At 36.9% G+C, this 72,089-nt stretch overlaps 3 protein-coding genes across 5 annotated transcripts; 1 reads left to right on the forward strand and 2 right to left on the reverse strand.

Annotated features, from left to right (window-relative positions):
* Positions 1-1,976: 1,976 nt before the first annotated feature.
* Positions 1,977-5,012, forward strand: LOC131149484 (protein NRT1/ PTR FAMILY 2.7). The gene is made up of 4 exons (XM_058099943.1): positions 1,977-2,091; positions 2,214-2,431; positions 3,359-3,912; positions 3,995-5,012. The coding sequence occupies exons 1-4, from the start codon at positions 2,034-2,036 to the stop codon at positions 4,908-4,910; spliced, it is 1,746 nt and encodes a 581-aa protein (XP_057955926.1). The 5' UTR covers positions 1,977-2,033; the 3' UTR covers positions 4,911-5,012.
* Positions 5,013-5,104: 92 nt separating this feature from the next.
* LOC131149483 (uncharacterized) lies at positions 5,105-13,098 on the reverse strand. Of its 2 annotated transcripts, XM_058099941.1 has the most exons (11): positions 12,872-13,098; positions 11,747-11,947; positions 11,405-11,643; positions 10,952-11,037; positions 10,673-10,836; positions 10,276-10,412; positions 9,857-10,114; positions 6,858-9,775; positions 6,606-6,714; positions 5,754-5,834; positions 5,105-5,295 (listed from the first exon to the last, which is right to left on the reverse strand). In XM_058099941.1, the coding sequence occupies exons 1-11, from the start codon at positions 13,020-13,022 to the stop codon at positions 5,218-5,220; spliced, it is 4,422 nt and encodes a 1,473-aa protein (XP_057955924.1). In that variant the 5' UTR covers positions 13,023-13,098; the 3' UTR covers positions 5,105-5,217. The 2 variants fall into 2 exon arrangements, with proteins under 2 accessions (XP_057955924.1, XP_057955925.1); XM_058099942.1 differs by lacking the exon at positions 12,872-13,098 and having other exon boundaries at positions 11,405-11,609; positions 11,747-11,924.
* Positions 13,099-47,859: 34,761 nt separating this feature from the next.
* LOC131148477 (protein ALTERED SEED GERMINATION 2) lies at positions 47,860-64,011 on the reverse strand. 2 transcript variants are annotated; one of them, XM_058098174.1, is made up of 5 exons: positions 63,733-64,011; positions 50,629-50,880; positions 49,259-49,402; positions 48,480-49,169; positions 47,860-48,324 (listed from the first exon to the last, which is right to left on the reverse strand). In XM_058098174.1, exons 1-5 carry the CDS (start codon positions 63,838-63,840, stop codon positions 48,079-48,081), a joined length of 1,440 nt encoding a protein of 479 aa, XP_057954157.1. In that variant the 5' UTR covers positions 63,841-64,011; the 3' UTR covers positions 47,860-48,078. The 2 variants fall into 2 exon arrangements, with proteins under 2 accessions (XP_057954157.1, XP_057954158.1); XM_058098175.1 differs by lacking the exon at positions 50,629-50,880.
* Positions 64,012-72,089: the final 8,078 nt, after the last annotated feature.

Genomic DNA, 72,089 nt, shown 5'->3' on the forward strand with positions numbered 1-72,089 from the left:
GCATAAAAAGATCTCAAGCATCTAGTCTATCCTAATCAAAGTCAGAATCAAAAATCAGAACTGCACGAGCAACAAGATGAGGCTACTGCTCTAGCGGCGTCTCGGTCCCGTGCCATTTCCTCTAGAAGACGACACAATTTAGGGATAAGAGGGGAGGGTGGAAGTTTGTATGGGCATGGCCTGAGGGCCCGAGGCAGCAAATGGTCAGGAATGTCCGCCGGAGGTGGATTATCGTAATCATACGGCATGGTCGGCCTAATCGTACGAAACAGCACCGGATGAGCAGGCATGTCCTCTGTAAGCCCTGGAGTAACATTTGAGGATTGCTCTCTAATGGGTGGCACATCAGAACGTGTCAAGGGCAACTGCTAATAGCTAATGGCAGACATTACTTGCACTTACTTGCATCTAAATAAAATAATGTAGTAGAAAAAGAAAATATTCCTAAACTCCAACAATTAAATAAAAGGGAACACAAATGATTAATATGAGAAAATATTAGGTCTGTAGGGAGGACCAAATGTGGTCCTCCCATTAGGTCCTATCATCCGATAAAATTATTCAAATATTGGATCTCACATAATAGAACTTGCATGTATTCTCATGGATTCTACTGTCTAGAATGATTTCATTAGATGGAAGGATGGATTTGATGGGAGGATCACATTGGTCCTTTCGGAGGAGCCTTTTTTTTTTTTTTTTATTAATACTTCTCGATCGTACAATTAATTATTATTTTTTAATTAAAGTAAAAGTAACTAATTTATTAGCACATATATATATATATATATATATATGTGTGTGTGTGTGTGTGTGTGTGTGTGAGAGAGAGAGAGAGAGAGAGAGAGAGAGAGAGAGAGAGAGAGAGAGAGAGAGAGATGCAGGGCAACATCGAGATTCTGCAACCATGGAGAAATTAGAAGAGGAAGGGGAAGGGATGAGAGGGGAGATACCGAAGGGAACTCACGCTCACTTCAATTCACATTCATCAATAACTAACTACAATATAACTTTCACATACTATTTATAAGAGCTCTCTTTACGTAAAATTACATATAACCCTTAAAACTATATTACATTACAAATATACTCTTATTTTACAATACATATAATATTGTACTAATTAAACTAAATACATAATAAACTACTAATTAAACCCAACAACTATCAATCTTCTTCTTACGTAATCTTCAGTATAGAGCAGTATTAGTGGGGTGGGTTTGGAGAAACTATTAGGTAGATTGAGTTTACCACGTCATCCATAAACTGATCAATGACAACACATACACTAGATCACATAAGTAAAACATAGTTTTCTTCCTTTCCAAAACAAATAAACAAAGTTCATGATTAATTTTCCTTCAAAATAAAAATTACGTACAAAAAAATCCATCGTTAATTTTTCTACCCAAAAAAAATTACAATGAAATTCACGTTAAAAATTAAAGAAACAAACTCAGAGTTAATATAATTATTTAACAAAAAGAATTATGCGTGCATGGTATCCCTATTTAATATCTATTGACAAAAAACAATTAAGATATTCAATATGGTGGATATATGAACTTATTAAAAGCTTTATGCATGCATGGTACATGTTTGTTTACAGATAATGTTGTCATGATTAATTGAAATTAATTAGAGGTTGAGTAGAATATAGTTAATTAGTCAAAATTATGAAGATAATTTTTAAAATTAAAAGGTTGAATTACAGCAATAATAAATTTTAATATCTAAAATTAATTAATTTATTATGCAAGCTAATAGAGAATTTGAAGAAAATGTAAATTCATATGTAAAGCTAATATTAGTTGGATAAAATGGCTCTGTTCATTTTGTTCCTGAATCAAATGTAACCTAAGAAGTGTTGAGGCCACAGCAGCGCAGGAGCAGGTTAAATATATACATATACATACATACATACATATATATATATATATATATATATATATATATATAAGTTGTGTGCGCATATATATAGAGGTAGCATAAGATGCATATAGCACACTCTGTTTGGCCAGCGAGAATCTCAAATGTCAGATTTTGGCCACGGCGAACGTGGTGGTTGGATCACCTTCCCCTACATCACAGGTCTCTCTCTTTCCGATCTCTCCTGGTCATGCGGCCGGCCGGCAGATTTGGAGAGTAAATTTTCTATTATGCTTCATTCGTTGTATATATTTATATACATAATATGATGTATGTATGTGCAGCGGGAGTGGTGGGAGTGACGGTGGCCGGGGGAGGATGTCTGGCGAATATAATAGTGTATATGATAGAGGAGTTTCAGGTGAAGAGCATCGACGCCGCCCAGATTCTTAACGTTTTTGGTGGCAGCGCATGCCTTGTCCCCGTCGCCGGCGCCGTCATCGCCGATTCCTTCTGGGGCTGTTTCTCTGTCATCTGGGTTTCCTCCTCCATCTCCCTGCTGGTCATTATTTATTTAAATTTAAATTTAATTACTCCAATTAATTACATGCACCTACTCATGATCGATCTCATCTTCCACTCGTCCAAATTCCATCCCTTGCTTATTAATTTGTTTTTCTTTTTCTTTTCTTTTTTTGAAATTTTCAAAATAGAGTTCTACAGTTGGTGGAGGTGAGGAAGCTTAGAATCATGCACATGATCATTCTATTAATAGCTAGTAATAGAACCGAGGCATCCAAATTAAGTAAATAAATGAAAATCTCGTGTACTAGCTTCTTTTTTTTTAATTTTTTTTCTTTTGTAAAACAAAGAATTGAGCATAAGGAAGAAATTGATGCGAATACTCTTACCTTAATGGTCAAATTATAATTTATTGATTAGTAGAGAGATCGTTACATGTGCATTTGCATTAAATTAAAATGTTAAATAATTAATTTAGGGTTTTGAGTTTGTGTATTTTTAATTTATTAAGAAATCTATCCTAGAAACTTGAGTTACATACTATATCGGATAATTTTCTTACCCATCTTATTATCTATGATAAGTACGTCCTCCTGATCATCCTAGTTAAGTTAAAGAAATAACTTTTTTTAATTATGGAGGTAAGCTCACACTCTCTCCGGAACCCTGATTTGACATATGAGCTGTGTACATTTCTCTAATGTCTGCTTTCTATATTTTGATCTTTTTTTTCTCAAAAAAAAAAAAAAAAAGCCACACGATTTAGAGAAGATTTGATCATAATTTCCATGTGAAGTTTTCACCTTTTCCATTCTATTTTGGGTGCGCCTCATTTATTTTCGTTGATTCATTTCAACAGCTTATGAAATTCAAAAACCCAAATCCCTCCCTTGATCAATTATTCTAAATTAACTAGCATTTTGACATAATTAATTAATCTGTATGTGGGTCGATGCTGCAATTGCAGGGTGCAGTCTTACTAACCCTAACTGCAACAATCGATTCCTTGAGGCCCCAACCATTAACATTAATTAACGGAGCATCATCACCACCGAGCTCCGCCGCCGTTGGGAATCCGGCGTCGAAGTTCCAACTTGCGATACTATACGCCGGCATTAACCTGACCTCCATAGGAGTGGGTGGGATGCGGTTCACCATAGCCACCATGGGCGCCAACCAGTTCCAAAAGCCCAAAGACAGGGGCGTCTTCTTCAACTGGTACCTTGTCGTCCTCTACACCTCCGTCGTCTTCAGCAGCACCGTCGTCGTTTACATCGAGGACAACCTCGGCTGGGCCTGGGGCTTCTCTCTCTGCATCGCCGCCAACGCCCTCGGACTCGCCGTCTTCGTCATCGGCAACCGCCGCTACCGCCACGTCAAGCCGCAGGGCAGCCCCTTCACCGGCCTCGCCCGCGTCCTCGTCGCCGCCTACCGCAAGCGGAAGCTCCCCGTCTCTTCTGAGGTCGATGACTACTACCACGGCGCCGACGTGGTGGCGGCGACGCCTTCTAAGAGCTTCAAGTATGCTTTAATTGATTTTAGTTTTAGCCCTCTACATCCCTATCGTACTAGCTAGATTTTGGTACCAATTTTGTAAATGCAGGTATCTGAACCGCGCCGCCCTGAAAGACGACGGAGACATTGAACCGGACGGCTCGATTGCAAAACCGTGGAGGCTCTGTTCGGTCCAGCAAGTGGAGGACCTTAAGACCCTAATCAGGATCTTCCCGCTCTGGTCCACCGGCATTTTCTTAAGCACGCCGCTCCGGTTCCTCAGCAGCTTAATAATCCTCCAAGCCCTAACGATGGACCGCCGGGTGGGGCCCCACTTTAAAATCCCGGCCGGGTCGATGCTCGTCTTCGTGCTCGCCTCGACCGCTATCTCGCTCACCGTCATCGACCGGTTCGTCCTGCCGGTGTGGCAGAGGCTCGCCGGCCGGCCGCCCAAAGTCCTCCAGCGGATCGGAGTCGGGCACGTGCTGAACGTGGTGGGCATGGCTGTGGCGGCGATGGTGGAGTCGGACCGCCTCCGGGTGGCTCGGCGGCGTCACCTACAGGAGCTGCCGGAGGGCACGGTGCCCATGGTGGTGCTGTGGTTGGTGCTGCAGATGGCGGCGGTGGGCATCGGAGAAGCGTTCCACTACCCGGGGCAGGTGGCATTCTACTACCAGGAGTTTCCGGCGGCGCTACGGAGCACGGCGACGGCGATGGTCGCAATGCACATGGGGATCGCGTATTATTTGAGCACCGCCGTGATCGATTTGATCCGGCGGATCACGCGGTGGTTGCCGAACGATGACATAAATAAGGGGAGATTGGATAACGTGTACTGGATGTTGACGGTGGCGGGGGTTTTGAACTTCGGGTATTTTCTGGCGTGCGCGAGGCTGTACAATTACCGGAATGTCGAGACCGGCGATGCCACTTCCGGCCATATTCATAATAATAATAATAACCATACAAACGGGATAGGCCATGATCATCAAGAGCAAGAAAAGCAAGAGTTAGAATGCAATTAACTAGCATTTTGCAGGGACGTCCTCATATTTTTTTTTTTTCCTTTGAACCAGAAATATTGTTTTTGTAAACCCATTTTCAGAAATCTCATTTACTCTATATCATATCTGGTGTCCCTAACACGCGCGCGCACCTCCCAAAAAAAAATAAATAAACACCTTCTGGGACATGAGTTTTCATGCATAAAAGATAACTATAAGAAAAAGAACTTCTTCACTGCAGTTTCTGAAAAATATACAAATGGTTTTTGGTGGCACTTGTGCTTGCCAAAGAATTGTGACAAAAGAATGGTCGGGGAGAGGGGAGGCATCATTGGTTGGGAGGTGGGATGTTTGTGTACTTTGTGCAGTCAAATGGCCCTATTGCTTGATTGCTTTTCCGTTTCACCTGCAAGCCATGAAAATTGCAGGTTTGATCAAACTAGATCACAAATCATAGAGTCATCGCAAAATTATGATTAGTTTCTATATGGAGCAAACAGATTCCGGAAGTTAAATTAGAAGTGAACACACTTCAGTAGAGGGAGGCGAGGACCTCGATGAAGTGTCTGCAAGACTTAAATTGTGTAATAGCAAATTAAATGATGAAAATCTGTATGTTGTGGATGGCAAATGAACTGAACTAGTGATAGCTTCGGGACCTTTTTCAAAAATGAACAAAAAGAGTTGCACTTAATAGCAAGTTATCAAGACACTTTTAAGAAACTCAGGATTCAAAGCAGTGGGCTTGGCAGCATGAAGAAAGTTGACGGTACTCATTTCTTCATCGCCTATGATTAGGACACGTACTAAATAAATATTGAAAGTGAAAAAATGATATTGAATGAAAGATCAGAAAATTCATACCGGGGACCAAGGTCCGGGTTCAGATTCAGATTTGTCTGGTGGAGAATTTTGTACGGCACCTGTTTTCATACTTAAAATATCCTGCAGAAAGAAATTTTTTGCATGAAAAAGTGTAACATGCCTCAAAACAAAACTTAAATGATGATGTTCTAGCAAGTAGAGCTTCGTAAGAAGTATTTTCAAGAAAGCAGACCGCATAAAAACAGTTCATGGGCATGGAAGAAGGTTGCTTTACCCCATCATGTGCTGCTAATGCTGCATCGATATTTGTGTTCATGTCAAACACCAACACTTCTCAAATATTTGGACACGCATTTCGAACTTTTTAAATATGCCCACAATTCTAAAGCGTTTTGTTAATTTCAGATACTCTCCTACGCTTAGCTGATAGGCTGATACTCCTTTCAACAATTGTATATGCCATATAAGTCATAACTTCCATTTTATTCATGAAACGCCCAAAAAAAAATAAAAAATCGGTTGAATTTCATACAAATCCACACATATTCAATCTAAGACCTAAAATCCATGCTCCCAAAAAATTTTGTCACAGGATAAAGTTCAAAAAACAATTTAAGGTATTCCATCTAAATAACAGGAAATTGATCATCTTCCATTTTTTATTTTTTTTTTGTGGAATATTTTTCTTCCCCAAAAAACAAATAAAGCCTCAGTGATTTATCATATTAACCCAAAACAGCTACACGCAAAGATAACTCAAAGTGAGGCGCCATGCAACACAAATATGGTAGGCCACGCAATTGTTGACACAACCATTTCTCTGCTGATGAACATTCATGTTTCCCTTTATACTATACTATTATATCCTACTTCTGGAAGAATCTTAATTACCTCTCCAGCGGCTTCAACAGCAGCTAACCATTCATCAGAGAATGGAACAGCATTCAGTGGAAGTCCTCTTACACAATCGTCATGCTGCTTATCAATCCCAGGATCCTTGCTGCAATTAAAAAGATGCAGACGAAGATCTTCTCTGAATTTTTAAAGAATCTTAAAAGGCCTCTCATAGGATACGAAATGGCTCAAAACCAAAAAAAAAAAGGAAAAAATGCAAGGATAAAGGAAAGCTTGAGTTATACTCACAGTGGCATTGCTGCATCGGTTTCTTCTGCTCGGTATATGGCATCGTCAAACCCATGCTGTGTTTTGCTGCTGGAAGTACTATCTTCAGCAATTTTAGAATCAGCCTCCTCCACCAACATATTAATCTCTAATCCATCAACTCCTCTAACATGTAAATCACTTCTGTTTGGCAGCATCTGAGCCTTTTGAGCTGGTAAATCTGAAACTGTACCTGTGACTTGATCTTTGCTTATCTTTGAGGATGAATCTAATTCCATTGATGCAGCTTGACCACTGAGCTCAATGTCATGTTCGATTTGTGTATTAGTAAGATGCTCACAATTTTCAACAGCAGACTCCATCTCTGTGGAGCCAAGTGTTACATCTTTTGCAGCGGAGTGCTCAATCATTTTATCCATATCAGCATCGGCATATTGCATTGGAAGTGTTTCTTGAGTACAAACTTTTGTTTCACTTCCCCGAGCATTTTCCGGCCTAGCAGATAAAACACACTGATAAACATTTTCTTCCTGCAATTCTTCATAAGTGCTTTTTGGGCCGCACAAATCACTGAAACATAATTCAGACTTTCCCAGCTGAACTTGTTCAACCACAGGATGAGGTCTATGGAGCTCTGTCTGTTCTCCAGATTGTTTGCTTACATCATGCCCAACCATTACATACTTTTTTTGAACTACTGAAGTTTTCAGGTAGCTCTTGCAATTTTCAACAATTAGATTTCCATCTAAGAGCTCTTGTGCACATCCCGCATGTAAATTTTTAGTCATGTTATCTACTCCACAAGCATCTTCATTTGATTGTTCTGAGTATTCACGTTTCAATTGATCACAAGAATTTTCCAAAACGTTTCCACTAGAACCTACAACTTGTAGACCAGCATCTGCACTGTTGGCCATATCACACCTCTGGAAGCCTTCACAAGATGTGGCCTCTACAAATGAAATGCCATCATTTTCCAGTGATCTCTGAATCTCCATGTCAGAAATTTGATTGGCTTCATGAACACAGAACTTTAGCAGCTCAGATTGTTCCCCAGATTGTTCATTGATGTAAGGCATACTGCTTGCACCAACATGCATTATTGAAGCACCTTGGTTGTTATAATTGACTGCATATCCAAACTCACTTTTTACGGACAAAAGGCATTTTTCATCTTCTGCCTTTTGATGCTCAATTATAACATCTTTTCTAGAAATACCGTTAACTTGCAGCAAAGGGCTACCTTCAGACAGATTTTCCAATTCACTCCCATCAGAACCTCTATTCTTTGATGTAACCTTGTGACTGCAAGTAGTTACTGAAGCTTCCGTTGGATCTTCACATAGTTTTATAGGTGGATTAGTTTCCAAAGAAGTAACTTGATCATTTACCTCAAGGTCACGCTCACACTGTACATTAAAACAGTTAGAATTTTCTAGATAACCTGGTGCTGCATCGTTCAAAAGTGGATGTTCAGCAATTTTATCAACAATACCACCATCTTGCAAAGAAGGTTGTATCTCCAAAAGATTATTGGAACCTTTTGGTTCACTTCCACAAGCATTAGTTTGCGCTTGGGCAACACATACAGCGCTCTCAAGAACACCATCTTCCTGGTGTTCTCCAGAAGTGCTTTTCTTAAGCAGTACATGCTCACTAGGACACGATCCACAGTTACCTTGGGAAATTTGTTCAACCAGAATGAAGGGACTTTGAGGCTTCGGTAGTTCCCCAGATTGCTCAACTAGATTGTCAATGGCCATTGAAGACTTGCCAACATCAACTGAGACACTGAAATTTTTTATGCACCCCTCAATTGATAGACTGCCATCTAAGGAGTGCATTTGCTCATCTCTCATAGGTAACTTCCACACCATGCTATCTACTCCAGCAACACCTTTGTTTGCTTTCTGTGTGTGTTCTAGTTGAGAAGGACTATGAGAAGTTTCCACTTCAATTCCTAAGGAATCACAACCGTTTGAACTGACATCTGCAGTGTTTCTACTAACAGATTTCTGTAACTCTTCAAAAGTTATGCCCTCTCTGCATAAAATGTCATCTTTTGGCAGTAACTTGTCACTCTCCATATGAGAAATGAGATCAGTTTCACAGGTGTAAGGCTTAACTAGCTCAGCTTCTTCCCTTGACTGTTCACTGACATCATGTGTAGAGTTTAGTGAATCATTATGCAACATGGAACGACCCCCATCACCACAACTAATAATATTTCTAGACTCTGATCCAGAAATAACAATGTGACTTTCAAACAGTGAATGGCATTGTTTATCTTCTGCATATTGATGGTCAATTGTACAATCTGTTCCAGAAACACCTGTAACTTGCAACATAGGGCTAAACTCAGATGTTAAAATTGGATTTTCCAATTCATTCCTCGAATCACTACTCTTTGCAAAAGCATCAGTGATCTCATGATCACTATGCTGCTTCAAATGTTCGCCTGATTTTCTCTTTGAAAGCAACTTGTCATCAATCATCTGCAATTTTTTTGAATCCTTCTTGCTTGAAGTATTCATGCAAGGCCCTCCATCTTCTTGGAATTGCTTTTGAACATCATCCAAGATGCCAGGCAATTGTCGCTGATTATTTATTGGTTCGCTACTCTTAGGATCACAGGGCAACTGCGTTTCAATATTCTGCAAATTAGCTACTTCCAAGTTCAATTTCAATTTTTCTTGAGAAGCAGATTTCATTGCAGATGGAACAGGAAAACCTGTATTTGACTTTAAGACCCTAATATTTCCTGTTCTAGTGGCATCATTGATCACTTTGGCCATTTCTCCCATTGCATGCCAGGGCCCGGGTTCTTCATGAATAATATTTGATCCACTAGTTTTCTGCAAATTAGCAATGCTAAATTTAGAAATATTGCATGGCTGAGCATTTCTCTGTGGGTGACTCTCTGAAGCAGAACCTTTTGGCTGCAAAAGACATGGTAAACACATTAGAGGAAATATTTTCATCGTGACCAAATACTTGAACACTTAAAAGAGCACTCGTACCTGACCAAAGAATCCCAGTGAAGGCGATGGCATCCGCAAGCCTGACGGTTTGGCTGTTTGGAGTTTTACATATTGCATACCTCCACTAATGCCATGACCATTTTGAACAAGAGAAACAGCAGTTTTTCTCAATCCACCTGATAAATGTGTTCCCAAACCTGATACAGGATCTGGATTCATCTCTAGATTCCTAGTAGGTTCGGTAACCAGTTGCGGCTGTGACTTGGTTGAGGAACATGCATCCAGTGGTGAGTTGGCCTGTACTTTTTAGGGAAAAAATAAACCTAGTAAGTAAATGTTTCCTGTAATGTCAAAAAAAGAATAATGTATCAAGTATCAATATTGTAGCCATATTTAATCATGTAAAATTTTATTATGTTGATTTAGCCTATCAGTCAGAGGAAATTCTAGTTTCTCACCATATTTCCTCTAGTATGACGAACAGAAGATTTAGCAGCTAATGATTTACAATCAGGACCAGCTTTTGCATTATTTTTTACACTTTTGGAATTGTTTGAGGAGCCTTTCAGCGCAGCTTGCTTCTGAATATTGACACCTGAACAAGAAAAGAAGGAAATTTAAGAAAGCAAGGAAAATAATTTTAATTTCATGTCATTTGACAAGAAGATTCAATTCAACAAAAAAATTTAAAAGAAGCACAAAGCCCTTTAAAAGTAGAAAAAAAAAAATTTAATGCTTTCTAGATTGGGTAAATTGCTTGAACTGTCAATTTAATCTGAGCAAGTTCAACCCAAAAAAAAAAAAATCAAACTATTAAAATCAAACTTTTAAAAGTCAATAATATACAAGAACTACCTGGTTGAGCAATCTGATTATGCTTCAGGTGACTTGCACGTGGAATAACACTCCTGGTAGTTGTAGATTGCAAACAGTGCTTTGGTTTTGATTCTGGTACTTTAGGAAGATTTAAATCCTTGTTTATTGCTTTTGTCGTATTGACATTTGCAGGCCTTTTCTGAGTACAGTGTTAAGGATCTCATACATACAAAATTCCATATGTGAAGATAGAATAACTCAAATGAACAAACAGAAGTCTGTGAATGTCCTATAATGTGGAAAAAATCAAAAGGATATGAAGATGGAGCCAGGGGTCGTGGGCAGCCGCTGCGTTTAGACCCACTTTTATTAACACCATGGGCTGAAAGCACTTTTTGTGTAGCCTGAGCACATATTCAACAAAAACAGAATAAGTTATATTTCACCAATAAAAATTCGCAATGACAGTAAAATTTCCTGTCTTAACTACTATTTGACATTTTTCTTAAGCTCCCCTCAGAGCGTGTGCCTGTAAAAGGCCCCCAGAGGGGCAGGCTCATGACCACATCCAACCACCCCAAATATGTACAAATATCAACAAGTAGAAAAAGGGCCCAACAAAGCCCCATGGGGAATTGAAACCCCAGCCACCCAAATAGAAACAAGAAGGTGAATCATGCAGACAAAGCCACATTTATACTATTAGACATTTTCATAAAAAGTATAATGAAGAGTTCTGTCAAAGGAAGTAACAAAAGAAATTGGAGCTACATTGTCTCGAGCTGATGAATTGTGCTTTGGCAGTGAACCACCACCACTCCTTTTACCATCAACTTTAGTACTAGCGGGCAATTCTCTGAACAAATCTTCTTCTAGTACTTGTAAATCCACTTCAGCAGTGCAGTCTGAATCCCCAGATAGCGATGCCTGCGCCTCTTCATGAATAACCGACAGAATCTCTCCACTAGGCTTCCCACTAATCATTGACAATTCTAAGGGATTCAAAACACCTAAGAAAGAAGTATATGAATGCATATATCAACTAAAAATTGACAGCAGCAATTGCTGAACAAAGTAAAAGATTTAAAAATCTGAATAGAAAAATTAAGACACCTTCTTCTGTGAAAAAGGCCCTGTCCCATGCCATGCTTTTCCGCAAATTGTAACCTCCACCTTTTTTCCTCCTCTTCATGCTCTGGCGCTCCACACTCAATTTTGGTGCTTCCACTATGTTAACAATATTCTCCTTGTTATTGCTATCTTTGTATGATGAACATTTTGGTTCTTCGGCGTATTTTATATTTTTTGAACCGTCTGCAGCACAACAGCGAACTTATTTTTCTCTTGATGCAGAGCGATGAGAATTTACAGGAAACGAGAGATATTAGGGAGAGAAAGGAAAATAAGAGAAGGGAAGAAGGAGATGCAAGGGGAAACACACGTTAACTTCTCAGATTCAAATTCACCATCTGCACATGACTTCAACACACAAATTTATGGGGAATACTAACTTACAAGAAAATTAGACATAAATACTGAAGATACAATTTTTTATAAAAAAAAACCCCACATTCACATAAACCTAACTATTACTCAAACTACGCAAGTTTGGGTTAGGATCCATCAACCTTTGAGCCTACTCTTTAAAATCAGCATCTATATTGGGTCAAAATGATCTATCCACAAAACTAAAAAATCTAGAATCTTATCTAATTTCCTAGACTTCCTTCATTCTCCTTGAAACCTAGTCTTTAACAGAAGGGAATCTTAAAACAATACCATAATTTGATGCAAACTCAAAGAGTCGAGAGCAAGAGCACAATGTGAGTCCTAACTCCAAATAAAATATACACGACCGTAGAAAATCGAATCCAATTAGAATAATCATAAATTGTAAACCAAAAAAATAACGTTAAATAAGGGGATTCATGATGAGTGCACATTATAAATTCATATAACCACGACAACCGCGGCAAGATCTAAAAACGTTAAACCAACTGAAACGCCAATGGACTTGCAAGCACAACTAGCAAAATATAGATAAGCATTAACAAAATCATTCAAAATGAGTAAAATCGAACCCTAGAAAACCAAATCCCGCACTTCCCGCGTTACTGCAGATTCAAATTTTCAAATGTTCACAGAAAGACACGGACAGGAGCAAAATCAAAGTCGAATAAAGCAAATCAATCGAATCAATAAGTAATACAAGTGTGGCGAGGGAATGAAAACCCTAACTGGTCGGAGTAACGAGAGAGGGAGTGGGAGAGGGCTTGGATCTGAGAATGTGGAGAGGCGAGCATGTGAGATAGTTGTTGATATCGACATTGGCAGACTCCTGAAGCAGAGAATCATCTTCTTCACTAATCTCTATGAAATCGGAATCCATGGCTCTCTACTCCACTCTCTTCAAAATCCAAATGAGATGAGGATTGAATCGTCAAAAGAAATATACGTCCAGGGGTTTCTTCTTCTCCTCCTCCTTTTTAGAAACGTGAGGGAACGTTGGCTTGCGTGGTGGTTCTATTGCGTTTTTTCCACTGTATATTTTTTGTTTTTTTTTTTGGATTACAGACTGGGTATCACGGGTCCGTTTTACAGTCCATGTGACTAATCCTGTGTCCCTTGAAGTTGACCCCACAACTCCAAAGGGAAGGTAAATTCAGGAGTCCAGGAATAGAAATGATTCCAAGAGGATTTGAACACCTGATCTCGTGAAAGACACTCTTGCAACCCGCACTACCACCTGAACCACACCCGGAAGGTTTTTTTTCCACCGTATATTTGTTTACATTTGAAAGGTTTTGACGGGCCATGGGGTTATGCTGATAAAATGATAATATTGCCCATAAATGTTCTAATCTAAGCCATCTCGTTTTTTCAACTACTATTCTGTTGTTACAAAATGATAATGTCAAGTTTGTGAATAGAAAATATTTTCTAACGATGTTTTTAAATTATCAATAATCATTAGTCATCTATAAAAAATTTTCAATCATTGAAGGTTGACATTTTTGTGCTAGAGGTCTCAAACTGAAATTTTAAGGGAGATGGAAGGAGACATGGGATAGGAAAATGGTCTATCACTTATTTTGGCTTAATAGAATGTAAGCCTCAAATTGACTAAAAGAAAATGAAACTAAAAATTACCATATGCATGTGTGAACAAAGATCAAGAAAAGTCCTAAATAGACCCCCACGGTGTGGTTCAGGTGGTAGTGCGGGCTGCAGGAGTGCCTTTCACGAGGTCAGGTGTTCAAACCCTCTCGAGCTCATTTCCGCCTCTGGACTCCTGAATTTACCCTCCCTTTGGAATTGTGGGATCAACTTCAAGGGGCGCAGGATTAGTCACGTGAACCGTAAAACGGACGCGTGGATACCCGGTGCGTATTCCAAAAAAAAAAGTCCTAAATAGTTACTATAATCATGAATAACTTTAAGTGAGACATTTATTTCTTTAATTATTCATTAAGTGAAGCTTTTATTTTCAAAAGGAATTTATTAAAAAAAAGGGCATTTTCAGAACAATGAATAAAAGAGCATATTAAAAATTCTATGTTTTTAATTAATTATATATTATACTCTTGAATTTATTTTTAAAATCTAATTAATTGGCTAATAACAATTTTAATCTCCTGCTTATCTATACTATTTAAAAGGGGATTCCCCTATTCCCCAAAATATTTTTTTAACTACCCAAAATTCTCCTAAAATACTTTTATAATTATTTTAATTTTTTTCCTAAAGCTACTCATAATTATTTTAAAAGACTCATATGACTATCTACATTTATCCCAAAATGTCCTCATACTATTTTATTTTATTTTTACTAATTATTTAATTTTAAAAAAAAAATAGAAAGTTGTAAAGCAAGCACATAGTGCTTGCCTATGGCTAGTGTCTTCTTGATCTCAAGTTGTTATGTATTATTACAATTTTCATAAAAAATTATTGTATACATTTCGTAAAAATATAAAAATAAAATTGTGGCCATGACAAGAATTTTTTTTTTTTCCATTTATTTATTGATATGCCCTCACTTTTGGCGGAGGAATATCATGGTTACAAGACAAGCATTGAGAGATTACGGATAAAAAATTAAAGGCCTCCTAAAAACAACACCAACAATCAACCAAAATAGGACTACAAATTCAAACAAAACTAACAGAGAAACAAATCTAAACAGACCTATCAAAAATAAAAATAATAAAATAAAATAAAATCAAAAAATTTAAACTTACCAAACAAAAATCGAGAGGTTGAACTAATGGCAAAAGGAAGTGAAACCCAACCTATCCATCCAAAGGATATCTTTCAGAGAACGTGGTAAAAGATGTTATTCTTTATAGATGACATTGTTATTCATTTCTCCTTCTCTAATAAGAAAATCAGTCGCACTATTGTCATCTCTATATTGATGGATCGCCATCAACGTCACTCCTTCTAACTCCGCCATGAGGTCCTCCAAAAAATCTCTAAGATACCACAAGGTACATCTACCTTTCCAAAGCCAATCAACAATAATAAATGAAGAGGAAAAGAACCTAGCAAGAGGAGTTGTAACGACTCGGAGAATTTTAACTATTTAAAATAATAGGAAAGATAATAAAAGGAAAAGAGGAAATAGAAGAAAAGGAAAAAGAAATTTTAAAAAGGATACAAGCAGGTGCTCGTTGACGAGCGGGATTTTCTTGTCGACGAGAGATCTCCTGAGCCTCATCACCGAGTATGCATGTCTCGTCGACGAGGATTAACCGAGAGAGAGAATTTCAGGTTTTAAGTTTCGTTGAAAGGCTACATAAAGTGAAATTGTTATGAAATGCTTAAGTTATGAACATGAACAGATATGGATGGTAGAATAACGACAGACAGAATAATGTATTATAGTATTATCAATTATTATGCTAATAGAACATGTTATGTTTGGATAAGGCAAACTCTTCGCCTGAGGGCTTATTGAGAGTGCGCTAGTAGTATCAGATGTCGCAGTAGGCTGCATAACGCATTAGAGCAGAGGAAAACTATTTGTATGGGCATGTAGATTTTCCTATTCTTGAGGGTCTTCGCTGGTAAACTTTTGTATGAATTGTATGAGTATGAGATTAATTTATCACTTGAGGGCTTACTGAGTAAGGTGAGTGCCCTGATATGCTTCAGTTGTGACCTTTAAGTTACCTAATGTATCAGAGCAGAGGGGTGCTACTTGTATGGACGGGTAATCACTCCTATCCTTGGGTAGTCTCGTGGGTAAAATATCTTACATGTATTTAATTAGGTTCAGGAAATGTTTTCAAGAATTTATGTTAATGGTTTGCAATTGATATTAATATGTTATTTATAAATCTCATGTTGGTCATACGTTGTTTTAATATATTGTTTCTTCTCTTACTAAGATGTGTCTCACCTGAATACAAATTTATCTTTTTCAGGACCTCCACGAGATCAAGCTTAGAGAGCTCAAGACAAATAACATTTTTAGGTTATAGATAGAGAAAGAGTATAAATATTTTGATGATATTTTGGGATGTGTATATTTTATGCATTATGTTTTATATTTTAAGTCTTCTGGATAATGAATGGTTGTGAATACTAGAAGTGTAGGAGATATGTATAAATATGTGAATGCAGGTGGATAAATGGTGTATAGATAGATGTAGAAAACTTTGGTATTTTATGGATGGAAGAGTATGTTTATGTTTTTCACTGCGTATTATGGAATAACAGGATTTTTAGGAATAATGCACCAGATCAGGTTTAAGGGTTCAGGGCATTATAAGAGTGCCCTGAAAAAAAATTCTTTGCCGCATCCAAGACATCTTTTTTCACAATGTCTCAGTAAGATATATAAAATTTAGAGGCAAATCCATCTGGTCCCAGACTACTTTCTTTGGGAATAGAGAACACCGCTCTTTTAACTTCTTCTTCTGTCGGATCGGTGCAGAGAAAATTATTATCAACATCTAAAATATGCCTTTGAATTAACTTGGAAAGATCACAAGGTTCAACCACTGAAGACTCTAAGAGAAAATACTGAAAAAAGTAGCAGTTTCATTATGTATTACTTTCACACCATTCAATATCCTCTCATCGTTCAGAACCATACGGTCCATACAACCCTTATTTTGCCTTTGATTGATAATTGAATGGAAGAATTTAAAGTTTTGATACCCCTGAATTAATCATTTTTTTTTTTTTTTTTTTGCAATTTGTCCTAGACGAGATGCTTCACACCTGAATTTCCAACTTAGTAGTCAAGTAGTCGGTTTTGACCTCCTCAAAAAAACCTAATTGTAGCTGATTTTCTAAAGATTCCATCCCTTCCTCGAGAGCTCGTAGGTTTTCTCTCACTCTCCCAAAGACATTTTTATTTCATACACGTAAAGCAACTTTAGCTCTCCTAAGACGAATAGCAAGTTTCAAGAGACTCGAGACCAAGTCATTCCTGATGTAGACATCTTTAACACACGACAAAAACAAATCATGTGAGCTCCACATATTAAGGAACGGAAATGGAGTAGGGTCATACAAAGAGACTGATGTATTCGTATAAACCACCATGGGATTATGATCTGAGGATTTCTGACTCAGATATTTGAATTGAGCTGAACCATAGAGGTTGGAAAAAGCATTATTAATGAGAACTCGATCAAGCATAGCCCAGTTACGAGCCGCCCCTTCATGGTCATTGCACTATGACATAAGAGGGTCTGTGTTTGATAAATCAAAAAGACCACAATGATATAAACAGTTATTAAACTTCATCATAAATAAGAGTGGTCTTGGATTTCCGTCAATTCTTTCGGCATCCGTTCGAATAACATTAAAATCACTCAGGACCAACCAAGGAAAATCTGAAATTAACATGACAAGAATGTCATTGTCATAGAATCCATTTATATATATATATATATACACACATACATAAATGTGCAATCTCGTGTTTATGGAAATACTTTATTTTCTTGCTTATAGCCCTTGGCCACCAAGCTTTTTATAGGACTGCCAATTGATTTCCATCTTAGATGTCCATTGTGTATGGTTATCATGATTAGATAAAAAAAAATTTAAAGGAAAAAGAAAGGTAATATTACGATTTACATCTTATTTGGATGCATTATCATTTACCATATAAACTATACAAACAAGACATTTATTGAAAATGTGCTCTAAGTGATACAAATACAAGTGTTCTACTTTATATATATACTGTTATAAGAAAACAAGATTTTGAATTCAACGTACTGTTAGAAAAAAGAATGCCCTAAACAAATTATTGATGGATCAACTGGGATTTTGTCATTATAATAATTGTTTATAAGGAAAATATTCTTTTTAAAAAAATATATACCTCATTCCTATTCGATTCCTTATGTTTTTAGCAAATTATGTGTACAACTAACTGGATGAGACAAAATTATTCTCTGGGTTAAATTTAGCATTAAGCCTACTAGGTGCACAAAGCCACGTCAACTGAAGTCTAGCTCAGCCCCTGTGTTGTTATTTTGCTAAGTGAGCTGAAATTTCATTGAATTTATAATATGTATTGGAATGCATGTGTTTCAATTTCAATTTTAAACTTTTACCTAAATAAAAAGAATTAATTATCTACAATTTGGGAGCATGAATTTCGAAATTTGAATTTAAATTTGTATGAATTTAAATAAAATATAATACTAAATTTTATTTTCTTCCATTCTAAAACAAAATAAATCCAAATCTAAACCCGAAAAGTTATGCTTCCAAACATTACTTAAATGTGTTTTCAAATCAAGAATTTGTAATGTGTGTATTCAAATTCAAATTTGTTGGAGTTGATGTATTCCTAAGAGGGTAAGTGAATTGGAATTTTAAACTTCTTCCTAAGATTAACCAGATATTAGCAATATTTCACAACCTAGAGTCTTTCTAAATGTAATCCCAAATGCGCAGATAAATATAATGTGCGAAAATTAAATCATGCGCAACATTTATAGTCTATTGAAAATAACATACATGTGCAGTAAATAAATTGCGGAAATATAAAGTCCCCACACGGTATGTTGTCAGGATTCGACCAACACTACTTACGTTCTCGTCTCAGCTCGCAAGTCCAAGGATTCCACTAAAACTCACTTAACAGGTGGAGCGGCACCGTATACAACACCAGGTCAAATTACCAGGGTTGACCTCAACTTCTACAATCAATCCTTACAGGCTAAATTAACACCCTCTCAGGCAACGCTTGGAATACAATAGATCAATATAATTTTGCATACAATGAAAGGTGTTTCTAACACAAGCAGATTTGTACAATATTATGATCCAAATATGCAGTCATAGATAATAAGAATATATGCTCAAGTGAGATTTGATTAAACAAGATTTGAACTCTCCAAAGATGTATATGGACGTGTGTATATGTGAGAGTGATTACCTTTGATTCATAATATTACAATCAGCATATAATCAAAGGGTTCATGAATCTCTAAGTGGAAATCTCAACAATAATGTTTTTCAAATATTAAGCCCTACTGAGATTAGGGTTCTAGCTTGCTCAAAAGTATTTTATCAAATAAAGCAAGCAAGCTTTCGAATCTGGCAATGAAGATGCCAAGACTCGGAAGCTAATAAGAGTTCTTCTCAAATAATATTTATCAATCAAATATATTGAGAAAAACCCTAACTTTACTCTCCAAGAAAAATATCAAATAATGCAAGACAGTGAGAGTAAAACGTTTCAAGAACAATATATGTAAGCTCACACAAGTAAAAATCAAACTCACTTTAACTTGCAATTAGTTTGCAAGAAAGGAGCACAAGAAAAATATAACTCTCTATTTTAAAAAGATTTAGCAAGAATAAAATAAGAGAGTATAAAAAATTTGGCTTGGAAATATGAAGAATATGCAATGTGGGCTCAAGAAAATTAGAGAGTTTTTTGTTAATTATGTTGCTAATCCTCTATTAATCTCTCCAAATGAATGTGTATATTTAGATATTCAATGAATTATAACCATTGGGGGACACAAAGGTCATTTTAGAAAATTTTAATGAAAGTTAATTAAAAATAACCCTAGTTTAATGCGGTAAAAAATAAGACAACCCGAGAGTTTCGGTCGCCCGATTCTTAGGGTTGGTCGTGTAACGCCCCGACCCCTCCACGTGAGCCTGGGGTGCTACTTTAGTGACGTCTGTGTACCTGATACCATATTTATCATAATAAATGCAGCGGAAGTACTGAAACATTCTCCAAACATACATTACCAGAGTTTTAAGTTCCTTTCATACATAAAGGTTTCCAAACATCCATATTACAATCGAACCCAAAAATAACAACTAGTTCGGTCCATATGACCATTATACAAGTCTAGAGTCTTACAACATAATTTACATACACCTGAGATCGTACAGATCTTCCCAAAAAGAAACTATCTAACTTTCACCCTCTGATCTAGCTAACCTATTATTTCCTAAAAAGATGATTTGTATATTGAGGTGAGACACTTCTCAGTAAGGATGATCAAGTTAATATCAGTGTGTGGGCAGCATGCATTTAGTGCTTACAAAAAACATTCATTCTTTATTTAACCGAAAATAGCTATTTTACATTGTACGTACTGATACAGTTGAAAATACTTGTCTTATATTCCTGATATGAATAGTTCATTAATTACATAACATTATTTACATAAATTTATAGATATGCATGAAAGACAATCTCTGGGACTAAATGCCACGTATAAACCTCTGTGATCAGGATTGTGCGGCTCGAAGGCTAGACAAAGCCTGGGATGATCAACCCAGACAAAGTCAAACATACATTCGCGTCTTACTCCGACTACGCAGGCATCTGCAAATTGCATGCGTGGTTTTGATTGCCCTACCATGTCCTGAAAGTTCAGGCTTCTAGGGAAGGTACACCCTCAACTAAGGCTAATCGGCTGAAATGACCCACGCCACTCTCGCAGTACAGTGTGGGCGCACACGGCCACATAACGTACCTCTAGCAATGGTACTGTGCTCATAACATAAGGGTCCTCAAGGTTCCTAAAGCATATCATGCAATTTTAGTAATATAAAACCATATTTCAACTTATTTCATATATAACTTGTCAGAGTATAAAACTCGGCCCTTGCGGCCATCATATATATAACTCGGCCCTCACGGCCATCATATAAAACTCGACCCTTGCGGCCATTATACATATAGCTCGACCTTCGTGGCCATCATACATATAAAACTTGTAACAACTTGATTTTTCATACCATTTTTTTCCACTACTATATATAACTGTGAATTTTCACTGCCCTAATACCTTTTATTATAAATCCTAAACTACCTATGTAGCGGAGAGCAAAATACATATAACCACTTCAATATATACAATACTAGAGTGTAAGAAGTTTCCCAAAATATGCATATACAGTCTTTTCCAAAAATACCCTCAACTGAACCTAGGGACTACTCCAAAAATGACCTCCCAAAATACCTCTCGGGGTTTGGCCAACTGTGCCTACGTCCCCGCCTCTAGCTCGCAAGCTCGAGGATCCCACTAAAGGCTCACTGAAAGGGTGGAGCGGCACCGATTACAACTAGATCAATTAGCACAGGGCTGACCTCAACCTTTACAACTAGGTCAATATTAAAGGGGCTAACCTCAACCAACATGTCTTACCAGGATGACGCACCTAGCTTTCCTAACCGGGTCTAAATCAATCCGAGACTATTTCAAAGGGCTAGTCTCCCTCTTCAGGCCCGTGCCTGAAAATACAACAGATTTGAAATACAATACAATGGTACAGTGATTATGCTTTCATGTAAAGCAGATATGTACCCAGTTATGCGCAATCACATATACCACCAAATGATATAATATGTAAGCTCAATGTGGTTTAATATATAAACTCTCAAATATATTTACTATCAGTGTAATGTGTGTGTGAGAGTGTAAACCAGTATAAACTTTGTGTCATGAGATATTCAATCAACGCACTCAAACAAAGATATCGGCCATATATATATATATATATATATATATATATGTATGTATATATTTCAATTAACATATTTTCTCAATCGTATGATGCTCAAGTAGTGTATATATTTGGTTTGCAAAAAGAGATTTAATCTTTGTATACATCAAAATAGATAACTCAATCAATATTGTCACAAAGATCAATATCACATAAACAAATGTCTCTTCAAATATTTTTCAAGATAAAGCGCAATAGATATTTGAAAATGTTTTGAAAGAGTTTTTGCAATCCAAAAACAAATACAAACTTCCCAAAATATTGCAATGAATGTGCAATACTCAGAAGTTTAATATAAGTCTTCTTAGGAGAGACTTATTAACAAAATCCCCTAAGAACACTTAGGTTTGTCTCTCAAGAAAATCATATCAACCAAGCAAAACAGAGAGAGCAAACCTTTCCAAACAAACACTCAATCAACTTACCAAAGAGTTTAGGCAATAATAGAAGGTAAGTATGAGTAAATGGAGTGAGAAAATGATTTTCAAGGAATTTCTCCTAATCAAGATTGCTAATCCTATGCTAATTTTTGCAAATGATGGGCTATTTATAGATATTGAAAGAATTATAGTTGTTAGGACATGTATGGTATTATTAATATTGTTTAAATCATTTTAACTCTAATTAACACTGTTTAAAAATATTTAACCATGGTAAAAATGCAAGGCAACCAGAGAGCACCGGTCAACTAGAATACTTTCGGTTGACCCAAGCTCATATGGTTCGGTTGACTAGGCCAGAAATGAACTGCCTAGGTCGGTCAACCGGACGGGTATGTCCGAGGCGATTTTTTTTCAAATCAGCGAGATTCGGTCGACCGGGGTGAAAATGAACTAACTGGTCGATCGACCAAAATGACATATCTGAGGTGATTTTTCAAAATCAGCATGGTTCGATCGACCTGAGCTAGAATGAACTAAGTTGGTTAGTCTCGTTGGGATAACTCCCGAGGACCCTCGGTCGACCAGGTTGGTGCAATACAAATTTCGCTCGGTCGACTAGGAAGTCAAATTATTGACTTCAAGGGTAGTCCGTCGATCAAGGTCAAATAAGCTTTAGAAGCTCGATCAACCGGACTGCGGTTAACATGTTGATCCAGACCTGATTCGGTCGACCAATGGCAAAATGACTTGTATAGGTCGGTCAACCGAAAGTCCATAACTTGTGCAGTCCGGTCCTGTTTTATTCCACAATCACCCTATTCAAGTGCCTAACACATACAAGTACAATGGTGAGTGTCATAAGGTCCTTTTTAGGTCTTTTTGAAGACACCGAAAAAATTCAGTGTTGGTCGACCAGTATTCCCTAAGGTCTTTCTAAGGTCATTTTTAGTTTACGGTTGGTTTGAGCTTACCTATTAGATCATGCATGTGATGTGTGTGAACTTATTACAAACCAATCCCTATTTACTATTACAGACCCTTTGCATAAAAATGAAATACAATACAATCGTAAATTGGGTCTTCAGCTTTAGTTCCTCTTTGTGCTATCACTATGATCTGCCAATTAGAATACCTGCACATCAACTTGGCAGACATTAAATACCTTAGTATTTGTCATAATCAAAACAGGGATATGACCTATAAGGTCAAAAAAGGACCCTATCTCCCATACAAATCTAACTTATTTCATTCAACTAAAATCCCATATTCACTATTAAATATCCTCCCTGATCTAAATTCAAAATCCAATCATGTAACCTAGACACACGACCCGACAATAGTTTACTATGACTTTCTTCAAATCGTCACCCTAGGAAAAACACAGAAATCGTCACGAAAATCCTATACACAGACTATAGAACAAAACCTCAAATCCTTTCCTATACTCTTGTATTGCTTCCGCTACACTCTAAAGTTTACAGAACCTAACAACCTAGACTCTGATACTAAACTGTAACGACCTGATTTTTCATACCATTTTTTTCCACTACTATATATAACTGTGAAATTTCACCGCCTTGATACCTTTTATTATAAATCCTAAACTACCTATGCAGCAGAGAGTAAAATACATATAACCACATCAATATATACAATACTAGAGTGTCAGAAGTTTCCCAAAATATACATATACAACCATTTCCAAAAATACCCTCAACTGATCCTAGGGACTACTCCAAAAATGACCTCCCAAAATACTCACCCTACTGACAAGGTAGTACTGTAGTCCCCTCTATCTACTAGCCTGATCTACTCGCCTAGTTAAATCACCTGAAAAATATTAAATCATTGGGATGAGACAACGCTCAGTAACACGAAATAAGCTATTACTAGTGTGTGGCAGGTGAGTTTACATATTTGTAAAAACTAATTTTAGAATACCATAAATAGCTGAGTCTGAGAAAACATGTATAAATAATGTGCAATATAGTTTATACCTATGTTTTTTAACATAAACTATTTTTCTGAATTTTCTATTCATAATACTTCTAATATTTATAGGTATGTCTACGATTTCTATAAATCTGAATATATATATATATATATATATATATATATGTAAAATAACTGAGAAAACTTCCCTGGATGGATAATTGAAAGTCGTTGCAGGACCTATCCTAACTGGCCGACCACGATAAGTCAACTGAACTCTGAAAGTCAGATTGGCCTCCTCAACCCTAACTGACGAGGAGCATGCCCGCAACATAAGCACAATCGACTGTTGAATCCACATACTATCTGAGTTATGTGGTTGCACTATGAACTGAATATAACTACGGTACCGTGCTCTGCTGACTGAATCTGGTCCATCAAGGTCTGATATTATATATGTAACTGATATTTTTATATTATTGGTTTAACATGATTTTGAAATAACCATAATATTACAAAATTGATCTGAAAATCTGAGTAACTGGTTGAATATTTAATGTTTGTATATCTATGTATCTATTTGAGTATCTGATAATCTAGGTGTTATGGTTCTAAAATCATGGTGTTCTGAAATTAGTGAAAATATATATTTCTGTACGTATACTGTTAATCATGTTTCTAAATATACTACATAATTTCTATCTGTATATATATGCTAAAAAATTCATCATTCTATAATATATATATATATATATATATATATATATATATATATCCCATGACATTTTCTGCTAATATACTGTAAAACATGGTATTTGTAACTGCATAAATACTGTGCTAATTTACTATAAGCTCATGCCACAAGATTTGAATAAATAAATTCACATGCTCTAAAATCTGTATTTTCTACTATACAAATATTTTATAATCTGAATAATAATAATCTAGTAAAACATGTAATTTCTACTAATAATCATATTAAAATTTCTAACATAGCATATTTCCCTTACCTTACTATCTGAACACTAACTGCTATTTACAGTCTTACACGTGCGGTATTCATAATTTCAACATCCTGAGATAATACACACATAATTTCTCAATCAAACAACTGAATTCACCTAAATAATTATCGCATACATACTTCCCCAAATCCACATATGCTCAATTCCTAAACTATAATCCATATATTATTTTACCGGCGTTCATAAAACACCACCCACTAGGGTCCTCAACCCTTGCCTGCAAGGTTCCAAAACACCCTATCCCTGAAAATATAATACCTTGATTTTACTTCACAAAACTCTAGTATATTCGCATATAACACGGAATATGGCCTCAAATGAACTAAGTAATACTGAAAATACTTAAATAATCTACTTACCCTGGTTTTGGGATGGTTCCCAAACTTCTCAAACAACATTTTGCTCTGACTATATTGTAGAGAATCTCTCCAAGATCACTGTTGTAACTACATGCTTAAATTCTTGTATAATTAATCACATATAATATATAGTCAACCTGAACTCGTGGGTAATGGGGACGTACCTGTCATACACAGCGAAAACCTAAGCAACAGTAAATATAAATTACATTCTCTAAACGAAAAGGCATGTAATATCAGAGTAAACTACAATCCATCATAGTAGTGTATCATATACAATCCCCAAAACATCCAAAAATATATTTAGGATCCCACAACAAAAATCTCCTGATCCTAGTACAAAACCTACCCTCCTAATGGGTTAGCACCAAACTAACTCAACGGCGGCCTCGATCCTCCGGTCCTTCTGGGTTTCTTGAAAATTTATTTAAGCTAGGGTGAGACACCTCTTAGTAAGGAAAAATAAATTAAATACAGCTGTGTGAGAACATGAATATTTAGTGCTATAGTAGATATATAGTACATTTCACATGCTAGAAAATACTAAACATCACATGATTGTGTAAACATATAATTTCATAATTCTAATAAATCATATTGTTTATGAATTGTCTGATATAACTAATAATACTGTAATTTACCTAGGATATATAGCTAGCTAATGTCATGTATTATCCCCCATGACGGATTGTACGGCCCAAAGGCGGGACTTGACAATGGCTAGCCGACCACTGTCGAATCAAAAATGTCTGTAAGTACGATGGGCCCGCCACACCCTAGTCCAGACTTTTAGGTGGACGTCTAGAACTCTATACTGAAAGCCACATCGACTATCCATCTCCCACCTCCTCTACATGCAGGGGCGGTTAGCACAAGTCTTAACTGTAATAATCTGATCTGTATAGCTATGGTACCGTGCTCCTGAAACTGAATTGAACTATCATCCGAGTTCTGATAACATATAATACATGATAATATAGTGTTTAACATAAATGGATTGATAGCATTTTCTATAATATCATAAATACATACGACCTTGCGCTGTTTACTTTCATATCTGCGGCCTTGCGCCGAAATCATACATATATACGGCCTTGTGTTGAAATCATACATCATACACGGCCTTGCGCCGGATATCAATCACAGCCTTGCACTAAAAATTTCATACATATCTATCTGTATAAATAATTTATTTATCATATATTTTAAAATCATAATGTACTGTATTATTTCATAATCTCTAAAAATCACTGAAATATGCTTTATTTGAAAAATTACCTTGACATCATATAGTTTGCGTAAAAATAATATTCATGCCACACAATGCTGAATAAAATCATACTTTCTATTATGAAATCATCTCTTCTGGCATTTTATACTAAAAATATACATTCTAGTGTAACAATAGTATTTTCCCAATTACACATTTTCTTAGTAATACTCACATATCATACATGTTTTCTGAACATAAATCTACTAATTATTTCATATTAATTTTCATGGAAAAATTACTATTTTAGTTTATTCCCTTACCTGACAATTGAAAAGCCCCTATGAAATTTAGTCCTACACCCGTAGGGTTCCCCATACAATACCCTGAAAACAACATCTCTCAGAACTAAACTTTGGTATTTCTTCGTGTACAACACTTCCTATAACTATGGAAAGACCAAATTTCGAATAAAAAGTCTTACCATGAATTTGAAATGAATTTCAAGGTAGCCCTACTGACGATCCACTCTGGTGGATTTGTAGAGAACTTTCTCAGGAGCGTCGTGGTGGCTTCAGATCGTCGAACTGGTGAGAATTCGGCCCAAAATCTTCAAAAGAAAAGAGGAAAATCGAAGAGGAGTGAGAGAGGGAAGTTTTTTCGTGATTTCTTGCTGTAAAACCCGAGTTTAGGCTATTTATACACTGACCTTCGTCGACAAGACACGTCACTTCGTCGATGAGGTCATGAAGGAAATTCGTCGACGAACACTATTCCTCGTTGAAGAAATTCAAAGTTGAAGAAAATAGCCTTTCGGTATCTTCTCGTCAACAAGACACGTGTCCTCGTCGACGAGCCCAATAAGCAACTTCGTCGACGAGGACTTGCTGTGACCCCCTTTACAATTTCCTTTTCTCTCCTCCTCCTATTATTAAATTATGATAACTATTTGAGTCTCTACAACCGTGGTAGCTTCTGATCGTCGAACCGAGGAGGGACAGAGCCAGAATCTTAGAGAGAAGTCAGAGAAACTGTTTTAGAGAGAGAGAGAGAGAAAGAGAGAGAGAGAGAGAGAGAGGAACTGTAAAATGAATTTTTCGTAAAAAATCTGTTTTAGGGTTATATATAAAATGTTGTCCACGTGGCCTCGTCGACGAGCCAAGTCACCTTGTCGATGAGTCCAAGTTGTAGTATCGTCAACGAGCGCCTACTCCTCGTCGACGAGATTCAAGCTCTGAAAATGGCCCTCTTAGTAACTTCTCGCCGACGAGATGAATGTCTCCGTCGACGAACATAAGAAGGATGCTTGTCAACGAGCACCCTGTGTTCGTCGATGAGACCCTGTAAATTCCCTTTAAATATTTCCTTGTTTTTCGCTTTTCTTTCATTATTTAACTACTATAATTCTTCAAGTCTCTACAAATGTAACAACCTACTTAATTTGCTATATAATTAATTACATTAACACCCTGATACCACTAAATTGTCATAAAATCAACCTGAACCCATGGGTAGCGGGGATACACCTGTCATACATAGCGAAATCCTAAGCAGCAATAAAAAATTGAAATTACATTCTCCAAATCATAAAGTGCATAATACCAGAGTTATCTACAATCCACCATAATACTACGTGCATACACATATACCATCCCCAAAACATCAAAAGATATATCTAGGATCTGATATCAAAGCCCATTGACCCTAGTTTAGAAGATTCACCCTTTTAACGGGGTGGTAATCACTGCTTCAATGGCGGCCATGGTCCGCCGGTCTATCTGGGTTCCCTAAAATGATTTAAGTTGGGGTGAGACACCTCTTAGTAAAGGAAATAAACTAAATACAGTTGTGTAGCAACATGAATATTTAGTGTTATAATAGATATATCGTACATGTGACATACTTGAAAACACTGTTAATAGCATAACTACGTAAACATATAGTTTCATAATTCTACTAAATCATACTATTCATAAATCGTCGAATATAACTAGTAATTTTGAAATTTTACCCAGGATGAATAGTTAGCTAATGTCATGTATTACCCCCCCATGATGGGTTGTGCAGCCCTAAGGCGGGACTCGACAAGGGCTGGTCGACTACTACCGAGTCAAAAATTTTTGTAAGTACGATGGACCCGCCAAACCCTGGTCCGGACTGCTAGGTGGACGTCTACAACTCTACACTGAAAGTCTATCGACTATCCATCTCCCACCCCCTCTACTAGTAGAGGCAGTTAGCACAAGTCTGAACTGAATTGAACTTTCATATATAGTTACGGTACCGTGCTCCTATAACTGATCTGAACTATCATTCGGGTTCTGATAACATATAATACATGATAATATACTATTTAACGTAAATAGATTGATAACATATTCCAATTTCTGTAATAACATAAATAAATGCGCCCTTGTGCCGATTACATTCGTATCTGTGACCTTGCACCGAAACATTCATAATTACAGCCTTGCGCCGACTATCAATCACGGCCTTGCACCGAACATATCATACATACTGATCTGAATAAAGGTATTATTTATCATGTAGTCTAAAATCATAATGTACTGTATTATACTGAAATAACTCCAAATATGCTTTTTCTGTAAACTTGATTAACATAATACAATTTGAGTATAATAATATTCATGCTACACAATACTGAACAAAACCATAACTTCCATTCTAAAAATCATATTTACTGTATAACAGCAGTATTTTTCCAAATATGCATTTTCTACCATTATACTCATACATAAAATACATGCTTTTTGAAAATCAATTTGCTAATAAGTAATAATAATTTTCATGGAAATAACTGCTTTAATTTACTCCCTTACCTAACTTCTGAAAAGATCCTATAAAATTATGGTCTTATACCCGTAGGATTCCCCATTCAACACCCTAAAATCAACATCTCCCAGAACAAAATTTTAGTATTTTCTTGACTACTACAATTTCTACAACTACAGGATAGTCAAGTACTGAATATAAAGTCTTACCCTAAACTTGGGATGAAATCCAAGGCAGCTCCATCAATGATCCACTCCAGTAAATTTGAAGAAAACTTTCCCAGGAGTGTCATGGTGGCCTCGGATCGTCGAGTCGGCAAGAATCCGGCCTGAAAACTTAGAGAGATGGAAGATGGGTCGAACAGGAGAGAGAAAGAGAGAGAGAGAGAGAGAGAGATAAAGAGAGAGAAGTTTGTGCATGAGAATTCAGCTAAAAATGAAGTTTAGACTATTTATACACTGGCCTTCGTCGATGAGTTACGTCACTTCGTCGACGAGGTCAAGAAGGAAATTCATTGATGAATGCTTATCCTTGTCGACGAAATTCAGCACTGAGATATATCCTCTCGGTATCTTCTCGTTGACGAGACACGTCCCCGTCAACGAGCCCCTTATGTGTACTTGTCAACGAATCCCCTGTGTTCGTCGACGAGACCTTGTTTAATTTTCTTCTTTAATTCCTTCTTTCCTCTCCACCTCCTATTATTAAATTACAATAATTATTCGGGTCTCTACAACAAAACTCCCTGCATTTTCACAAACAATTCCAATATTTTAAAAACATTCATCATTTCGGTTATAAAATAGTACATACATATCATTCACTTGCCACACAATTTCTCGTATTTTAAAACATAGCCCGTAGGCAACCAAGAAAAACATAGCATTGTCAGTTTAGAGGATAAACCAAACTTCATACTGTTCATTTGTACTTAAAATAGAATAACATATATCCTAGGTTTGAAAATGGGTTTTTTGAATGGTCGGTTTTTGAAACATCAACTAAACACATAAATATACTAACTCCAAAACCATTTCGTATGGTTCAAATTCATTAAAAAGTTGACATAACTTAATCTTCTTACATGTTTCTAAAAAAGAAACCAAAACGGACAGAAAAACCAAAACCCTAGCTTTTTTTACTAGTGAAACTATAAGATTCGGCGAGTCGAAAGAGAAGAGAATTGTTTGCTTTGGTGTATTCCAAAGAGGGGGTGAATTGGGTGTTTAAAAAATTTATTCCTAGGTCAACCAATCTAGCAGCAGCATTACACAAACCTAGGGTCTTTCTATTTAATTTTAAACTCAATCAACACATGTACTACATATAATGAATCAAGCATACAACATACATGTGCTGAAAAATAAAAGTGCAGAAAAATAAATTTTTGGAAATATAAAGAACACGCACGATATGTTATCGGGGTTTGGCTAACTGTGCCTACGTCCCCGCCTCTAGCTCGCAAGTCCAAGGATTCCACTAATGCTCACTTAACGGGTGGAGAGACACCAGTTACAACCAAGTCAATTAATGGGACTGACCTCAACCAACACGCCTTACCAGGATGGCGCACCTAGCTTTTCTAACCGGGTCTAAGTCAGTCTGAGACTATTCAACAGGGTTAGTCTCCCTCTTCAGGCCCGTGCCTGGAATACAATAAATATGTAATACAATTTTTTCATACACGGAAATATGCTTCTTCACAAGCAGACTATGTACTATAATACAGCATAGTATAATAAAGGCACCTCAAGAATGTATAAACTATAAGTTTGGTGCTCTACGTGTGCAATCAACAATTAGTATAGTGATTATCTCAAGTCAAGCACATAAGTGTTTATAAAAGCTAATATTTGAAACTAAGCAATGATAAACTCTCAATCTTAGTTTAGGGTTTCAAAGATTCAAACTAATAGAAATCTAAAATATCTCCAAAATAATTTTCTCAATAACAATGCATAATAAGATATTCAAATTTGAGCTTGTAAAATATTTTTGCACACCAAAAATTATAAGCCCTAATGATTCTTGCAATGAAAATGCAAATACCCACTTAACTATAAGATTTTTCCCACACAAATATTTATCAAATAAAATGGGGGGGGGGGGGAATCAAGCTAAACCCTCAATATGGAAATCACAAGCAAAGCAAGTGAGGGATTTTTAGAAATTTAAAAATGATTAACAAAACACTTACAAAGTAAGATTTCTCAAAGGAATGAAGGTATTTGAGTGTTATGGACTTAGTAGGAGAAAATAGGATTTGGAATTTTTCAAAGAATTTAGGCTTAATCCTATTTGCTAATCTTGCCTTAATTTTGCAAATGAAGAAATATATATAGGCGTAGACAAAATTATGACCATTGGGGACACTAAGGGTATTATTAATTTTTTTTTAAAAACCATTAAGAAAATTAACCATGTTTATTTAATTTTAACCCTAGTAAAAATTAATTTAACCCGAGAAGTTCGGGTGCCCGGTCTGAGGTTCGGGTGCCTGAATAGACTTAGTTGAAAAAGTCATTTTAAAGAGTTTGGTCACCTGAGTTTAGGTTCGGTCGGTTGAACAAAAGTCAGAAACATTTTTCGCGTGGTTCGGGTGCCTGGTGCTAAGTTCGATTAATTGAACTAGCCAATTCAGTCGCCTGAGCCCATTTTGAACGTGATTGTTCGGGTGCCCGTGGGGTTGAAAAGTATTCTAACACAGGTTCGGGTGCCTAAGGGAAATACGCACAATATAGGTTCAGGTGCCCAAAACATGAAGTTAACATGTTGACTTGTTCAGTCGCCCGAACCCTCTCAATATTTTCAATTTAAGTTCAATTTTATCCTATTTTAATTCCCCTGATATAGTGAATGATAATGGGGACTTTCTTACGTGCAAGTTCTGGGACCTAGGGTCTCTCTAAGGCCTTTTTAAGTGCGCCAAAAAACCTGGCGTCGGTCGACCGTTCCCTAAGGCCAATCTACGGTCTTTGAGCTTTAGTTCCTACATGCATGTCATGCATTAATTATTATGGACCATTCCTATGTTACTATTACAGACCCAAATGAATAATAATGAATTACAACATAAATGATCTTCAGGGTCTTCAAGCTTCTAGCCACTGTGTGCCGCATGCCATCAATATGATCCAGCTAGTATGATCCGGCACACAAACTTGAAAGCCATCAAATACAAAAAGTATTTTTCATTATCAAAACTAGGAATGGCCTATAAGGTCAACAAGAATAATCTGGGAGCACAAGGGAGCTCATAGGAGGCTTTTGACGCAAGAAACTCGAAACCCTAGTAGAGCTCAAAAGAGGAGATTTTTTAGTTTCCTTAAAAAAATGAGCCCATTCTTATTTATAGAAGAGTAGCCTAGGAGAAAACTGCGCTGGTTTCCCCTGTTCCCACAAAACCATCTCCGAATTTGTGGTTGACTGGCCCATTTGACCCAAAACCGGTGATGATTTTTCTCTGCTCTCAAAAACCGTCTACGGTTTTGGTCCTACTCGCTAAATTTATTCCTTTTTCTTTTGTTTTCCTATACTTCTCTCTTTTATATTTATTTTCTTTTATTTTTCAGGTTTGGGTTTCTACAATCTCCCCTCCTTATAATAATTCCGTCTTTGAAATTTGCTAATCGTTACTGCTCATTTCCTAAACTCACAATCCATCTCTATCGAAGAGTCGGTAGCCACCCACATAGTGGCTCCGTCCCAAGTCTATTAGATACCCTCACTTATGGCGGAGGAATATTGTGGTTTCACATAATATCTCAGGAGTTCACAGTACCATACATAATTCTCCTAGAGACCATCCATACATAAACTCATAAACAACTAACAAAATACACATACTTACCTTACCTGACCTACAAATTAACTAACACGTACCTATTCAACTATACCGGTCTGCCTAATATTGATCCTCACTGAAACGTTGTGGGTACTTCTGGCATATTTCTATCTCTAGCTTCTAAGAAGCCTCTTCGACCACATGGTTACGCCACAATACCTTCACTAATATTATTTCCTTAGTACTAGTTCCTGTATTTTTCGATCCAGAATCTGAACTGATACATTCTCGTAAGTCAAAACATCCCCGATCTCTAAGGGTTCATAGCTAATCATATGCATAGGATTTGAAAAATACTTCCTCAGCACTGATACGTGGAAGACGTTATGAACTCTAGACAATGTTGGGGGTAACGCCACTCGATAAGCAAATGGACCAATCCTTTCTAGGATCTCAAATGGCCAAATATATCGAGGGCCCAACTTGCCTTTCTTCCGGAACCTCATCACTCCCTTCATCGGAGCAATCCTAAAGAATACCATATCCCCAATCTCGAACTCTAGTTCCCGTCGGTAAGTATCTGCATAACTCTTCTGCCAACTCTGTGATACTTTTATTTTTTCCCTGATAAGTTTGACCTTTGCAGAGGTTTTCTGAACTAATTATGGACCCAACACTTGTCGCTCACCTACCTCATCCCAGCACAACGGAGATCGGCACTAACAACCATACAAAGCCTCATATGGTGCCATCTCAATACTAGCCTGATAACTATTGTTATACGTGAACTCGACTAACGACAGGTATCTGATCCAACTACCACCAAAATCCAATACACACACCCGCAGCATATCTTTCAGAATTTGAATAGTCCTCTCATATTGTCCATCCTTCTACGGGTGAAGGGCGGTACTAAAGGTGAGTTGGGATCCCAAGGCATCCTACAAACTCTTCTAGAAATGAGAGGTGAACCGTGGATCTCGATCAGAAACTATAGAATCAGGGATGCCATGAAGTCGCACTATCTCCTGTACATGAAGCTCTACCAGCTTAGTTATGGAGTAACTAACTCTGATTGGAACGAAGTGCGCAATCTTTGTCAACCAATCCACAATAACCCAGATAGCGTTTTGCCCACGCACCATTGAAGGCAATCCCAATACAAAGTTCATCGAGATATGCTCTCACTTCCACTTGGGAATGTCAAGTGGCTGTAGTGGTCCTTCTGGCCTCTGGTGATTGGCCTTCACCTATTGACACATCAGGCACTTCTCTACAAAATGGGCGATCTCTCTTTTCATGTTAAACCACTAGAAAGAACCTCGTAGATCCCCATACATCTTTGTGCTTCCTGGATGTACCGTATATAAGGAGTGATGTGTCTCTTCCAGGATGGTTCGTTTAATCTCGTCATCATTCAGTACGTAGATCTGGGTGTGAAATCTCAACACCCTATCATCAGAGACATTAAAATCTACATTTGTCCCATCCTATACTCCACTCACAATCTCTGCCAACTTTACATCTTTCATTTGAACTGATCTGATCCTCTTCTGTAAGGTTGGTTACACTACCAGACCAATAATGAATGCGTGGTGATTTCCTTCTACTAACTCTACCCCCAACCTTTCCAGGTCCATCCTAATGTCATGCTGAATCCCAATTGCTGAAACTGATGTCGCCATTGACTTCTAACTTAAAACATCAGCTACCACATTAGCTTTCTTGGGGTGATAACTAATAATATAGTCATAATCTTTAATCAATTCAAGCCACCTGCGTTGCCTCATAATCAACTCCTTCTAGATGAAGAAGCATTTAAGACTCTTATGATCAGTAAAGATCTCGCACTTTTCACCATATAGGCAGTGCCTCTAGCTCTTTAGTGTAAATATCATTGCTTCCAGCTCTAATACATGCATAGGGTAGTTCTTCTCGTACTCCTTGAGTTGACGAGAAGCATACATAATAGCTTTTCCCTATTGCATCAAAACACACCCAAGCCCTTTCTAGGGTGCGTCACTATAGATCATGTAACCACTATCCCTGATGGAATGGTCAACACTAGGGCTATGACTAGATGTTGCTTCGACTCCTAGAAGCTCTACTCACACTCACTAGTCCAGTCAAACTTGCTGTTCTTTCTCATAAGCTGTGTCAAAGGACCTGACAGCTTAGAAAAACCCTCGATGAATCTGTAATGACCTACTACATTTTATAGTTTTTTTTTTTTACTAAATACTATGAAATTTACACTGCTCTGATACCTTTTAATTTAAATCTAACCATCAACCTAAGCAGCAGGAAGCTGAATATGTAGAACATAACCACACATATATTACAATACCAGAGTGTTTGAGTGTTCTTCAAAATATACATATACTACTATTCCCAAAATATCCTTAATCGAAACTAGGGTTACACAACAGTACTCCCTTCCCAAAAGGACTCACCCTACTGACATGGCAACACTGTAACCCCTCTACCTACGAGCCTGATCTGCTCGCCTAACTGGATCACCTGAAAATGTCAATTTATTGAGATGAGACGACGTTTAGTAAGACGAAATATGCTATTGCTAGTGTGCGGTAAGTGAGCTACATGCTAATAAGTCTGACTTAGAAAATACCATAAATAACAAGCTAAGTCAAACAAGTATACCTGTTACAATATAAATGATACCTATGTTGCTTAACATAAACTGATTTTCTTGAATATTTATTCATAATACTACTAATATTTATAGGTATGACTATTTTTTGAAAATCTGATCATACACATATATAATAACTGAGAAAAATCCCTGGATGGATAACTAAAAGTCATGATTAACCCCTCATGATAAGGTTGTGCGGCCCGAAGGCAGGACCTAACTTGGCTGGCCAACCAGGGTAAGTCAACTAAACTCTGACAGTCAGATCGATCCCCCTCAACCCATATCTGATGGGGAGCATGTCCACAATATAGGCATGATTGACTTCTGAATACCACATACTATCTGAGTAGCAGTTGCACTCTGAATATGTATATAGCTATGGTACCATGCTCTGCTGGCTGAATATGGTCTATCAGGGTTTGATACTATATATAAGTAACTGATATTTCTAAAATACTACTTTTACCATGATTTTGTAACAACTAAAATAACCATAACATTATATAAACTGATCTGACTAAACTGTAATAACTGAATATCTGAGATATCTGCATAACTAAAATATCTGACTAACTGTAGTAACTGAATGTTATGGTTTTGAGGTGTGTATATCATAGTATTCTAAAAATACTGTAAAATACAAGTTTCTGTACATATACTGTAAATCATGGTATTCTAAAAATCATATAAACCTTGCTGATCTAATATTAAACTCATGCCACACAACTAAATAACAATATTATCAAGATCTGAAAACTGTATATATGGTCTGAATAATAATTTGCTAAAAATACATGATTTGTACTGAATCATAATAGATTTTCCTAACATAACATATTTCCCTTACTTGATTCTTGCTAAAATCCCCTACTGTGACGGGTCCAACACCCGCAGGATTCCCCACTCAACACCCTGAAAACAACATTTTTCATAACAAAATATCATTATTTCTTTGACTACTACACTTTCTACAGCTGCTGGAAAGCCAAATATTAAATAAAAGTCCTTACCCTGAATTTGGGATGAAATTCAACTTCATCCCACCAATGATCTGCTCTGGTAGACTTGGAGAGAACTTTTCCAAGAGCGCTGTGGTGACCTCAAATTGTCGATCTGGCAACTAACGGGGCCGAAATCGAAGAGAGAAGAGAGAGAAATCGTAGAGGAGAGAGAAAATGAGGATTTTGATGATAATTTGCGTAAAAATCCAAGTTTAGGGCTATTTATACTATGAGCTTCGTCGACGAGCGACTTCACCTCGTCGACGGGGTCAAAAGGCAATTCGTTGATGAACTCTCCCCTTCATCGATGAAATTCAGAGTCGCCCAAAATATCCTCTCGGTATGTTCTCGTCGACGAAGCATACCCTCGTCGACGAGCATAAAACACCACGTTGTCGACAAACGCGAAGCGTTCGTCAATGAAGTCAGCTGCCTCCTTCTATTGCTGTTTCCATTTTTATCTCTCTTTATTATTATTTAAATACCATTATTCTTCAGGTCATTACAAAATCGGCGATAGTACCCTGCTAGACCCAAGAAACTTCTGATCTCATGTATGTTCTTTGGTCTCACCCAGTTTACTACTGCCTCTACTTTGCTTGGGTCTACTCATATTCCTTCCCTAGACACTACATGTCCCAGAAATGTAGCCTATTCTAGCTAGAACTCGCATTTCTTGAATTTAGAAAACAATCGCATTTCTTGAATTTAGAAAACAATCTCTTCTCTCTGAGTACCTAAAGTACCAACCTCAAATGAGTTTTATGCTTTATAGGACTCCTCGAATAAATAAAGATGTCATCAATGAATATCACCATGAACTGATCTAAGTATGCATGGAACACCCTATTCATTAGATCCATGAATTCTGTAGGTGCATTCGTCAAACCAAATGGCATAACCAAAAATTCATAATGGTTATACCAAGTTCGAAAGGCTGTCTTCGATACATCCTCTGACTTCACCTTCAACTGGTGATACCCAGATCACAGATCAATCTTAAATAAAACTTGTGTACCCTTCAGTTGGTCTAACATATTGTCAATACGTGGTAACGAGTATTTATTCTTCACTGTTACCTTGTTGATTTCTCTATAGTCGATGCACATCCTCATCGACCCATCCTTCTTTTTCACGAACAACACCAGTGCTCTCCAAGGTGATACGCTCAGTCTTATGAAGCCACTATCCAGAAGTTCTTGTAATTGCTCCTTTAACTCCTTTAGTTCAGTCGGAGTCATTCAGTATGGAGCCTTAGAGATTGGCGGCGTCCCTGGATTCAACTCAATGGCAAACTCCACCTCATGATCAGGAGGCAACCTCGACAAGTCCTTAGGAAATACATTTGAGAACTCCCTTACCACTGGGATATCTTCCAGCTTCAATCCCTCCTTTGTTGATTCTTTCACACGCTAAGTACCCCTGGCAACCCTCTAGAAGTAATCTTCTTGCTTGAATCGCTGAAAGGATCCATGGTGCGGAGTGCACACACCAACCTACAAATTTAAACTCCTACTCCCCCCGGAGGTCTAAATACTACCTCCTTCCTGTAGCAGTCTATGCTGGCATAACTGGAAGCTATCCAATCCATCCCTAGAATAATGTCAAATCCATGCATATCAAAGACGATTAGACTAGTAGGCAGCCTTCTCCCCTGAATTTCCACTAGGCAGTCTTTAATCACTTTACTGCAAACAACAACTAATCCTGTCAACTTAACCACCCCTAACTCGACTCCTAACGATATATTCTCTACTCCCCACACTTAACAAACCCCCCCCCCCCCCAGATACATACGAGTGGGTCACACCTAAATCAAAGAGCACAACAACTTTATTAGAAAGCAAATAAATAATACTTGTAACTACATCCCCAACGTACTCGACGTCACCCAGTGTCATAGAATACACCCGCGCCTAGGCAGTGTTCCCCTAGTGATCACCTCGGGGTGCCTAACTCCTCCCGTACGATTGCTGCTAAGGTGTGTAATTCATTGTCGCATGACAGTCCTGCACTTGATGCCCTGCTACACCGCATTGGTAGCAGACAGCTACTCCAGCCCTACACTCACCCCAATGCTCCTTATGGCATCTGGGATAAGTGGCATTTCGAGAACTCCCCTGAGGGGCTCGTGATTCTGTCTCCTATCGCTGGCCCATAAAATTACCGAGTCGTTTCCATGTACTCTGGATGGAGCTAGGCTGAAACCCCTAAGACAAGGGCCTCTTCTTCTGGTTTACTACTTTCTCTCCCTCTTGAATGCTGGTCTCGACCGCCATGGCTCTATCCACTAGCTTGGTGAAACTCTGCGTCAATAACGCTACCACCTGCAATTGAATACCCTGCCTCAAGCCCCTCTTAAACATTCAAGCTTTCTTCAGCTCATCTAGAAAATATATGTAGAGTGAAGCGAGACAACTCCACAAACCTGGCCGCATACTGCTGCACAGACATGGACCCCTGTGTCAGATATAGAAACTCCTCTGCCTTCACCTCTCTTGTGGCAATGGGGAAGTATCTGCTGAAGAAGACTTCCCTGAAATGGCTTCAGGTAATAGATGTATACCATAACCTCTATCCCTCCACTAGCTTATCCGATCTCCACCATCTCTTTTCCTCTCCCATTAGTTTAAAGGTGGCAAACCTAACTTTCCGCTCCTCTATGCATTCCAGCCCACCCAACAGTTCCTCAATCTCTTAAAATCAATCTTCCGTCACAATCAGGTTTGCTCCCCATGAGAATTTCAATGGAATCATCTGAGAAAACTGCTGGAATGTGCAGCCTCTATGAGCCGATAGTTGACCCTACTCTCAAGAATCCCTCCGAGCTTCTTTCTTAGCCTATCGTGATATACTATGCAGCACAGCTGAGGCCTCAATGTCATATTCACTAAAGGTATTCATATGATTGTCCCCTCCAGCCATAACCTCCATTCCCCTGGGATCCATCCTGAAGATAGGATAGAAACCTACTTAGAAATTTCACATTTATTAAGGTCGATGCAAGTATGGAATGACTAATAGTTAAAACATATAAATTTGCAATTAAAGGAATCACTTATACATTTCTGCTACAAAATTGCCAAGGTATCGGTCCAAAATCATGACGCTGACACCACATATATACTTTTCCAACCTATCATCCCCAACCTGCATTTTTGAGCTCCAGTCCCTCAACCTATAAATGAAACCATCGATGGATTTACCGTGGTTTTCCTGAAATCGTCATTCCAAGAAAAGCACAAAAGACCATCGAAAGAAATCTGCCTAATTTACTAACTCTTATCCTCATCTCATCTCAACCTATACTTTGATAATCCTACTCTAGTAAGATTTAATGGTAAAAGTCTACAGAACCTAGCAAACCTAGGCTCTGATACCACCTGTAACGCCCCGACCTGCCACATGGGACCGGGGTGCTACTTTAGTGACGTTTGTGTACCAGATACCATATTTATCATAATAAATGTAGCGAAAGTAATGAAACATTATCTAAACATATATTACCAGAGTTCTAAGTTCCTTGCATACATAAAGGTTTCCAAACATCCATATTACAATCCGACCCAAAAAGGAAAACTAGTTCGGTCCATACAACCATTATAAAAGTCCAGAGTCTTACAACATAATTTACATACACCTAAGAGCATACAGATCTTCCCAAAAAGAAACTATTTTAACTTTCACCCCCTGACCCTGCTAAGCATGATACCTATTATTTCCTAAAAAGATGATTTGTATATTGAGGTGAGACACTTCTCAGTAAGGATGATCAAGTTAATATCAGTTTGTGGGCAGCATGCATTTAGTGCTCACAGAAAACATTCATTCTTTATTTAACCGAAATAAGCTATTTTACATTGTACATACTGATACAGTTGAAAATACTTGCTTTATATTCCTAATATAAACAGTTCATTAATTACATAACATCATTTACATAAATCTACAGATATGCATGAAAGACAATCCCTGAGAGTAAACGCCATGTATAAACCCCCGTGGTCAGGGTTGTGCGGCCCGAAGGCTAGACAAAGCCTAAGGTGATCAACCCAGAAAAAGTCAAACATACATCCACGTCTTACTCCGACTATGCAGGCATCCGAAAATTGCTTGCATGGTTCCGATTTCCCTACCACGTTTTGAAAGTTCGGGCTTCTAAGGAAGGTACACCCTCTACTAAGGCTAATCGGCTGAAACCACCCACACCACTCTCACAGTACAGTGTGGGTGCACATGGCCACATAACGAACCTCTAGCAACGATATCGTGCTCATAACATAAGGGTCCTCAGAGTTCCTAAAACATATAATGCAATTTAAGTAATATAAAACCATATTTCAACTCATTTCATATAAAACCTGTCATAGTATAAAACTCGGTCCTTGTATATATAACTCGGCCCTCATGACCATCATATAAAGCTTGGCCCTTGCAGCCACCATACATATTAAACTTCTTGCATTTTTACAAACAGTTCCAGTATTTCACAAACATTCATCATTTTGGTTATAAAATAGTACATACATATCATTCACCTGCCACACAATTTCCCGTATTTTAAAACATAGCCCGTAGGCAACTAAGAAAAACATAGCATCGTCAGTTTAAAGGATAAACAAAACTTCCTACCGTTCATTTGTACTTAAAATAACATATATCCTAGGTTTGAAAAAGCGTCTTTTGAACAGTTGGTTTTTGAAACATCAACTGAAAACATAAATATACTTACTCCAAAAACAATTCGTATGGTTCAAATTCATTAGAAAGCTGACTTAACTTAATCTCCTTACTTGTTTCTAAAAAATAAATTGAAAAGGACGAAAAACCAAAAGCCTAGCTTTTCGTACTGGTGAAACTACGAGATTCGGTGAGCCAGAAGAGAAAAGAATGATCTGGGAGCACGAGGGAGCCTATAGAAGCCTTTTGATGCAAGAAACTCGAAACCCAAGCAGAGCTTAAAAGGGGAGATTTTTTAGTTTCCATGAAAAAATGAGTTCATTCCTATTTATAGAATAGCAGCCTAGGAGAAAACTGGCACTGGTTTCTCCTTATTCCCACAAAACCGTCACCGATTTTGTGGTTGACTAGCCCAATTGACCCAAAATCGGCGACGATTTTTCTCTGCTCTCAAAAACCGTCTACGATTTTGGTCCTGCCAGCTGAATTTCTTCCTTTTTATTTTATTTTCCTTTACTTCTCTCTTTTATATTTATTTTCTTTTATTTTTTGGGTTCGGGTTTCTACGGGTCGCTAGAATAGACACACAGAGAAAAATGAACTTTTTATCTTCGAGTGCCTGAGGGTGAGTTTGGGTGGCTAAGCTAAGGCAATTTCCCAAACGTTCGAGGTTTGGTTGCCTAGTGAATGGTTCGGTCTACCGAACTTCATAATTTGGTCGCTCGAGGGGGATTTTGATGTAATAACCCAAAGAATGATGGTGTTTAAATAATATAGAAAAGGGAAAAATGGAAACAGTAACAGAAGGAGGGTTGCACTTTGGGCTCATCGACGAGAAGATACCGAGAGGATATTTGGGCGACTCTGAATTTCGTTGACGAAGTGGGAGAGTTTGTCGACGAGTAGCCTTCTTGACCTCGTCAACAAGGTGACGTGGCTCGTTGACGAAGCCCATAGTATAAATAGTCCAAACCTCAGATTTTTACATAGGAAATCAGAAAAATTCCCTCTCTCTCTCTCTCTCTCTCTCTCTCTCTCTCTCTCTCGCTCTCTCTCTCTCTCCTCTCTACAGTTTCTCTCTCCTTTCTCTTCAATTTTGGCTCCGACATTCACCAAATCGACGATCTGAGGCCACCATGACGCTCCTAGTGAAGTTCTCTCCAAGTCTGTCGGAGCGGATCGTTTGTGGAGCAGAGTTGGAATTCATCCCTGGGTTAAGGTAAAACTTTTTATGCAAAATTTGGTCTTCCCATGGCTATAGGAAATGTTATTCACAGAAAAAATACTAAAATTTAGTTCTGAGAGTTTTCGTTTTCAGGGTGTTGAACGGGGAACCCTGCGGGTGCAGGACGAGTGTATTTTAGGGGGGTTTCTTCTCAAAAATCAGGTAAGGGAATAAACTAAAACAGTTATTTTTTTATGAAAATTATATTATTATTTATCAGCAAATTTATTTTCAAGAAGCATGTATAATATATATGTGAAGATTGGTAAAAATGCATATTTGGGAAAATACTGTTATTATGTTGAAATGTATATATATTAGTATGAAATGCCAGAAAATATGATTTTAGAATGGAATGTATGTGTTATTCAACATCGTGTGGCATGAATATTATTTTACATGAAAAGTGTTATGTTATGGCAATTTTACGAATAAAGCATGTTTTTTAGAGATTATGAAATAATGCAGTACATTATGGTTTTGAAATACATGATATATGAATGATTTCTTCAGAATATATGTATGAAATATTTTGTGCAAGGCAGTGATTGATAGCCGGCGCAAGGCCGTCTTTTACGTATGATTCCAGAGCAAGATCGTGTTTTACGTATGATTCCGGCGCAAGGTCGTATTTATGAAAGAAACTGGTGCAATGCCATATGTATGTATGTTCTTTCAGAAAATGCTATCAATCTTTTTATGTTAGACGTGTATATTATCATGTGTTATATGTTATCAGAACCCGGATGATAGTTTAGTTCAATTACAAGAGCACGGTATCGTAGCTATACAGATTAGATTACTATGTTCAGACTTGTGCTAACTGGCCCACAAGGGGCTAGGAGATGGATAGTCGATGTGGCTTTCAATGTAGAGTTATAGACGTCCACCTGGCAGTCTGGACCAGGGTGTGGTGGGCCCATCGTACTTACAAACATTTTTGACTCAACAGTGGTCGGCCAACCATTGTTGGATCCCGCCTTCAGGCTGCACAACCCGTCATGGGGGGTAATACATGACATCAGCTAACTATACATCCTGGGTAAATTTCAATATTATCAGTTATATCAGACATTTCATGATCAGTATAAATTATTAGAAATTATGAAAGTTATGATTATTCAAATATGTGATTATGAATGTTTTCCAGAATATGAAATGTACTATATATGTATTATAGCATTAAATGTTTATGTTGTCACACAGCTGTATTTAGTTTATTTTCCCTTACTGAGAAGTGTCTCACCCCCAAACATTAAATAATTTTTAGGAAACCCAGCAAGACCGATAGATGGAGGTCACCGTTGAGTTAGTTGTGCTACCCCGCTAGGAGGGTAAGTTTGAACTAGGATCAGGAGATTTTGATGTGGGATCCTAGAGATATTTTTTGTATTTTTGGGAGTTTGTATATAAACATCGTGTTTTGGATTATATTTGACTCTGGTATTATGTACTTTGTGGTTATGAGATTGTGATTTACATTTACTGATGCCTAGGTTCCGTTGTGTTTGACAGGTGTCCCCATTACCCACGGGTTCAGGTTGACTATTTTACTTATTATGCTTTATTATATGATAAGATAAGCAGGTCATTACATTTGAACTAAACGTTCAGTCGCCAGGGAACAGTGGAATTGTGGCTTTTAAGCATTCGGTCGAACGGGGACAATTAGTTCAATTTAATTTCAATCGGCCAAGAAAAGTCAAAAGTTGACTTTCTAGTCGTTCGGTTTACCGAGGCGTTTATAGCGCCGATGGTTCAGTCGACTGAGGCCTCTTGAAAACTTTTCTTCTTCTTTTGACCTTATATGATTTAATCCCCATTTGTATATGTTTGCAATTTTGGCTTAAGGAACTTAGTCATGATGTGTCCTATGATTAATCATGGCCTTGAGAGTTAACCCCAAAAATCCGACGTCGGTTGACCGAAGTTCCCTAAGGTCAATCTATGGTCTTGAGCATATAATCCTATCATGCATGATGTAGTTATTACAAACCATAATAAATTACAAACCAAAGAATAATAATAAATGCATTTACAAATAAAGATGAACACGTCTTCTTCTTTACTCTTCATATTTCCATGGAATATGCCAGGAGTATGTGCTCTTTAAGTTCCTTCTGGCTTCCATTCCCTTCATCACATGTGCATGTTAAGATATAAACCTGCTCAAATACTAGATGCACACGTGAGAAACATATGCTTTGTCAACATCAAAATAGGGATTGAACTCAAAAAGTCAACAATCTCCCCCTTTTTGATGATGATGAACGCACCAGAGCAAAATGGGTTCAGCCTGAAAAGACTCCCCCTAAAAATATGCATAATATAAAGATAAGAAGTAAAGGTCAAGCATATCCAAGACAGAAGACATTTCAAATTAATTATGCATTTAGTTTTTGCGTTTAAAGCACACTTAAGTTTGGACCATTCAAATTATGAGTATGAAAGATATGCAACATTTTACTCAAACAATTCACAGTTTATTGAAAATAGCATACATGTGTAGTAAATAAATTACGAAAATATAAAGTGCACACACGGTATGTTATCGGGGTTCGACTAATACTGCCTACATCCCTGCCTTAGCTCGCAAGTCCGAGGATTCTACTAAAGCTCTCTTAATGGGTGGAGCAACACCGTATACAACACCGAGTCAAATTACTAAGGCTGGCCTTAACCATTACAATCAATACTCATAGGCTAGGTTAATACCCCCTCAGGCCACAACTGGAATACAACAGATCAATATAATTTTGCGTACAATGAAAGGTGCTTCTAACACAAGAAGATTTGTTCAATATTATGATCCAAATATGCACTCACAGATAATAAGAATATATGCTCAAGTGAGATTTGATTAAATAAGATTTGAACTCTCCAAAGATGTATATGAACGTGTGTATACGTGAGAGTGATTACCTTTGATTCAAAATATTATAATCAGTATATAATCAAAGGAATCATGAATCTCTAAGTGAAAATCTCAACAATAGTGTTTTTCAAATATTAAGCACTACTAAGATTAGGGTTCTAGCTTGCTCAAAAGTATTTTATCAAATAATGCAAGCAAGCGTTCGAATATGACAATAAAGATGCCAAAACTCGAAAGCTAACAAGAGTTCTTCTTAAATAATATTTATCAATCAAATATATTGAGAAAAACCCTAGTTTTACTCTATAAGAAAAATATCAAACAGTGCAAGATAGTGAGAGTAAAAAGCTTCAAGAACAATATATGTAAGCTCACACAAATGAGAATCAAACTCACTTTAACTTGCAATTAGTTTGCAAGAAAGGAGCACAAGAAAAATATAACTCTCTGTTTTAAAAAGATTTAGAAAGAATAAAATGAGAGAGTATCAAAATTTTGGCTTGGAAATATGAAGAATATGCAATGTGGGCTCAAGAAAATCAGAGAGAGTTTTTTGCTAATTATGTTGCTAATCCTCTATTAATCTCTCCAAATGAATTGGTATATATAGATATTCAATGAATTATAACCGTTGGGGGACACAAAGGACATTTTAGAAAAATTTAATGAAAGTTAATTAAAAATAACTCTGATTTAATGCGTTAAAAAATAAGGCAACACTAGAGTTTCGGTCACCCGGTTCTTAGGGCTGGTTGCCTGAACAGTCACACAAAGAAAAATGAACTTTTTGTCCTTGGGTGCCCGAGGGTGAGTTTGGGTGGCTGAGCCAAGGCGATTTCCCAAACGTTCGAGGTTCGGTCGTCCGGTGAACGACTCGGTCTGCTGAACTTCATAATTTGGTCGCCGAGGGGGGGGATTTTGAATTAAACGTTTGGTCGCCTAGGGGACAATGGAAATGTGGCTTTTAAGCATTCGGTTGACCGGGGACAGTTAGTTCAATTTAAGTTTGGTCAACCGAGCAAAGTCAAAAGTTGACTTTCTGGCCGTTCGATCAATCGAGGCGTTTATAGCATTGATGGTTCGGTCTACCAAGATCTTTTGAAAATTTTTCTTCTTCTTTTGACCTTATATGATTTAATCCCTATTTGTATACGTTTGAAATTTTAGCTTAAGGGACTTAGTCATGATGTGTCCTATGGTCAATAATGGCCTTGAGAGTTAACCCCAAAAATCTAACGTCAATTGACCGAAATTCCTTAAGGTCAATCTATGGTCTTGAGCAAATCCTATCATGCATGATGCAGTTATTACATACCATAATAAATTACAAACCAAAGAATAATAAATGCATTTACAAATAAAGATGAACACGTCTTCTTCTTTACTCCTCATATTTCCATGGAATATGGCGAGTATGTTCTTTTTAAGCTCCTTCTAACTTTCATTCCCTTTATCACATGTGCATATTAAGATATAAATATGTGTTTTGTCAACATCAAAATAAAGATCAGATTTAAAAAGTCAACAAAATTCAAAATTCTCAAACATAATCTAAGAATGGAGAAACTAAGTGTCTCACAAATTATGATTAGGCTTAGCTTTTGTGAGGCATTGTTAAAAAATAGTGTCATTCAAAGAGTTGCCCAATCTCACCAAACTTAACAAATCCAACACTCAACCTAAGCCAAACCAATAATATGTTATTGATATTATTAATTATCTTGAATAGCATTTTTCCCGATAGTGATTTCAGTTTAACATATCTTATTTTATTTTTCAAATTTTAATCTCACATATTCCTTCATCTTAGTTTTTCATGTTCTTAAAAAAACAAAAAAACAAAAAAAACAAAAAAATAGAGAAAACCCCAAACTGCCGATTTGATTCAGCCCCACCTAACAACCAAATCGAACCAACTATATAGTTAATAGGTCAACTTAAGATATGACTTCCACTAAACCAACAAGGTTGGTACAATAGAAATTTTGAGCACAATTCAACTAAACACAACCTAGATATGACTTCCACTAAACCAACAAGGTTGGTACAATAGAAATTTTGAGCACAATTCAACTAAACACAACCTATGAGAGCGCAATTCAACACTATGTACACCTGTATAGTTAACGGGTCGACTTAAGATATGATTTCCACTAAACTAACAAGGTTAGCCGAGCACAATTTGCCCAAACCTGACCCATGAACACCCCAATTAAAAAGTCATCTTCAAGCCCAAGACCAAAAAACATGGTCACCCAAATTGCATGCTATTGAGTAGTAAACAATTATGGGATAGAATATTTGCTTTCATCCTTCACATTTGCTTCCATATCAGACTATTTACATCGGAAACAAATGATGCATAAACATGTGACATCAAACAAATTTAAAAGGATGAAATTAAAAAGAAGACATTAAGGAAAAAGAAAAAGAAAAATCCCACCCGCAAAATAAGCTTCAAAAGACACGAGAAAGACACTAAGTTTCATGTTACATGGGTACAAAGCTTTTAGGTAATGTTACACTCTCTAGAGTCTCCAGTAAAACTTTCCTCAGAAGTGGCATCACCAGGTGTGAACCTAAATACATAAGCCCCGCCTTCATCTTCTCCCTCACCATCTGCATCAGCTCCTCCCTGTCTCCTTTCAATGTAAGCCATTGTTTGCCTACCCTGCAGCCTCAATACATGCATGATAACATCAGGCGTAAGAGTAAGTCGTGAGTCCTCCCTGCCTTGCCTGTTCGCCTCCATTATCTGTTTCACACCCCAGCAAAAACAAATAAGCCACAGAAACTTGGGGTACTCGAAGTAATCATTTCCTACAAGCATACATCCAGTCATACACAACACACACACACACACACACACACACATGGATAGAAGAGACACAGAGAGCGCCCAGACTGTACCTCTTCTACATCATCAGGCAATGGTAGTGTGTCCTCTGGCATGGGAGCCCAAAGCTTTACAGTCTGTTCTATTCCACACGAGGCAAGAACAGGCATAAATGGATGGGGTTCAATATGATTTGCTATGTACTGATCGCCAACCATCACATGCACAAGTTTAGCCCCCTTCTTCTTCCACATAAAAATATGGCCACAATCAGATCCACTCAAGACATACTCGTCATTTGGTCCGAAGAAACTCACCCCTTTAACCGTTCGTGAATTTCTGTGCCCCAAGTAAGCTTGTGCATCATCCAGTTTTTGTAGGTTTTCAGATGAGGCAGCCAATGGGGAGGAACCCATCCCCATGTTCTTCTGAAACAGATATACAAGCTCATCATTGTAAGAGACAAGGAGTTCGCTAGTGTTGGAGTAGGCCAATCCTGTGATGTGAACATCCTCAGTCCCAATCAAGTGATGAGGACAAAATGTGTTCACAGGCATGTCTGAATGACTTGATGCATCCGAATGGTATTGTCTTATGTCATACACACGGGCATACTCATCTGAACCTCCTACAGCAAAATAGTTGGGATTTCTTGGGTCAATCACAATGGACTTCAACCTTACACTGCTAGAAGGATGCTGCTTGTCTTTTGTGAATGAGGAGCAAACAAAAAGCTTTGTAGCAGAATTATTTCGCAGATCAAACTGAAAAGGGAAAAAAGGGGGAATCATCTGAAACTAAAAAGATGTCAAAGTGGAAGCATCAGCAACAAACAATTACAAAATTGACCTACATGCTGAACAAAACCATCATTGCCACAGCTATAAATTATGTAGGGGCTTCCAGGCTCCACAGCAAGCTTGTAAACATTGCCTAGGTGCTTCCCCAACCTTTTTGTACAGACTTGACCGCTCTCTGAGACCTGTCCAAGCCTCACCTGAAAAAGGAAGGAATTTATGTACAATCCATGCTACAGAGAAAAGGGCATCACAAATAGATTCATCATGTGACAAGCATGCTCCAAAGCAGCTTAAAACCCAAGGCATGGACACAGGAGGAACAATAATCAAATAATATATGTATTTCTATAAGTTAGTCCATCTTATTCCACCTATACGGTTAAAAAAAATTCTTATCTTTCACCTTATCCCATTCCTACAATAAAAAAACTAAAAAAGGTCAATTTTTTTTTTTCACTTTAAAAGACACTATGATACCATTATAAAAGTAGGAAAAGTAGGTGCATTCTGGCAAATTCACTGCATGTACAAGTCATGCCAGCTAGTTGTCTAAAATTAACTTCTATTTCAGAATTCTGGGCTTATCTATAAGGATCAGAACACGCCACAGAAAGTCCAAGGTATCATCAGTTGTGTTATTTTCCAGATGTTGACTCAGATCTGCACGTAAGGTGCAAATGTGCTCTGGTGTCTAACTCTTCTGATGTCTAAAAAACTAAACCACAACCACAGGGCCACAGTTAAATTATTTCAGCATTAGATTTTTTATTCTTATACAGCACAGGGTAGTATTAGCTGTCTAACACAGTATAATTGATGACAATGTTTCAGTAACATAAGGAAACTTCTCCAGAAAAACTTCTAGGGCACTAGAAATATGTCCAGTGTTTTTCGTTTTTTGACATGTCCTTGCTATTTAATTTTCAAATCACAACCGTATAAAAGTAAAAAGATGGTATCCACAACTTTATACTAGCAAGCAAAGCAGGAAACTTACAAAGTTTCAAAAACATATAGTTAACTAATGGACAAGATGAAAAATCTGATGAGATGATTACAAGAACCAAACCAAGCCACCAAGCTCAAATTCATGGAGTTTCCAACAGCTTCAATATATTTCATTTTATTGAATGCCTAAAAAACCAACCCAATTATTGGAACTACTTGGGGTTGGCTAGATGGATCCTCTTCCTCTGTTCAACTAGGGGCAAATTAACTAAGAGAGTAAGATGATAAAAATAGAAGGGACCATTGCATCAGCGCATGATCAGATGCTAAACTATAAACTTATAAGGAAAAATACACTCCGAGGAAAAAAACCAACTACGAGAAAAGGTCACTAAATCAGCACTTCTCAATCAACAGAGAAAGATATTCTGAATAAACAATAATGAAGAAAGTGAAAAATCTTGTACAAATTCACCTGACCATCACCAGAAGAAGTTACTATTTTACGATCATCAGTAAATGGCATAATTCTAGTCTGGAATATGTTGTCTGAGTGCCCTGAAGTATATGAGAACCGCTTAGTTTCAGTAGCCCAATCCCAAAATATGACTTTTCTGTCGTCTGAACCCGACACAAGAACCTCACCAGTAGAATTAAATTCTACTGTATTTACACAGCCCTCATGACCATTTAACTTCCCATAGAGATTGATTCGATTCACAAGAACCTGCACCAGAAAAGTGACCAAAATAAAGCGGAATCGATCCTGATAATAAATTCTCAATTTCTAACAAACTAAAACTTTGATTACGTGGTTCATGGGATGTCTATTCCTAGGAATAGAACTGCCATAATATAAGGATTGATAGCTTACAAAGAAGATATGTTATATTCATAAAGAAAATGACAACAAAATTTTTTATGGATGGATAACATGGAATAGACAAAGGAATGACAATTTTCAAAAATTTCCTAACAGGAATCTAGGGGATGACTATTCATATTCTAATCCATGTTGGATGAAATAACACTAGCTTTTGCATGGTAACTTATTTATAAATGATTATATCCCTTCACAATTTCTACAACATTCTCATGTTATTACATTCTATCCTTAGAATAGATATTTTGTAAACCAAATGTAACCCAAATGTAGAGAGACTTCTACTTCCTTCTAATATAATTAAAACACAAATTCACAAAATGAATCCAAACTTCCAACATATTCATTCTTCAATGTACAACGTGATAAGACCCTAGGGTTTTAGCATGGAGAAATTGGGAAAATTTTAAGAAGGGAAAATAGTAAGAGAAAATAGGATTTGATCTCTTCGAGGGGATTTGCCTCCAAATTAGCCAAAGGCTATGAAATTATGTTATTGCTTGGATGGAAAAGCCTCCTAGGGTTACATATATATATATATAGGGTAGAGAAACTTACTCCTATTAGGAATGTAAAATATCCCAATCCAAGTCCTTAATGGACTCAATCCCAATTGATTTGGGAATCCTACCACATTAAATAAAAATCCCAACATCAAATAGAATTCATTGGGAATCATAATAGATTAATAAGAAAACCCAATTGATTCGGGAATCCTAGCATTCTCACCTCCTTCAAATCAGCCTTGTCCTCAAGGCTGAGCAGCAATAAACTCTAGGAATCTTTCCTCCAAGTATTGATAAGTTTCCCAAGTTGCATTTTAAATGATAAGTGAGACCAGTGAACTAAAACTTCTTCGATGTCTCGATTTCAAAGTTTGACCACCTCGCGATCCAAAATTGCTTGTGGCTGTACTTGAACCTCACCCGTAGGTAACATCAGGCAAGTGGCGCTGCATAGTAACTTGCTTCCCTAACTTCTTTTTGAGGAAAGAGATGAAAAACTGGTTGTACCTTAGAATCTGTTGGTCAGTCAAGACGATAAGCAACAGGGTCTATATGTTTTAGGATCTTATAAGGCCCATAGAATCTAGGAGACAATTTCATTGAAGAACGAACAGTCACAAATATCTGCCCATAGGGTTGTGGCCTGAGAAATACCAAATCTCCTACTGAGAATTCCCTTTCACTATGGTGCTTATCAGCTTGCTGTTTCGCACGAGCTTGAGTTGCAACAATATTTTCCTTGAGGAGCTGAAGCACTTTGTCTTGATCATGTAACTCCTTGTCAACTTGATCAACTTTGGATGATCCAGCTGAACACCTAGCGAGAACAGGAGGAGCTCAACCATAAATAGCCTCGAATGGAGTCGGTTTGATGGAGGGATGATAAGTGGTATTATACCACCATTTTGCCCATGGAGTCATAGCACCCAATCCTTCAATTTGTTGCTAGCAAAGCAACTTAGATAAGTCTCCCAAGCACCTGTGAACAACTTCAGTTTGCCCATCTAATTGTGGATGATATGCAGTGCTCATATTCAATTGTGTTCCTTGCAAACGGAAAAGCTCCTTCCAAAAGTTGCTGGTAAGGACATTGTCACGATCACTGACAATAGACTAACGAATTCCATGCAACTCGACAATTTTCTCAACAAAAGTATGAGCAACACTTATAGCAGTATAAGGGTGCATTATGGCACAAAAATGAGCATACTTTGTGAGATGGTCCACAACAAAAAATATAGTAGACTTACCATGAGAAGATAGTAGTCCCTTAATGAAATCCATGGAGATATCGGTCCAAGCTTCTTTCGGAATAGGAAGAGGCTGAAGAAAGCTTGGACTCGCCACGGGCCCCTTTCTGTCGTTGACAAATATCACTTTCAACCACAAACTTTTTGATTTCATCCTTCATTCCCTTCTAGTAAAATTCTCGAGGAATACACTTGTAGATTCTAAGAAAACCAGAGTAACCTGTAGCCAGTGATGCGTGTAATTCTTGCAATATGGTTTTCTTGTGGTCTAAATCAGGCACTAATAAAATCCTCCCTTTATACAATAAGTTTAAATAGTCCCAAAGGTAAGGAGGGACTAAAGTTGGCTCTTTTTGTAACTTTTAGATCATACCTCTAGACTCCAGATTTTGCCACCATTCCATCCTAGTTTGTTCAAGAGTAGGCAGGTACAGAAATAGCTTTAAGTACAACTCGTTCAGGAAGTCGTGCGAGTGCATCTGCTACCACATTCTTAGTCCCTTTCTTGTAAATAATCTCATAGTCATAGCCCAACAACTTAGTGACCCACTTTTGTTGTTCCATGGAAGAGATTCATTACTCCAAAAAATACTTTTGACTCTTGTGATAAGTTCAGATTTGGAAATACCGACCAATTAAATATGGTATCACTTTGTAACTGCATGTACTATGGCTAGCATCTCTTTGTCACAACCAAACATGTCGATGTGGAATGAAGAAAGAGCCTCACTCGTAAAAGCAATAGGGTGTCTGTCTTGCATTAAAACTGCACCAATGCAAACTCCTAATGCATCAGACTCAATGATGAACACCTTGTTGAAATCTAGCAGGGCAAGAACTAGTGCGGTGGATATTGCATGCTCAAGCTTGACAAAGGCATTTTCAGTTTCCTCACTCCATTTGAATGCACCCTTTTTTAGTAGAGCGATCAGTGGAGCGCCAATTTTTCCATAATCCTTGACAAACTTGCGGTAGTAACCAGTTAACCTCAAAAAATCCTCATACCATTTTGATTATTTGTGGAATAGGCTAGTTTGTCATCACTTGTATTTTAGAAAGGTTAGAAAGGTCAACTGAAACACCTTCTTAGGAAACAATATGCCCAAGATATTCCACATGCGATCCAGCAAAACTGCATTTAGATTTCTTGACAAACAAATGGTGCTCATGAAGGGTGGTGAGCACAATTCGCAAATAACCTAATTGATCTATAAATCAATATATCATAAAAAAAATATGAGAACAAACTTACATAGGTAACGTCATAAGATGTCATTCATGAGACTTTGGAAGGTCAAAGGCGCATTGGCTAACCCAAAAGGCATAACCAAGAACTCGTAATAGACATCATGCGTTCCAAATGCAGTCTTCTAAATGTCATCCTTGTGCACCCAAATTTGGTGATAGCCTAATCTAAAGTTAAGTTTGGAGAATCGCTAAGCACCTCCCAACTCATCTGACAATTCATCCACAACAGGGATAGGATATTTATCCTTCATAGTGTTCTTGTTCAGTGCTCGATAATCAACACAAATCTGCCAAGTGCCATCCTCTTCTTCACTAATAAGATAGGAGAAGAATATGGATTTGACACTTAGTTGAATTATGCCTGCATCTAACATTTCTTTCACTTTCTTTTCTATTTCTAATTTTTGAACATAAGGATTGCGATAAGGATGAATATTAGTAAGGACACTGCCTGGCAATAGAGGAATACGGTGATTATGTGTTTGCTGAGGTGGCAATCCTTGTGGCTCTGCAATTGGTTAGAAAATTCTGAAATAAGAGAGTCTAGCCCTTCATCCTAACCAGATTGATGTTGTAACTTTGGTGCTCAAAATTTTACCAAGCAACCATGTCGCTCTTTTTTAAGGAGCTTCTCCATATGATGACTTAAAACTGTACCGACCGACATTACCACAATGTTTGCCTTTAAGAGTAGCTGTATGGAAATGTTTGCCTTTAAGAGTCACTGTATGGCCATTCACGGAAAACTTCATAAGCAATTTACAGAAAGTTTTAGTTATATCACCTAAAGTCCTTAAATCATTCAATACACAAAGCCACTTCATAGTCTTCTAGTGGCAGCAAAAAGAAATCAACATACAAGCCATGGTTTTGCATAGGAAGTTTAATCGTCAGACAGTTGCTCTAACATGTCAAGGTCCTTCCATCGACAACCTTCACATCAAACTTTTCACATTGCTCCACAAAATAGGCTAGCCATTTAGCAATTTTACTGTCTATGAAATTATTAGTGTTACCCATATCAATTTAGGAAGCCACTAATTTTCATGGTTTAACGATTAGCATAACCAACCAAAGCATGAACTAAAGAAGTGATAGATTTATCATTATCATCAGATTTCATACCTTCTTGATCAAAATAAGGGGGTCATCCTCGACCTCTTCACTGGTTCAATTATCAACAGTTGTCCCTTTTTGCAGCAGTGCCCTCTATGCTAGTTTTCATCACAATGCCAACACAAACCTTTTGTCATTCTCTCTTTAAGTCCCTCTTGAGTCAATTGTTTGGCAAAAGGATTGCAAGGAGCAGGTGGTGTGATAGTGCTGCTGACATTCTGTTTGCTAATCATCTTGTTGGAGCAACATCGTTCTTCTCCCAACTTCTCTTCTTCTAATCGTGCAAAAGAAATTGCAGCAGTCATAGTTTGTGGCCGATGTACTTTGACCTCACGCAGAATTTCAAGTAGGAGACCTTCAATAAAAGTACCGACCAGTTGGCTTTCATTCCAATATTTAGTCCTATTTGATAGCTGCTCAACTATGTCGAGTACTCCAAGATACTGCTAGTTTGACTTATTTTAGCAAGCTTTACATTGATATTCTCATATCCAGTGGGCTCAAATCGGACAAATAATCCAGAAACAAATTTTGCCCAAGAAGGCATTCCACAACGAGTCATACCATTGAATAGCATCACCATCTAGACAAATAGAAGCAACCTCAACTTTAGATATTTCTGGAGTGTGGTGAAAGCAAAATTATTTTTCAGCCTTAGAAACCCAAACTATAGGATATTCCATTGAAGAAATTCCACCTTCATACAAGAAGGACCACAATCATGCTCTCCTTGGTAACCTCCTTTGCACATATACAGCTGCTCCCCACGATTAGCTGATGTAGAAGCATCATCTTCTCTCTCTTTGTGGGAAGATGTAATGAGTAGTTTAGAGAGCGATGCCTGGATCTCTTCAAATTGAGACTTAAACATATTGCTAAATTCAACCATTAGCCTAGCTTCATATGAGACTGCTGAATTTTCTGAGGCCATTGCGTATGAGTGAAGATCAAGAATTCCAAGATCTTGCTTTTGTTGGCAGATTAACGACATCCACAAGAAGCTAGCTCCGATATCAAATGATAAGACCCTAGGGGGTTTTATCGTGGGGAAATTGAGAAAATTTTAAGGAAAATAGTAAGAGAAAATAGGGTTTGATCACTTTGAGGGTGTTGGAAATATAAAAAAGGAAAAATATTTACTAATAAAAATGCAAATACTTATCAGAAGCTGAGGTGTGGAAAGACCACTATCCTTAAAGCCGATTTCGCACCTATAGAGAACATTTCTCGGTGCATATAGCCATTGCACTCAACCTCCAAGATTACTCAGCTGGCTCGGTTTTATGTGCACTCACAAGTCACAAACACCAGAATGATAGGAGATTTAGTGTCATTTAATTACCCAACAGAATATAAATCTCAAGAGAGAATAGAAGATAGAGTTGTTTAGGAAGAAGAAAAATGTATCTTGAAATGAAGTTGGATTACAATTTATATAGATAAAATTAAGTATAACTTCCAACATCATAAATACAAAATATTCAAGTAGTAGTTAATATTTTAAAAACGTTAAAACTAATATATTAAATTTAACGTATACTTAATTAAAATAAAATCGATGACTGTTATATAATATTTATTAAAAAAATAGTTTTTAATTTGAAGCATCCAACATAAATATCAACAATCCCCCATATGGTTCAAATTAAAAAAATCAAAGAAAGATAATAATCAACAATGGGTAATTACAAGATGTAATGCATTGGGTGGCAATACCTTTCGGTTTGAATTGAACTTAAAGAAAATATGTTATGAGTTACAAGAACTTGGTGAATATTAAATTCTTGAACCAAATTCTTTTAGCGTAACACTATAAACATATTACTCACATAACATCTCTAGACACAAAACTCATGTGAGTTAGTACCAATTGGCCATGCACCATACCTGGATATCATGAGTGCTCTAGAAAGTTTTAGCCCAGTAAACTTTCATAGGAAGCGACCCAACTTCCACACTTACATAGGTAAATTCATCAAGTGTGTAACTGTAACTAAACACACCACCTAACAAAGGATATGAATTTATTAAGAGATAAACTCAACCTCACAATCGTTACAGTTGCACCATTCAAAACACCATAAGAATGATCAAAACAAATGATAGTGCTCACCAAACTACTCAATGACTTGCTATTACCCATTGAACCTAATTCATGGGATCTCCAATCACATAGGTTGGGTTGCCATCATTAGTAGTTTATGTTAAGGGCTTAAGACACATTCCCCTCAATGTTTGTTTTCTATTAGCTTTTTAGCTAATCCTTTGGTTAAGGAAATCATTAATCAATAGTTGTTTCTCAATTCTCATGTTTTGATCATATTGATATTAGATACCCCCACATTTTTGTGATTGCACTAATAATAGCCCAATTTGACCATTCAATTAGTTCAAGTTAGTCCACAAATATACTAGCCAAAGCTAATACTATGGCTGTGTTTATCATCCACTTGGATAATGCACCACAAAAAAAAATAATTTACACACCTATGTGTGTTTACACTTTAATTTCTCCATGCCATTTTTATGGCTAAGTGACTTCATCTACACACCATTGCTTGCTTCCATGTATTATGCCTTATTTGCCCCTGTTAATTTTCCTCTCAAAGACATAAATAACATTAATAACAATCATGGAGCATATATATATATATATATATATATATATATATATATATATATATATCTCCATGCCATTTTTATGGGTAAGCGACTTCATCTACACACCATTGCTTCCATGTATTATGCCTTATTTGCCCCTGTTAATTTTCCTCTCAAAGACATAATAACAATCATGGAGCATATATATATATATATATATATATATATATATATATATATATATATATTTACATATTATACATCATCACACATTTTCATAAATGAACAAGAATACCGAAAAAAAAAAAAAAGGCACATTGGATACCCCCACAACTAGAAATAATCAATTTGTGTGACTTATGAGAATTCACCTCATAATAACAAATATTATTAAAAAAAATTATCACAATGGAAATCTAAGAACAAAAAAACACCCGATAAATATGCAACATATTTGTACCTTTCGCATAAGTGAAGGCCGCATAAGACATCTTACCAACTAGAGAAAATTCTAACTTCAAATCATTCGGCGTGTTGCTTTCCAATTTCCTTATTTTATGATCTCATTGGAAACAAAGTTAGGATTAAATGGTTACACAACAAGGACGTGTAGATATGGTAGGTTGCTATGATATGTAGTTGGGTACTTTAGAAGGTATGCAAATTTAACAGCTATTAAGATGCAGGCATGTGCAATTATGGGTATTATGAAAAAGTCCAGGGTATTTTTGTCAAATATAATGTCTTACAATCTTAATGCATTAGAACTTATATATATAATATAAATATGTATTATTAATATTCACCTGAAAATGTGAAATTGCTTTGCCTTTGAGACTTAAGTCTTCATCAATATGGAAATTGGTTTTGCAGAAGCTCCTGTTACGCTGCCTTTTCAGCATAAAAAATGTAGTTCTTTGGTGTTAACAATAGTGAACTAGAAAACAATTGTTTGAAGTCTTTTTGTTTGCTTGTTTTTTTTTTTTTTTTTCTCTTTTCTTTAGGATTATTCAGCAACACTTCCCCTCAGAGATTATAAATTTGTTATCATAAAATAAATAATTTAGGCGTCTTATAAAATTTGAAAAATTCCTTCTAGAGATGTATGCAAATACTAGACTTTACAAATTTTAAATTAAGAAGATAGAATCTGCTAATATTGTGTTACAAATATCATCTAATATCTTTATAATAAGCATTAAGACAGCAAAGTATTACTAATGTAAAAAACAACTTAGTGAGTGTACAAGGGAGTTGAATTATTTGGTATAGTGACATATTATAATTCATTCGTCCCTAGAAATTAAAAAACTTCTACAATTAGGTGCACATACTAAACCTCATCCTAAAACTCCAATTTTAAGAAAAATAGAATGTATTTCAACTTGGCGACCTCCATTAGATGTAATGTCACTCATGTTTAAATTTAATGGATAGAATGACGGATACTTTAGTAATTCATAAATTTCCCATTTATGGCCAATTTTGACATGCAGAATCAGCTTTAAGATTGTTGGAAATATTATAGAAGAAAAAACATTTATTCATAAAATTAATATTAAATAAAATACAAATATTTATCAAAAGCTGAGGCATGGAAAGACCACTATCCTTAAAGTCGATTTTACGCCTACAAAGAGCATTTCTTGGTGCATATAGCCATTGCGCGCACAACCTCCGTAATTACTTAGCTAGCTCGGTTTTGTGTGCACTCACAAAAACCAAAGCAATAGGAGATTTAATGTCATTTAATTACCCAACAGAATATAAATCTTAAGAGAGAATAGAAGATAGAGTTGTTTTGAAGAAGAAAAACGTATCTTGAAATAGAGCTAGATCACAATTTATATAGATAAAATTAAGTATAACTTCCAGCATCATAAATACGAAACGTTAAAGTAGTACTAAATATTTTAAAAATGTTAAAACAAATATATTAAATTTAACATATACTTAATTAAAATAAAACCAACGATAGTTATATAATATTTATTAAATAGATAGTTTTTAATTTGAAACATCCAACATAAATTTCAACAAAGGGAATCCGCCACCATATTAGCCAAAGGCTATGAATTATGTTATTGCTTGGATGTAAAAGCCCCGTATGGTTACATATATATAGGGTAGGGAAACTTACTCCTACTAGGAATGTAAAATATCCCAATCCAAGTCCTTAATAAACTCAATCCCAATTGATTTGGGAATCCTAACACATTAAATAAGAATCCCAACATTAAGTAATCCTAACATTATATAGAATTCATTGGGAATCATAATAGATTCATTAGAAATCCCAATTGATTTGGGAATCCTATCATTAAATAGAAAATCTCAATTGAATTGGTAATCCTAGCAAAACACAACTATTTATATCATTATTAGAAGTTCCGCAAAGAATCATCTGAATCTATTAAACACTTTGAAATATGTTTAGAGACCAAAAAATATTGGAAAAAAATTATAAAGAAACAACAGGATATTGTTTTCAATCAATGTATTTACTAGAAAGTGTAACCATGTGACAACTGACCAACCATTGCATCGGAAACTTTATTTGCCTCCCTAGATACATGAATGATTTTAACTTCACCAAACTTCTCTTAGAGGCCTAGTATATATTTAATTATTAATAAAACCCATAAATTCCAACTGAATACAATATATCAATATTCAATAATACTTTTGAATAGCACTTACTACAAATCTTCTTTATGCCTTTATTATGAATTGTAACCATTGCAGCTTGCTTTTTTTTTTTTTTTAGGGTAAAAAAGGGCGGCACCTCTTTTCTTTATTAGAAAACCCCTCACTTATGACGGAGGAATACCGTGGTTTTAGCAAAACATGCTACAAACAGATAAAACTGAAACATAACAAAACGAAACGAAGACAAAAAGACACATTAGACTCTTAAATTAGGAAGACCAATTTTTTCAAGGCGTATCATGCCTCTAACTAGACAGGGTAACAAAGCAAACTCCAAATATCTCATAGTGGTTCCTTCCTCTCCCTGATGAGCCAATAAGACTGCAACCTCATTTCCTTCTCTGAATTGATGAGCCAATAAACCCGTAGCCATTGCAGCTTGATACACTGCGCTCAGGACTGTTGCTCTTCTAAATTCATGGTCACTATGGTAACAAGTTTTTCACCCTTGCCCACTCAAGTGGTTTCTTGGTCTAAACCAATAGACTCCCCTCCCCCCCCCCCCCTCAAAAAAAAAAAAAACGCTTGCGCCCTTCATGTAGCTTCTGCAAAATATTCAGTCCTCCTCCTCCTTCCTCCTCCTCCTCTCTCTCTCTCTCTCTCACATAAAAAACAGGTCGCCACAACAATCACCACCACCACCTTCTGGCTTCCGCCATACCCCTCATGTTCCTACCTCTCTCGCTCTCTCTCTCTCTGCTCAGTTGCCTTGCAATCGCCGCCACCACAATCACTACCACCACCAGCCACCTTGTGCCACACCCCTCATGTTCCCATCTCTCTCTCTCTTGCTGCTATCTCCTTCTTCTTCTTCTTCAAATAGAGGTGATATTTTGATTCATCATTTTTATATTTAAGAATTTTGTATGTATTGAATGATTTATCGCTATTTCTCTTAATCAATCATGTATCTCTATTTTTTGCATGTTTTATTTTCTTAGAGCTGCTTCTAATTTCTCCATGCCTGCTTTCATATTTTTCTTTTTTACTAAATATTTTTCCTCATTTGAGCTCCTATATTGTTGTTGTTTAGAGCAACTAATTTGTACACTTTCACCTACAACATAAGTGTTCTTTACAAAAGTAGTCTGGGAAGGTTAGATCTCCTCGAAAAGTAGTCTGGGAAAAGTCTCCTGTAGGTTGGTTGAAGCTAAATATAGATGGCTCTTGTAGAGAAAATCCGGGTTCTTGTGGTGGTGGTGGTATCATCCGTGATTCATCAGGTAATATTAAGGTCGCTTTCTTTGAAAAATTTGAGTTAGGTACTAATAATGAAGCGGAGCTGTAGGCTCTTACTAGTGGTGTTTGGCTCTATAAAGAGTTGGGATATCAGAATATTTGTATTGAAAGCGACTCGGAATTGGTGATGGGTTGGATCACTTCTAGAATTTGCACTTTCTGGTACTTTTAGGACTTTTGGGAAGTGTTAGGAGGAGGAGCTACAAAGCCTTCAGTTCTCTATAAAGCACCAATTTAGAGAAGGTAACCAAGTGGCAAATTACTTAGCTCGTCAAGGCGAGGGAGGAATACGAGGACATATTTTGTAGGTGATGTGCTACCGAACAAAATGAGAGGTCTTATTCGTATGGATAAGATGAGTATTCCAAGCCTTTGTATTTAATTGTCATCATTTGTTTCTCCTATGTTTTCCACGATTTTTTGTTTTGCAAGTAGTTGACATCAGTTTGCAAGTGTTTTGTTTTTTTTGTGTTTGTTCGTTTTGATTACTTTTGGACTTGTTTAGTTTGTATTAGGTGGTTTTTGGTTCAGGTTTTGCTATGTTTGTTTTGGTTTTGTAAATCCCTTGTAACTTGATTGTAACCACGGTTTTCCTCCGCCATAAGTGAGGGTTATCAATAAATTTCGGGTTTTCGTAAAAAAATAAATTAATTAATTAATTAAAACAACAACAACAACTTTACAAAATATTGCTAGTGGATGATTATGAACAAGTGTTCTTCATTAATGTAAAACTTCAGCTTATTTCACAGAATTTGTTACTTTTATGTAAAATGATATTCACCAGTAACTATTTTTTCTTATTTCACCATGGTTGTTGGCTTCGACAAAATCCACTCCTAACGGGCTGTTTCTATTATGAAATGAATGATTCAGTTGAGCCTTTTTCAGGGGATTCTTGGATTTCAAATATAGTAATGCAGTGTAATTTTTTTTTTTCTTAATTTTATACAAATGATGGTTTATGTAATTTCTTTTTTGTTCATGTGTGGTGCTTAATAGTGCAAGGAGAAAGGGCAAGAAATAGTGTTAGGATGAGAACCTAAGCTGCTTTGGCATGTTGATTTTCTTTTTTATTAACTTTAACGAGCATTATTTGGTTTGTACTAAAATTAAGTAGAGTTTATGTTGTGTATACTTGCACACGTGCACATGTGATTGGAAATTTTCTTTGATTTAGTCCAACTACATTTAGTTAGGTTGAGCAAGGTTTGTATAATATTTATTGGTTTATTTTGTGAGATATGTTTAAGCAAATCTTGTAATGGAAACTTATATTGAATTACAAGAACTCTAAATTTGAAATTTGCATTTTACTGAATTACAGAGTATCCACAACAACAAAAAAAACAAGAGAGATGTACCAAAATTTTCATGGCTTGACACAAATTATTACATATTTTTGGTTTATAAATAATCACGAATTGGTCTATTTAATTTATTCTTCATTCACAATCCCGTGTGTCCCATGAAACAAGTTAATAGTTAACAGTATAATAAAAACATAATTTTAATATTTTATGTAAAGATTAATTAGTTGAATTGAGCAACTAGCTAACAGAATAAGAGAGCAAAAAAGAGAAGATGAAGAGAAAAAGGAGAAGACGAAGTTACTTTTATGCTTTATTGTTGTTCTGTTTCAAACTTACAATCTTTACAATAATATTCATCGAAAAACATGCTTATTGCAGTACTTAAAAAATGAAATGATCAAACATTCCCAACATCTCACGGTCTTTACTAGCATGAATTTAAAGATACAATCCAGAGAACCCAAACACCATAATCAAATCAAAAACAAAACAAAGCAAAAAGCTAAAGCACACCCGTCGGATTAACAAAGAACGAAAATTAAAGCCTCAATAGTGGAAATGAGCATACTCACATCATTATCAGTCAAAGCGTGCCGCGAAAATCAAACGAAAGAAATTTTAAATCACGCATATGATAATCATATTAAGACAGCCAAAATAATAAAAACCCAAATTAGATCGATCTAGCAGAGGAAATTAACTAAGAATCTAAACCTCTGAAGCAGAGATTCCGCGGCTGAAACATCTAGGATGAGTAAAACCGATTTCTCTTCTGCAAGTCTCCGCAAAACCACCGCCGAAACCCTTTACCAGAGTCGCCATTTTCGCAGAGCTTCACTGGATTCAGAGCTGCTCCAGCCTTCAACGGCTGGATGGATGAGCGAGCGCGTGCGCGCACGCGCTCGCGCGTGAGAGAGAGTGAGAGCGTCTGCGTGTCTGATATACACAGGACGTGGCCTCTGGTTGCAATGTGGAGAACGGTGATTTGGTGATAGCCAGGTTGAGAATGGATAGTATGATTTAATGATCTGACGGTCGAGATGAAAAGTTGAGCTGTAAGAGGATTTGACATGATTTCATTTTATTTTTTTTACACAATTTTTATTTTGCATTTTTAATTTGTTTAAAGAATTATACAACAACAACAACAAAAGCCTTAGTCCAACTAGGTGAGTCGATTATATAAATCATTTTCTGTCAATTTATATAAAAATAAACCATTTATTTTGATAGATTAAAGATATTAAATCATTACTCATTATCTCTTCCTAAATTATTTTAGGTCTACTCCTACCCCTTCTACTGCTCTCCACAGTAACTAAGTCACTCTTCTTCACAGGTGCATTATGTGGCCTACATTACAAGTGTTCATATCATTTGAGTCGTCTCTTCCTTATCTTATCTTCTATAGGAACTACACCTGTTGGGAATTAACAACAAATTCCCAAAACCTGTGAGAAACAAAATAGAGAAAAAATACATGTTAAAGAAAAAACACAATCACACACACAAGACAGTATTTACGTGACTCAGTAATTTTGCCTACGTCCACAGAGTTGCAGGGATTTCATTGTTATCAAGAAGAAAAATACAAAGAGTGCGGCAGTACAATGCTCTCTCTCTCCCTCTCTCGCGAAGTGTGACCACTTACCCTAATCACCCAAAAATAATCATTTTATATGTTGCGCATAGGATTACGAATAGACTACAAAATGGGCACAGGGTTCCATGGACAAAGCCTTAGGATAGAAATCTCTCATTAAAGAAAAATCGAGTCATCATCTAGATTTAATGCAATTAGGCTCCACAAAAGCCCAACAAATCTCCCACTTGGAGACTAGTTCAATCACCAATATCAACTGTAATCCTCCAAATGAATAATCCCTCATCCCTGCAACTCATCCTCCTGTCCTCAAGCTAGAAGACCAACTGAAACTGCACACAACTTCAGCTTCTCAATAGTGACACCCTTAGTCAACATGTCTACCGGGTTCTTAGATCCATAGATGTTCTCAAGTATTACCAGCTTATCTTCAACAAGGTAATGGACAAAGTGGTATTTTGTCTATATATGTTTCGAATTTGAATGAAAAACCAAATTTTTGGCAAGAAAAATTGCACTCTGACTGTCACTATGTAGAATGTCCATCTTTTGCTTCTTACCTAATTCGTCTAAGAAATCATGTAACCAAATCATCTCCTTTCCAACTTCAGTTGCTGCAACATACTCAACTTCTGTAGTAGACAAAGTAACAATCTTTTGCAGATTTGAAGCCCAAGATATATTTGTACCACCCAGAGTAAATACAAACCCAGTAGTACTCTTTCTACTATCATTATCACCAGCAAAATCAGTGTCTACATAACCCTGCAGTTACAAACTTGCATCTGTGAAGCAAAGACATATATTTGATGAACCCCTCAGATATCTCAAAATCCACTTGACTGCCTCCCAATGCTGCTTTCCTGGCCTACTCATGAATCTACTCACAACTCCCACTGCATGTGCAATGTCTGGCCTTGTACACACCATAGCATACATCAAGCTGCCAATCGCTGAGGCATAGGGCACCTTGCTCATATGGTCCCTTTCTTCTTTAGTCTTCAGTGACTGTTCCTTACTTAGTTTGAAATGACTACCCAAGGGTGTGCTCATTGGTTTAGCTTCATTCATGTTGAACCTGTTGAGAATTTTCTTCACATACTCTGACTGTGAAAGCTTTAATGTACCATTAGCCTTTGTCTCTAATGATTCTCATTCCAAGGATTTGCTTTACAACTCCTAAATCCATCATTGCAAACTGTTTTGACAATTGCTTCTTCAGATTATTAATCTCTTCAATGTTAGACCCTACAATGAGCATATCATCTACATATAATAGTAAAATGATGTAAGAATTGTCAAAGAACTTAACATAACGACAGTGATAAGCTTCACATCTCTTGAACCCAATTTTATGCATAAAACTATCAAATTTCTTATATCATTGTCTTGGAGCATGTTTTAGCCCATACAGGCTCTTTCTCAGTTTGCAGACTAAATTCTCTTGTCCTTAGACAATGAACCCTTCTAGTTGAATCATGTAGATGGCTTCCTCCAAGTCACCATGAAAGAATGTCGTTTTCACATCTAACTGCTCAAGATGTAGATTTTCTGCAGCCACCATTCCCAGTACCGGTTTAATTGTCGACATCTTCATAACTGGAGAAAATATTTCTATGAAGTCAATGCCCTCCTTCTGCTAGAACCCTTTGACAACTAATCTGGCTTTGTAGCGCTTGCTACCATCATGTTTGTTCTTTATTCTATATACCCACTTGTTGTGCAAAGCCTTCTTCTCTACTAGCAATTCAGTCAGTTCCCATGTCTAATTCCCCAATAAGGAATCCATCTTATCCTTCATGGCTAACTCCCACTTGCTTGAACTTTCATCCTACAAGGCTTCATCATAACACTCTGGCTCACCACCATTAGTCAGCAGGAGATAATTTATAACAAGTGAATAACGCTGTGGATGTCTAATGGTCCTGGAAGATCTACGGACCACAGCTACAGGTGTATTCTGATTTACCTGTGATTCTACATTTTCCTTATCATCTTCACCCCTTTCTTGGACCATACTTTTAGTCAACTCATCTAAGTTAACAAACTCAAATTTCTTCTAATCTATCTCTGTGACATCTGACACTATAGTTGACCTGTTCTTGTACATAACCTATTCATTAAATATCACATTTCTACTTTAGATGATTTTCCTATTATGTTCATCCCAAAACCGAAGCCAAATTTCTCATCACCATATCCAATGAAATAACATGTTTTAGACTTTGCATCAAGTTTATTACGAGCATCAGAATCAATATGAACTTAAGAAACACAACCAAAAACTTTTAAGTGAGAAAATTTTACCTCTTTATCGCTCCAAACCTCTTCAGGAAGTCTGAACTCCATGGGAATTGAAGGTCCTTGGTTTATCAGATAAGCTACAGTACTAATAGCATCAGCCCAAAAAGTTTTTGGTAGTCCAGCATGCAACCTCATACTCCTAGCACACTCATTGAGAGTTCTGTTCATGCGCTCAGCCACACCATTTTGCTGTGGTGTCCCAGGAATGGTCTTTTCCATTCTGATTCCATGAGCAGCACAATACTCTCTAAACCCTTCATCTATGTACTCTCCTCCATTGTTCGACCTCAAACACTTTACTTTCAAAAGTCTCAACCATAGCCTTCCACTTCTTAAAAGTTTCAAATACATCATATTTATTTTTCAAAAAATAAACTCATACCTTTATGGTTGAGTCATCAATGAAAGTAACGTAGTATGTTGAACCTCCAAGGGATGCAACGGGAGAAGGCCCCCAAAAATCTATGTGCACTAACTCCAATTTTTCAGCCTCCTTCGTTGTTCTACCACTTTTCAATAAACTCACCCTTTTCTGATTTCTTAAGATGCAGCTTTCACACAAGTCAAAATCAACGGACTTCAATTCTAGTAGTTTCCCTTTTTACAGCATCTTCATCCCTTTCTCACTCATGTGACTAAGTCTACGGTACCATAAGCTTATATCAGTACTTGCTTCAGCAACTGCAATTGTGTCTCTTGGACTTGAGGTCATGTATAGAGTATCAGATTTCTTTCCACGAGACAATACTCTGGCTCCCTTTATAATTTTCCAAGTGCCACCAGTAAACAATATTTCATGCCCTTCATCATCAAGCTGTCCGACAGAAATCAAATTCCTTCTCAGATCAAGAATATGTCGTACCTTGTCCAGTAACCAAACAGACCCATTGGGCAACGACATCCGAACGTTTTCCATACTCACAACATCCAAGGTTGTACCTTCAGCCAAATACACCTTACCAAAATCTCATGTTACATAATTTTGTATGATTTCATGGTGTGAAGTCGTATAAAACAAAGCTTCTGAGTTCAAAACCCAATCATCAAGTGGACTGTCTACTGCAAGAAGTAATGCATCGTGTACCTTTTCTGTTACATCATTAGCAAAATCATCCTCATTCTTCTTCTTAAGACTTTTGCATTGTCTCCTAAAGTGACCCGTTTTCCCACAGTTCTAACATTGTCCCTTTTGGCCAGATCTAGATTTACTTCTATTTCGATTATAGTTTATGGATTTTGATCTACCTTGATCTGAATTTCGATCATTTCCTCTGCCTCTTGTCTCAAGGTTTAGGGTAGAACCAGATCCTAAGGTTTCACCCGCATCTCTTCTGTAACGACCCGAATTTAAAATGATATTTAAATAATAAAAGAAAAGGGAATGGGAACAGGAAGCAGAAGGAGGCATTCGATGACATTGCATTTTGGAAGGAAAAACAAAAAGGGGATCATCAGGGCTTTGTCGACGAATCCCCTGTATTCGTTGATGAAGGCTTAAGAAAATTCATCGACGAAGAAATATCGAGAGGCATTTTGAGCCGACTGAATTTTATCGACGAAATTAATGAAGGATTCGTTGACAAATTACTTGGCTCGTCGACGAAATCCCCTGTCTATAAATAGAAAAATCTGGATTTTATCTTCACTATTAAGCAAGTTTCCTTCTCTCTCTCTCTCTTTCTTCTTTGGTTCTCTCTCTTTCTTTCATCGATTTCAGGCCAGATCTTTACCGAATCGACAATCCGAAGTCACCACGACGCTTCTGGGGAAGTTCTTTCCAAATCTGTTGGAGCGGATCGTTGGTGAAAGTTAGGTGGAAACCATTCCAAATCTAGGGTAAGGCTTTTTACTCAATATTTGGATTTGTGACAGTTGAGAAAAATGTTATACACTTAGAATACTGAACTTTAATACTGGGAGTTTTCATTTCCAGGGGTGTTGAATTGGGAACGTTGGAAATCATCCCTAAGTTGAGGTAAGGCTTTTTAAGAAGAATTTGACTTAACGGCAGTTATAAGAAGTGTTATACACGTAAAAATATTGAAGTTTAATACTGGGGGTTTGCACTTTTAGGGTATTGAGTTGGGAACCCTGCGGGTGCGGGGTAGAATTTTCTTAGGGGCTTTTCAGGAAGTAGGTAAGGGGATAAACTAAGCTAGTTTTGTTTTGAGAAAATGCATGTGTATATATATAGCATTTGATTTCAGGATATAAATATATTTATATATATATATGATTTATATTTGGAAAAATACTTCTAAATGATGGTATATTGAATATGTGAAAAACCTATTTGTGTGGCATGAGTAGGAATGCTATGAAATACTGTTTTCTGTGAATGCGAATGATATAGATTTTTATAATGAAAAAACTGGCATACGGGCCGGGGTTTTTATATGTTTTTCCGGCGTGCGGGTCGTGCTATGTGACTGTGATTTGCTGGCGTACGGGTCGTGCTATGTGCATGTGATTTGCCAGCGTACGGGCTGTGCTATGATATGTTTGCCTGCGTACGGGCCAAGCTTTGATAAAATGTGTAATACCGGCGTATGAGTCGATGATTTTTATGACACACATGTATATATGCAAAATGATATGATTGATGTGAAAATTAATGATATGAGATATCCATGTATCACCGTTTTAAAATATGTTGATCTAATAGGTCACGTCCGGTTTTGATAATGACAAATACTCCTGTATTTAATGAATATCTAGTTCAAGTGCAAGTCCATATTAACAAATCATTAATGGCACGTGAAAACTCAAAACTTGAAGACAAATTCATACTCTTGATTGTAATATTTTTGTAGTGAAATTTGTCTATAATAGTAATTAAGGTATTCGGTTTGTAATAAGCACACACATCACATGTATGGTTTATTTTGTGATCTCAAACCAATCATAATGCAAAATGACCTTAGAGTGACCTTAGGGTTTTCCCTTCGGTCGATCGACACCGGACTTTTTTGGTGTCTTGAAATTGGACCCCAAGTGACCCTAAGATACACACATTTTCACATATACTTGTTAGGCACTTGAATAGGGCTTGTATGCTTCAAGACGGGACCGAAATGCACACTTGGTGCACTTTCGCTCGATCGGCCAACACAGTTCATTTTGGCCTGGTCGACCGAACCAGACCTAAGTCAACTGTTGACTAAGGTTCTGGTCGACCGAACCTATGCAGTTCAAAACCCCCCAGTCGATCGAAACCCTCTCTGGTCAACATTTTGACCACCTGGTCGACCTAACCAGGTAGTTCAAAAAGCTCTAGTCAATCGAAACCTCACTGGGTCAAAAGTTTGACCATCTGGTTTACCAATCTTTTTTGTACTACAATTACTTGGTCGATCGAGGGTCCTCGGGAGAAGTTCCAGTAGTCTGGTCGACTGAACCTCAGAAAATTAAGAAATCTCCTTCTCTTGGTCGACCGAGACCTCAGTTCACAAGTCCCCTGGTTGACTGAACCATATGAGACTTGGTCAACCGAACCTAATCTGGTCGACTGGACCTCTCGGGTTACACCTATTTTTTTACCACAGTTAAAAGTTTTAAACAGAGTTAAAATGCTTTAAATGTCATTAATCTTTTGTAACAATCCCTAATAGGTCCCCAACGGTCAAATATTTTGGTATGTCTATATATATTGTTTCATTTGGGAGAATTAAGCATCGATTAGCAAAAATAGAAAATTAAATTCTCTTTCAAAGAAAAATATTTCTCATTGCTCATACTCTTCCAAATACACTCTAACTTACCTTCAAAAGTTGTTAAATCATCTGTAAGTGTTCTTGAGTTTTTAGATTGAAAGGTTTGCTCTCTTTTTGCTATAAGATTGTTTCATTTTGTTGAGAGCCAAACCTAAAAGGATTTTTAGGGGACTTTGCTGATAAGTTCATCCTAAGAAGACTTTACTAGATCTTCTAAGATTGCATATTCGTTGCAACATCTTGAGAAGCTCGCATTTGCTTTTGGTTGCAAAATATTTTCAAAATCATTTACAAATATCTATCGCTCTTTATTTTGAAAACCATTTGAGGAGATATTTGTTTTTGAGGTGAAACATCTTTGTTGCAATATTTACTCACTCATACATTTTTTCTGAAAACAAAGATCATATATATTTTGCAAGTCCAAGCATATACATATTTATGTGATTGAGATACTCTACTGATTGACATTCTTGAGGCTTTTTTGATATTCTGCGTAAACACGTTTGATTGAATATTTTGAAATACACAAATTATTATTGACACTCTCACATGCGTACTACACTGATAGAAAATATATTTGAGAGTTGAATTATCTAGACCACACTGAGCTTACATTTTAAATTATCTGTGGTATTTGTGATTGTGCGCATTTGTGGTACAAATTTTCTTTACGTGAAAGCACCCTTGTATTGTACCTTTTGATTGTATATCTGAGAGACTCCAGGCGTGGCCTGAGGGGGCGATAATCTAGCCCAATAAGGATTGGTGTAAAGATTGAGGTCAGCCCTGTGTTAATTTGACCTGGTTTGTATAGGTGTCGCTCCACTCGTTTAAATGAGCAAGTTATTGTGATAATCCTTGTGCTGGTTAGCTAAGGCAAGGACGTAGGCAGTTGGCCGAACCTCGATAACATATCTGTGTGTCACCCTTCTCTTTACTGCTTTCTGGTGCTTGTGTAAATTGATTAATCTACTTTATTTAACTTCTGATATTACCTGCACTAGATTGACCGTAGGATTGTGAACATACTGCTGTTAGAAGGAATACCTAGGGGATAGATTTTAAAAATACCAATTCACCCCCCCCCCCTCTTGGGATCACAATAAAGCTAACAGAATATGTTATATGATATCAGATCTAGTTGGTTTGGTCTAGGTTAGCACTTGCCCAGTATCGTTGCTATGTGTCCATGGTCTTCGTGATCATGATATTTGTGTTAATGCCATTGTACGGAGTGGTGTGAGATTGGATGGTCGATGTGGTTATTAAAGAAGTGTGATGTGATCGCCCCTGGTGTACGAACTAGGTCTGGCAGACCCATTAGACCTACAGACTACTATTTGACTTGACAGTGGTCGGCCAACCATTGTCAGGTCCCGCCTTTGGGCCATACAACCCAGTCATATGGGAGTAATACATGACAACAGCCAGCTAACCTACTAGGATGA

This window comes from Malania oleifera, chromosome 2, assembly GCF_029873635.1.
Source record: "Malania oleifera isolate guangnan ecotype guangnan chromosome 2, ASM2987363v1, whole genome shotgun sequence".
NCBI classification, from domain to species: Eukaryota; Viridiplantae; Streptophyta; class Magnoliopsida; order Santalales; family Ximeniaceae; genus Malania; species Malania oleifera.

Bases quoted from the DNA above. Each gene is read 5' to 3' on its own strand.
- LOC131149484 (XM_058099943.1), top strand. From the start codon at position 2,034: ATGTCAGATTTTGGCCACGGCGAACGTGGTGGTTGGATCACCTTCCCC. The intron at 2,432-3,358 runs GTCATTATTTAT...CTGCAATTGCAG, and splicing joins CCTCCTCCATCTCCCTGCTG to GGTGCAGTCTTACTAACCCT. The intron at 3,913-3,994 runs GTATGCTTTAAT...TTGTAAATGCAG, and splicing joins ACGCCTTCTAAGAGCTTCAA to GTATCTGAACCGCGCCGCCC.
- LOC131149483 (XM_058099941.1), bottom strand. From the start codon at position 13,022: ATGGATTCCGATTTCATAGAGATTAGTGAAGAAGATGATTCTCTGCTT. The intron at 10,115-10,275 runs GTGAGAAACTAG...TAAAAAGTACAG, and splicing joins GTCATACTAGAGGAAATATG to GCCAACTCACCACTGGATGC. The intron at 9,776-9,856 runs GTACGAGTGCTC...TGTCTTTTGCAG, and splicing joins CACTGGGATTCTTTGGTCAG to CCAAAAGGTTCTGCTTCAGA.
- LOC131148477 (XM_058098174.1), bottom strand. From the start codon at position 63,840: ATGGCGACTCTGGTAAAGGGTTTCGGCGGTGGTTTTGCGGAGACTTGC. The intron at 49,403-50,628 runs GTGAATTTGTAC...TTCCTTTTTCAG, and splicing joins CTTCTTCTGGTGATGGTCAG to GTGAGGCTTGGACAGGTCTC. The intron at 49,170-49,258 runs GTAGGTCAATTT...TTCCCTTTTCAG, and splicing joins ATGATGGTTTTGTTCAGCAT to TTTGATCTGCGAAATAATTC.